Source organism: Apus apus, chromosome 25 (assembly GCF_020740795.1).
Source record: "Apus apus isolate bApuApu2 chromosome 25, bApuApu2.pri.cur, whole genome shotgun sequence".
Classification (NCBI taxonomy): Eukaryota; Metazoa; Chordata; class Aves; order Apodiformes; family Apodidae; genus Apus; species Apus apus.
The window spans coordinates 2,146,741-2,216,493 of NC_067306.1; the positions used below are offsets into that span (position 1 = coordinate 2,146,741).

The 69,753-nt window shown below is 48.1% G+C and overlaps 3 protein-coding genes across 4 annotated transcripts; all 3 read right to left on the reverse strand.

The window, feature by feature from the left end:
- Window positions 1-26,429: 26,429 nt before the first annotated feature.
- On the reverse strand, window positions 26,430-28,116 carry HOXB1 (homeobox B1). The gene is made up of 2 exons (XM_051640437.1): window positions 27,504-28,116; window positions 26,430-26,755 (listed from the first exon to the last, which is right to left on the reverse strand). Exons 1-2 carry the CDS (start codon window positions 28,114-28,116, stop codon window positions 26,430-26,432), a joined length of 939 nt encoding a protein of 312 aa, XP_051496397.1.
- Window positions 28,117-36,846: 8,730 nt separating this feature from the next.
- HOXB2 (homeobox B2) lies at window positions 36,847-39,705 on the reverse strand. Its single transcript, XM_051640427.1, has 2 exons — window positions 39,278-39,705; window positions 36,847-38,033 (listed from the first exon to the last, which is right to left on the reverse strand). Exons 1-2 carry the CDS (start codon window positions 39,669-39,671, stop codon window positions 37,390-37,392), a joined length of 1,038 nt encoding a protein of 345 aa, XP_051496387.1. The 5' UTR covers window positions 39,672-39,705; the 3' UTR covers window positions 36,847-37,389.
- Window positions 39,706-43,516: 3,811 nt separating this feature from the next.
- HOXB3 (homeobox B3) lies at window positions 43,517-52,284 on the reverse strand. 2 transcript variants are annotated; one of them, XM_051640405.1, is made up of 3 exons: window positions 52,214-52,284; window positions 46,859-47,412; window positions 43,517-45,840 (listed from the first exon to the last, which is right to left on the reverse strand). In XM_051640405.1, exons 2-3 carry the CDS (start codon window positions 47,292-47,294, stop codon window positions 45,077-45,079), a joined length of 1,200 nt encoding a protein of 399 aa, XP_051496365.1. In that variant the 5' UTR covers window positions 47,295-47,412; window positions 52,214-52,284; the 3' UTR covers window positions 43,517-45,076. The 2 variants fall into 2 exon arrangements, with proteins under 2 accessions (XP_051496365.1, XP_051496364.1); XM_051640404.1 differs by having other exon boundaries at window positions 43,517-45,843.
- Window positions 52,285-69,753: the final 17,469 nt, after the last annotated feature.

Genomic DNA, 69,753 nt, shown 5'->3' on the forward strand with positions numbered 1-69,753 from the left:
TTGTAAGCACTTTTTGGTCAGCACTCTGTGTGTTTGTTGGTGATAATGAATAAATATGAACATTAGCAACTCATAACAATCCCCAGACTGGGATTTGAAATACATCAACAGTAAGAATAATGACACAGAATTAATGTAACAGTCATTGTTCCAAACTTTTGAGTACTTTCAAGTTGACCACATGGCAAGTACAAAAACCAGACTCCTTCAGTGGGGGGTGCTTACTCCTAGAAAGTGAAAAACTCTGAGTGGTTTGTAGAAAGCCTTGGATAAGCAGCCATGAGGGTGCCTTGGAGATCTTCACTTCTAGCTTTGCTTTGCTTCACAGCCACCACTGACATAAGGATCTCAGTGCTGGGAGCACCCTTCCCATCCTTTCCTGCACTCTCTGTTGTTGACCCCCCCTCTGGGACACAGGATCTGGACTAAACCTTGACCCATTCAAATTAGTGGTAGATTTGCCAAGTTGAATGCAAGCAGAGTTCCTTTGTCTCTCTGCTTTCTCTTATCTCTTTATTCTCTTCACCCAAGACCTGTGGTTGTGCCTATTAACAATCTGAACCAAACTGCACCAAAATCAATGGGAAGATGTTCATTACCACTGATGGGTTTGGATCAGCCCCTAAAATAAAGTCTTTCAATTGCCTTCATGCTGTGCTAACATTAACTACTTCGTTTCCACAAAGCTTGCAGGCAGATGAGCAGAGAGGCAGGGGAGACCCTCAGCCCTTGGCCAGGAGAATGTGGTGATGAAGAGAAGGGGAGCTTCTGTTTTCAGATCCATCACTCCTCCCTCCTGCCCCTTTTCCTCCTGCCCCAGACACAGCTTTGGCTGCCTTGCAGTTGTTCATAAACACCATCTACATCTGTCCTGAGCCACGAGATGTATTAATCAATTTGATGAGGATGTTAAAGCTTTCTCTTTGCACCTAATTATGGGCTGATTTATAGTACTGGCCTTGTGTTTGATGGAGCTCTCCCCTTGGCAGTGATTTACATGGCATTGGCACCAACCTCTCCATCTCTCCAATACTCCGTCATTTTCTCTGCCCCTCTTTCTCTTTCTTTCTCTCTCCCCTCACCATCTCCCCCCTCCTTCTCCCACCCTTCTGCTCTATGTTCCCTCATGAGAGCCTAATGACATGTTGACAGACTAGTGAAACATTGCTCCCTCTTCACTGCATCTGTCTCTGGCTCGGTGGCTCCCCAGTGCTCCCTGACACATCCAGATGGAAGGCCTGGCAGGCGAGGAGGAGGCTCTGGCCATTGCCCCAGTGCAAGCCCTGCAGCTCCACAGATTCCCTTCTGGAAGTAGTTGGTGCAGAGCTCTAGATTCCCCTAGGGGACATCTCCACGCTGGCAGGGATCTGGGGACCCCCCATCCTGGTTCTCCAGACTCCACTGAAATTCTCTAATGAAGTAATGAAGTCATTAGATAGCAGTGATTGAGCCTCCCACAGTGTGACACACCTGAGGATCTCCAACACTTCTGGGGCTGGGAAGGCAAGGGGGGAACATTTTATTCCCTTCTAGTACCAGAGAGGAAACTGAATCACAGAGGCATGAGGGGCTTGTGTTTCTGAAAGCTGCAACTGATCCAGTCATCCCACTCTAGTTATTACCTAAAGGTCCCTCTTCTGAAGTTAATGGGGAAAGTAGGAGGAGAATGAAGCAATTACACCAGTTTCATTCATCTTTGTGAGATTAACTCTACCCCAGAGCAGAACCTGTTCCATATGTTCCAGTTCTACCTTCTTTTTTCTTATTATTTTTCTTCTTTTTTTCTTCTTCTTTTTCTTCTTATTTTTCCTTTTTTGTTTTCCTTTTCCTTTCCCTTTCCTTTTTCCTTCTTTCTTTTCCCTTTTCCCCTTCCCCTTTTCTTTCCCCTTTCCCTTTTCCCTTTCCTTTTCCCTTTCTCCTTTCCCTTTCCTCTTATTTTATATCTTCAAAGCTGAGATTCTTCAAGTAAAATCAAAGGAGCCTCAGGATACTTGGAGACATACCAAAAGAAAGATGTGCTTTGTGTAAGTCACATATGATACTGGATCAAGCATTCATGGCTGCAGGTACTAATGCAACTCAAACCTCACCCCCCACCTTCTTTTATGCCTGGAAATTGCAAAATTCACTTTTCTAGGGGAAATGCTGCTACCTTCCCTGTGAGGAAAGATAACAGGCTGAAGGTGGAGGGGATTTAGAAAAGTTTTGTGTTTGCTAAGTCTGAATTTCCTAACTTTGGCTGCTTTCAATTAGGAGGTCTAAAATGTGAGGAAATGACGACAGCGACTTGTATTTGAGCGAAGGAAATGTGCTTAAAATCTCCAGAAAATGATGAGATATTAGCTGCCTCATACTGACCCTGAGTCCATTCTGTGCTCTACATGCACTCCTCTTGGAGTTGTACGTCCCCTTTCCCTTCATGCTGCTGCCACTTTGCACAGCAGGTGGTTGGTTCTCCAGCTACCAGATGTGCCTGTGACACCAGATGTTTTATGTGTTCAAAATCAGCTGCACAACCACAATATAGAGCTTTATTCATTGGGGTGTGCTGAAATGAGCACAAGAGTATAGACTGTGAAGTCTTCTTCTATTGTTGGATAGAACTTCTAGTCTGTCCTTGTTAGAAAAGTTTCTGCCAGACAATTACAGGTGAAGCACTTTTTGCTTCGCCATGATAAGACCAAACCCTGTTCCCATTATTTTGGAATCAACTCATCAAAATTCAACTCAGAACCAGACTAATGACTTTAAAAATTTGAACTTTGGACTTGCACCAAAGAGGAACTTGGCCAAGTTTACTACCCTAAAAGAAGTCAAGTCCAAATGAAGATTTTAGGACATATTCATTTGTCACTGCAGCTCATGAATCCATGTCCGTCTTCTGAAGACCAAGAGCTTGGCTCAACAAGATGCCCTTTGCATGCAGGTGTACATAGCTGCAGAACTAGGAGGCAGCTTCAGCCTGCAGATTGCACATGTGTTCCACTGCACTCCATAAAATGCATATTAATGGTGCTGAAGCTGGAGTCCTGTCCAGAGAAGCAGATGCTTGTCGATGGTGAAGCTGGCTGAGCTGAACAGATGAAAAGACATCTCTGCTGCTGAGTGAATTCCGTCAGACCAGGAGCAGCTGCTCTAAAGCTTCTGAAAGCAAAAATCCTCATGAATAAATATTAGGAGGGAAAAAATGAGGCTTCTAGAGAACAAAAGGAAGCAGAGGAAGTTACTGAGAGATGCTGAGACCTTTCATCTCAGTAAAATATGCAATTAACACAACACACGCATCTCCCCCAGAAAGGCCTTGCATTTGTTCAGGGTGACTATAGGATCAGAGATAAGGTTTCTTTTGGTGAACAAGGAAGACCATAAACTGCTGTTCCTCTGCCTGTCAACACAGGAGCACTCAGCATTAGCACTTTCACAAAGTTACTGAGTCAGCCTCCTGGAAATGCTCAGCAATCATTTGATCTAAAGGAAAGCTGCTGAGGTTTCAGGTTCAGAAATGCTTGGCATTCCCTTGAAAAAAGTAGCCATATTCGAGGATGGCCATCCCATGGAGCAGGGTTACATTCCTCTGGTATCATTGCTTCCAGGATCCAAAGTAAAGCTGCAAGACCTCATTTCTAGCAGCCTAGCTTACACCTGGGTGATGCACATATAAAATGCTGCCAGATCAGCACGCTGCACAAAGGACTGGGGCAATGGGAGGTGTAATGCAAAGGAGGACTTGCAGCCTCAGCATTCTCCATCTTTACAAGGTATCTGGCGACCAGGTGAGGCAGAAGTGGCTTGGTCTCTTCTGGGAAATGAGAGATGGCCTTGAGAGCAGATGTGAGTCGCATGCATTCTATCCACACAGCCATCTGTTAGGCCAGCTTCACCAGCCACAGCTCTGCAGTTTATGTAGAAAGAGCTGACCTTAGACTGTCTGCTGATGGATTGGGCTGTGGGACTGTTGGATTCATCTGGTGTATCCTATCCCTCTGTGCTGTGTGAACGAGAACCTGGGTGCATGCTAAGCTGGGGCCTTCGCCTTCCCGTGAGCTTTAGAGCCAGGTTCAGACACCATCCCACAGGACCCTGAGGACTCACACTACAGCCAGCAGGCACCACCAGCCTTGGGAAGGACCCTGAGCTTTGCTGGACTGGCCCAGTGGAACATGGAACCTACTCTGAGGTATCATCTCACTCAGTTACTTTCAAATCCACCACTCAGTTATGAATTCTTGTGTTCACACTGATGTAAATTCTTCATTTCTACCAGCTCTGCTGGTTAACATCAGCAGCCCAGAAACAGGCCACCAGGGCAGCATGAGAACAGCAGCATACTGAGATGGTTGAATTCAGTCCTGTTTGTTTCAGGAGCCAGAATTAGATGCCTAGAGAAGTTTTAAAACCTTCCAGCAGGCAGGTGTTTCTCCTGCACCCTTGTCTTCACACCCTGCATGTACACACATTCACTGGAGTCTGTTTGCTCCAGACTTGCAGAAACTGCTTTCAAATGTGTCTCTTTTCCTGTCCCCCCCTCCCCAAAGTTCATATTTCTACCAGAAGATGACATGTCACTGCTCCATGGCCTTGTAGCTTGTTACCATGGCTGTCAGGAGTAGCCAGCTTCCTCCTTTCTCATTTGATCCATTTGAACCACTTCTTGATGGCAACATGGAAATCAGTTTCTCTGCCTTGCAGTGTGCTCACCCCTTGGAGCTATCAACTTATTACAGATTAAAAAAAAAAAAAAAAAAAAAAAAAAGTTAGGGATAACTACAGATGGCTCACAGCTGGAGGAAAAAACAGACACAAATTTCTGCTGGCTGCAGTTTCAATTGAGCCCAGGATAATTCCCTCCTTCTGTTTCTTCTGGGTGAAGAGATGCAGTTCATTCTCTTCCTGTAAGCAGTAATAAGTAGGCTGGATTGGTGCAAAACCAGTGACAGCCTGAAGCAATCACAACAGTCCAGAATGACTTTGCAGAATAGAGTAACACTTTTGCCTTTCTTTGTCTTCTCTTTCATTCCCTTTCCCTTTCCTTTTCCCTTTCCCTTTCCCTTTCCCTCTCCATTTCCCATTCCTTTTCCCTTTCCCTTTTCCTCTTTTTTTGTGTTCTTGCACCCACAATGAGCAGGTGCAATTCAGTACTTTAAAAGCTCCATGTATTCTGAAGCAAGTCATGCAATAAATCCCACTCAGAAGAGTGACAACTTCAATTTATCCTTTCTCCATAAAATACTTCCCATTCCTCCTTCTCGTGCCTGTTTCTCTTCTCCCCTTCCCTTTATTTTTCCATCAGGTATGCAATTGTGGCTTCTGGTTGAAAATAATCTGATACAGGATTCTGTGTTTAAAAAAGCAACAATTAACAAGTCCCAAAACACTGGTATCTTGCACTAGACAAGGATCCAGATTTCATGCATGTGGAATCTCTGACATTATCTCCTATGCTTTCTTGGTGAGTCTGGTGCATCTGGACTCACTCACTTATCTGTTAGATAGGAGGAGTTATCTGATTTACAAATTCTGGAGAAGTTACAAAGAAGAGCTATAAATTGATCAAAGGTATGGAGGGTCTGAATGATGCTGATAGAGCAAAGTGTTTAATCTCCTGCAGTTTGGAGAAACTGAGATTACAGGGTGGGATGCTGGGTGCAGAGAAAATTATCAGGAAGAAAATGCTGCTCTTGCTCTCCCTGCAAGCACATCTGAGAGGCATGGATAAGAATGTGTTCAAACTGAGCAGGAGCAGAGAAATATGCAGCTGCTCAGAGAGGTTAAAGCGATTCTGTCAAATATTTTTACTCAGAATGTAGGTTTGCTAATACATTGTTTTCTGCCCTTGAGGAAGACAGAAGGTAACTCCAGTTATCCTGTGTGTCAGAGACAATCCCAGGCCTCTGTATCATGCAGACATAGCAGCACTATAACCATGACAGCCTAGTAATTTTGGATTCTTTTAGCTGTTATGCAGTGCTATGAAAGTGGCACTGCAGCTGATCACTCCACAAGTGAGATCAACCTTTCTGCCTCAAAAAAAGTTCTAATTTAATAGTGCATTTAGTTCTTCTGAAAGAAGAAGTGACAGTCTAGGCTCCCTCCTGGTAGTCCCACAAGAACTGCTGGTCGACAGTGACCCTAACGCAAGAGACGAGAGGAAACCTTTCCTCCAGCACTTGCTGCTGGGATCTGGACCTCCCTGTAAGCATCTTTGTGCTTGTGGCTTTCCCCTGAAATGGTTTCTTCTTATCCAGGAAAAAATTATAATATCAACGAGCTCTTCTATTCTTGGTCTTTCTGCTGTGAATATCTCAATGTTGGCTCATCCAGCAGGCTTTGGGGACCATTCCTGGTAGGGGAGGATTAGTGATACTGGCACAGAGGTGATTCAGACAGTTGGGAATTAGATCCAGCCTGGCTTAGAGTGCTCTCGATGAGAAGACTTCATAAGCAGCTTTATTATGAACTCCATTGCTGCACTTCTGTGCACTTGTTCTGATGATCCAAATGTTTCTGCTCACCCACAGTTTCTGGCCGCACTCTTCATACTGGATCTCTTGGCACAGTCAGCTGCATTCAACTGGTGTTCAAGTTCTCTGTCACCTTGGAAATCCAAATGTAAAGGGTTTTCTGAAGCTATTGGGGGAACTGTGCTTTCTTACAAAACGAGCTCAGTTTGTATTTTCCAGTGCTTTTACTGTTTGTTGTGCTCGTGCTTTAGCAGCGAGCTGTGTTGGCAGAGCAGTGGATAAAGCCCTGGGCTGTGAATCAGCAAATCTGCATTTTGTTCCCAGGTTAGCTTGCTTGATAGCTCTAAGCAACTCACTTTGCCTGGCCCTACATTCCCAATTATAAAATCACAAAACTGCTGCTATAATTTCTGAAATCCACCAGAGAAAACCAGGACTGGTCTTTCACTTATCTCCTGATTGCATTTTATCTTTGTATAATGTGGTATTTGCTGATGAAGGTAGTTCAGTAAACATTATTTATGACCAGTGTCATGTGAGACACGGCTTTCAAATGCTAAAAGTGTGGCAGGGAATATAAGCAAAATGACAGAAGAGAAGATAGAGGGATGAAGAACATGGACACAGTCAAGTTTTTTTATCACACTATTTTTATAACGGCATATTTCTATCCTGGCATGTCTTCAGCTGGTCCAAGCTGGGCCAATTTTCTTTCCTTCAGTGGAATTCTGCTTATTTGCAAAAGCTGAGAAGAGAGCTCAGTTCCTACAATGACCTCTTGCTACAACGAGAGCAAGAAGGAAATCTGGTCCCGAAAGGAATTTCAAAAGAGTGGTGTCTGCTCTGTGTGTCTATAGATGGACGCTGAGGCCCGTCCAGCTGGAGTTTTTCTGCCATTGAGTCATCAGCTGCCATAAGGCTTTAAATGTCCCATTTACTCCCAGAAAGTAGGTAGAGCTCCTTGTAATGTGGATTTTTACTCCATCTGTAGAGACCTGAAGTATATGATGGAAAACAAAACCCAAACCCTATAGGATGACCAGCAATTGCAGAAGACTGCACATCCTTTCTTAGCTGAAACAAGCAGATAAGATCCCTTAGACCGGTAAATGCAGCAGAACCCAGGAGAAATGCAGCAGCAGTCGACATGCAAAACAAACTCATGGGGAGCACTTCTGCAGTTGGTGTAGGATCTAATGCTAGTCACTGGACAAGCTTGCTTTGCCAGCCTGCTGTGGATCTGCAGTTCCTCAGCGGGACTGAGATGGCTCTGTTGCTTTTGATTTGCTTTCCCTGTTGCTTTTGATCTGATTTCCATTTCGGGAGGTGAGGGAGAGAAGGGACAGGTTAGCTGGATCCAGGAAGGGCTGGAAGCCTTGATCCACTAGAGTGCATCTGTGGGCTGGATGTCTGAAGGATGCTGGGTTCAGATGCCAGCTATTAGGCTTTGGGGTTGTTTCTACTGTAACTATAATTAGGAAGGGGGGCTCTTTGTTTATTTAGGCTGAGAGGTTTAAGATAAATGACAGCTCCGAAGATGCTTTTCAGCACTTCATAAATCAACTGCCAGCTGGCCAGTTTCACCTCTGAAATGTCTCCTGCTTTTTTTCTCTGCTGGTTTGTTGTGTTGGTTTTTTTCCTCCCAACTTTGGAAAGATGGTATCTACAACAGGAAAAAATATTCCAGCGGAATAACTGTCATGAGGAGTATGTACATTTGGGGAAGGGGTAGGGGAAACAACTTCATCTGTGATAGACTCAGGGTGTTCAGAATCCTAGCCCAGTGCCTCGAGGCATCCTCACTGAGAATTTGCAAGGGCAGAGACACCCTGACTGACTGACACCTCCTCAGCTGCCAGGACAGACATTTTTCTGATTTCATTTAACGTCTCATCTCGCTGTCTCACTCAACACATCCAGAGACTTACTGGTGTTCTTTTTCATTAGCTGAGTTGCTTGATTCCTGCACAGCTCGTGGGATTGTTTGTGCCAAGGAGCCAGCATCTCCTTTCCCCAGAGTGAGGCAAGATTCCTGCCGAGAGGTTGTTGACAGCCATGTGGTCTCAGCGGGCAGAAGTGAACAGCATTTGAACTCCAGCACCATGAACACTTAGAAAGACTCTGGACTGTTCTGCAACCTCTTGCTAATCCTGGAATCACATTTTGTCTGGGTATGAGGTTGGGGTATGATGCAAAACGTGACTGAGGCCTTTGAATTCTCAGAAAAGTGCAGACAAAATCCAGGGTGGGTGAGTTTTAGGATCCCGGATTATAGATCCATGCAATCTAGAGAGACTTGTTCTTTCATTTTGGAATGACAGACTAAACTCTATTCTTACAGCAGAGGAAGGCCATGTCAGTCTAATCCTGCTTTGCACTGGGCATCTGAGCACTGCAACATGGATTCTACCCCAGAGGGTGATACAGAGACCAAGACAAAGGGACACACAGGAGGGACACTGACTCTGGCTGCTGGATCAGGGAACCAGCCAAATCTGCCTCCAATAGCCACAAAACCCCAACCTGAATGGGGTCCTGCCTTTGGTACCTGCTTCCAAGAGTCCCTTCCCATGGTCACCATGGCTGCACACAGTGGAGGTACATGGGCAGGTGGAAGTGAATACCAACAATGATGCAGCAGTTTAGATCTGCCAGCTGTCCAGTTAAACCAGGGCCTCCAGGATGGCCTGGGGAGCTGGGGTGTGAGAGCACACATGGACGTATGCTCCATGACCAGGGAATGACACCCTGCTGGCAGCAGCAGTAGCAGTATAACCCTGACCTCTGCTCTCCAGACTCTCACCAGGGCAGAACAGCAAAGAGCTGAGGACAGGGGCCTTGATTAGTCCAACAGACACTTGGAGAAGAAGATAGTGAATGAGCAATCTGCTTGTGAAAGATCCTGCTAAAATAGGCCCTAGATTTCTTTCTAGATGGGTGGTAAACCTGCTATGACTGTGGGGCATGTTCCTCCTCTTTCACATGTGTTTTTCTGGGCATCTATACTTAGCCATGAATGAAGGAGCCAGAAGTTCTGGCTACAAACCAACATAAATTTAGCAGAGACGAAAGGAAGAAACAGGATGAGTAGGAGACCATGTAAAGGGGAGACAAAGGACTAACAAATGGACATACAGCTTTTAGATGGATCTTCAAAGACTACAAAACTGTGTGAATCTCAGGTGTGTGTCACAACACTACTGAGAAAACTGCACTTTAATTAATTAGATTCTGAGCTCGTGTAAATTGGCCCAGCTCTGCTGACCTCCTGTAAACCACAGAGAATAATGGGGAAAAGTTTCCTTTCAAAGAAGAAGTGGGAAGACTGAGATGTTTAACAAAGGGGCCTAGAAAAGCTCCGAGCACCGGACAGTCTCCACCTGGTTGCATTAAACCAGTCTCTACATTTTTCAAAATCCACCCGTGCTTTAATCTCTGCTCCATTTCACATTTCCTTATGATGTTGTCCAAAGAAATGCACTCATTGGCAATAAGCTTAACAGTCACCACAAAGCTTCACAGGTCCTTGATGTGGCTTTTAAAAAACCCCAAACTCTTAACTGCTGAGGCTCATGAATTTTTTCTCCTCAGCAGATGTTATAGGGGGCCTGAAGCTTGGCAAACATCTGCAGACATGGATAGTGTTCATACTGATGGCCTGATTCTCATTTACATGAAACTGCCTTTACAAGTCTCTGGCTTGGAAAAAAGTGTCTCTAAAGTGTGTGCAAAAGCAATTTATGTAAAAAAGGGACCTTAGCAGGAATGAAAATCAGACTGTCAGTCTCCCCAGGCAGATGAGGTTTATAAATATACTTAGCTTAACTTTCTTGATTGCAGTCCAAAACCACTGGTATTAACGTATCTGTAAAAGTCTGGTATAAATGTTAAATTCTTTCACCAATAGCCCTTGTGACAGCCACAGACTCCAACTCCAGACCCTGATTATCCTGATTGTTAATGTGTGCTGTGATAGCATCTACAAGCTGTTTTCCTGAGTCAGGACCTTATGTTCAAGCACAGAAGAGTAAAACGATGTTTAGTCCCAAATGTTTCCTATTTTGCAGCACAACCTTGTCCTAAAGACCAGGTTTGGGGTTTTCTTCTTCCCCTTTGATCTAGGGTGAAACAGCAGCTGTGACGGTAGCAGCTTGAGGCTCCCAGACTCATGAAGGAGGTGGTGCAGGACGCTCAGTGTTTTCAACCCCATCTTGTCTCCTCCTGTGCAGAGGCAGAGACTCAAGCACATTTTTACATCTACTGCTCTCAGACTTCTGTGGATTGATTTAGAAATGTCCAACTCACTTGAGGCAAAACCGTTCTCTTTGCAGATGCTTGTAAGAGTAAACTCCCACCCCAGCACCCTTAGGTGTACGCTCTGGTGTCGAGGAGTCCCACAGAATGACAAGCCAGGAACTGGAAACTGCTTTGCTGACCCTACACTTCCAGAAACTGACAGCCCACACTTCCAGAATCTGCAATAATTTAGAACCTTGTGTATCCTATTCGTACATGGGTAGGCAAGGTGGAAGCAAGCTCTTCATCTCTACTTTGTTCGAAAAACATCATAGAGAACAACTTTTATGAGTTCTAACTTTGAGAAGAGGAGGGTGGGAGAGGAATTTGTTTTTACAAGCTTTGAAACATTTCCTCCTCTGGTGATACTGAAGCTGGGCACGACATAAGTGGTGACAGTTTATCTGGAGATGCTGCTGTGTTCATTAAGAGGGGCTGTTGCTGTTTATCTGTGTCTTGTCTGCAAAATCAGGTGTTCAGCAAACAAATTCTTAGTGTTGTCAGCATGCTGTAGTGTTAGTGTGGAAAGGGGTAGCTTACCCAAACTCTGAATCTGGCCATTGCTGGGAGATGCTGCTCCTCCTTACAAAAGCTTTGGTGGTGTAAAGGCAACCAGCCCAACTCTAAAAGAAAATCTCCTTTTTCACCCAAAACTCCATCCAGGAAAAATCAGAAAGTATTTAAAGCCTTATAGCAACTTTTGAAGTATTGCCTTGGCAGACTGGTATGTCCATACAGGGAGGAATATGAGCAATGCTGCAGGTGAGTCAGCCTGGATGTGGTAGGTGTCTGTCTCTGAACTGGCAGTTTGGACTTGCTTTATAATTTATAGTAACTTGAGGACAGTGGCCACATTTAAGGTGCAGCTCATCTCCTCCCAAGCCAGAAGGTAGCTCAGCTGTGCAGACAAAGTGCCTGCTGCTGCCCCCAGCTCTAAAAGGAGTCTGGATGACAGGATTGGATGAAAACATACACATTTCAAGCATCTAAAGTTAGCAGAAATTAGTCCCTCTGGTGAAATCTGCTGGTCAATTTGCTGTTGCTGCTTGTTCTTACGTAAAAGGCTCTTACTATGATAGGCAGCAATCTAAAACCCTGAACCAATACACAATCCCCCTGTTGCTTTTCCCTCTCTAGGAATGCCACAGGAGAAGTAAGCAGGCTCCAGAGAGTGAGCAGCAGGTGGACCAAACTGCCCCATGGCTAAATTGTTGTGTCTTTTAAAAAATCTTTTCAATTACAGATTTTGACTTGGATATATTAACTGATACTTAAAATAAGAATGAGAAGATTTAGCCTCCACAAGGTTCCACCTTTAGCTGTCAGAATACGTTGTCCTTTGCCTGCAGCCATGTGAGAGCTCTGAGCAGCCCTTCAGGTGTGACTGTTGCTCTGGTGGCTCCCAGGTTTTCTCTGCAGCTGCCAGGGTGGCTGAACATGCAGCAATCCTGGCCAGCCCAGCCATGTCACAGCCCCAGATCTGACAATGGCAATGACCTCTTTCTGAAGAACTCTCTGCTGTCCCCATCTGTGTCTACATCCAAGTCTGCCAGCTCACAGCAGTCCTTCCTCACACCAGTAACTCTTCTCTGATCCCTTCTTCTTCCCAGATCTCTTAACCCTGGTAAATCCTGCTCTGCCCCATACAACTGAAGCCTGAAGGATTGTGCCCAGCTGTTCAGTGCTTTTGAAGTGACCCAAGAGCAGGTCAGAGCCATAACATTCATCTTTATGAATAAGATGAGCTTGCATTTTTAGGATAGAAAGCTGGCCATGTTTGTCATCCTACTGAAACAGCTTCTTTTTTTCAATCTGAGCAAACAGTCTGGGCTTGCTTTCCTGGTTTGCCTTTTTTCTCTCTCTGAATTGGTGCAAACTGACACAATATATTAGTTACTCAGAGATTTCAAAACCTCAGCCAGCTTCTCAGCAGCCAAGAGCACTTGTTGAGAAAAGGAAAATCAATATGATGAGAGAAGCAGGCATGTGTGATTTAAAATAGGCCATTTTTAAGTAATGGAGCCTAGTTCTTTGTTACCTTGTCCTTTCTATGTGACCTGCAGGTTCTGTTTTCACACTGGTGAACGAGGTTGGACAGGTAAAAATGCTGCCAGAGAGGAAGATAACAGAGAGCTGAGGCCTAAGGTGTCTGGGAGTGGTTTTCTTGTTAAAAAGGTATCACACCCTCTCCACCCCATTCCAACCCATGTACTGGCTGTGGATAATTGTCCCTTGTACACAGTGCATGACAAACAGTGAACTCCCAGGAATTTAAAATAGATGCTTCTGAGGCCAGCACCCCATCGTGTGCCTGCAGGTTCATGCAGTACCCTGGACAACATCCCACAGAACAGACCTTTGGTTTAAGCTGAGCTTTTCCACGACCATCCATGCATTGGTTTCTTATGACAGAGCACAGAAAAGAACAAACCTCTTGTGCAGGACTTAGTGTCATAAAACTGGAACTGGATCAGAGCATTGTTTCTTCTGGCCCGAGACTCTCTCCAGGAGACAGCACAAGCTGCTGCACTGGAGGATACAAGAAACCTCTGCAAATGCAATTATCAAATCACCTCCCCACAAGGAAACTTTCTCCCTGACACGCATTAGTCAGAGGTTAGTTTATACCTTTCAGTGTGAAGGTTTATAAACTTCACACAACTCTGTGTCTGAACATTTCTTTTCCTTTTCCCTCCTTTTCTGTATTACCAGGCATGGATGGTGTTTCTAACAGCAACCAGTTAAATGGCCATATTAAAAAACTGACCCATATGAGTCCCCTTTTACTTTTGAAACCCTAAGCCCTGAGAAAGCAAAGGACACCGAGTGGGGCTACCCCAGGGTTTAAATCAGCCTCAAGACATGAACAATTTCCCATCCTTCTCTCCAGCCTTTTTCCTACAATGGGTGGGAAGAAAAAAAATTTTAAAAATAAAAAAATAAAAATAAAATAAAAAAATAAAAAGCAATCTTTCCTATTTAGTATTTATTGGTCCCTTGAACACAAGAACCACTTGACCCTTTTGCATAAACTCCTGTTAGCCCCTGCCAGCTGGATCCCATGTCCTGCAGCACTCTGGACGCTGGGGGGTATCAAGCAAAGCACCGATCATCTGCTGAGTGCAGGGCTCACCCACCGGGGAGCAGAGCGTGCTTATCAGGATGCTGCACCTCCAGACACCAACAGCACACTGACAGCAGGACCTGCCTGTGAAATGAGGCCAAGATAAATGATGTATCGCCCTCATCCCTAACAGTGTGGCCCAGACAGAAACCAGGTGGAGGGGAGGGAGCCAGCACCTTCTGTAAACAATCCCCTGTCTCAGCTGAAACAGCTTTAGGCTGAGATGCTGGATTAAGAAAGTGATTCTTGCCCTGGACAGAAAGTTAAAGGGCAGGGGTGATAATGCACTGATGGCCAAAGGTGGCTAGGGGAACTTAGCCATTACTCAACAGTGGTTCATTTGACCTGGCAGGAGAACATCTGATATCTAAACAGTCCCACTCATCCTGAAGCACTCAGAAACCTCTACACTAAATATTTGATGCCCTTGTTTGATAATGTTTATTTTGCTTTCTCCCCACCTGTGTGAGGCTAATATACTGTGAGCAGAGAAAACATGGGGTAGCACATACCAGAGATAAAGCACTAACGTGTGATCTTTTTGAAACAGAGATTTATGAGACATACCATGAAGCTGACTGGGCAAAAAAAGTAGGGAATTTACTATAGAGACAAGTTCTGCATTGGTCTAAATGCCATCAGCAGGATGTAATCCCCAGATCTTCCCTGTTGTGTCTTAGCAAGAAACTTGTGCAAATCATGACACATTCGGTTGACTCATGATGCAGCACCAGGGTTTTGATCAGCCCCATCTGGGTATCAGTTTCTTCACTTCTGTGTGGGTGGAAGGGGAGGAGGAGAAGGTGTGTTTAAGTCAGTCTCATTTCCCTGTATCTGAGCCAGATCTATGCCCTCTCACCACCACAAGTTATAACAGTTTTGATGCCATCATGGTTTCTGGGTTGTACAGTGAAGACTCTGCTTTCTCCTTGTGTGAGTTTGTAGTTGATGGGGTGATGCCACGTTACACCAAGAACTGGGGTGCCCCCGTTTCCAAGGGGAGAACACTGCCTAGGCTTTAAGCTGGTTGTCCAGAAGCTCTTCCCAGGCAGTAGGGATCTAGTCAATACAATCAGTGCAATCTAGAGGGTGATGCATCTGAGCAGACGTGACCTGCTCTAGAGAGAGATGGATGGTGCTCTGGGCTCTGCTCTCTACACACTATGGTTCGAGTGATGAGAAAGGGAAGCCAGCCCAGACAGAGGTAATGTTGTTACAAACACCCACGTTTAATGAAGTGTGTTCTGGCTGTCCTGTCCAAGGCTGCTAGAGACAAGAGTGCTAAGGACAGGTCTGCCACTGGGTTTGTAAGCTGATTAGTTCTTAGGCCCTTATGGACCAGTTTCTGGAGACTTTCACCCTGCCAGCACTAAGACCACTTTGAACAGGAAGGCTTCCAGTCTCCCAAATCCTAACAGACTCACCAGCATTTAAATCAGAACTGCTCCCACAAACCAAGCCCTTCCCCTGCAGTGTTTCATACCAGAGCATTTGGTTTCTTTCTCTACCTCATTTGAAAATATCCTTTGGCCTTTTTCATTTACCTGTTTGGACAGGAAGTCTTGGCCTCTGAGCTGATGTGTTTCCTTTCCAGGTAATAAGAACTATGGTCTTCTAAGAATTGACATTGTCTAGTGGTTGCTTCTGAGAACCAGAAATCCTGGGTTTTCTTGCTGGTTTTGCTCCTGTGCAGGGAAGACAAAGCCACACTCACATTTTTTGCCTCAATTTCTATGTTTGCCAGAGGTGCAGCAAAACCCCTGTTACACAGGTCACCCTATTGCCATTGACCAGTAGTTTCACATTCTCAGATTAATGTTTATAAGCTATTAAAAGCAGAGCTTGCTGTCACTTTCTAACAAAAAGTAAATATCAGAGGTGGTCACAGTGCTGGTTCTATTGCTCTTGATCTGAGATAAACCCTTTTTTATCTGCTAGGTTATTAGAAGCACACCTTTACTTGTGAAAGTTCAGGTGAAATTGGGATAAAAACTGGAAAGGATGTGGGCTCTAAGTATGTTTAAAATGTTATCTGTTCTTTCTCAAACATGTCTTTCCAGCTCAGGTATTTACATGCTGATAACCTTTTGGTCCCAGTGGTGCTAGAGACTTCGTGCCTTGTATTTCAAAACTGATAAGAAATTGAAAGATGTGGAGCCTCCAAGAAACATTATGAAAAACAATCCTCCTCCTTTTCCCCAAGTTCCTTGTGTTATTGTGCTACTTGAAACACCGAATTTCTGGAAATTATTTACTGTAGGAAATCTTTTGCCCCAAAGAACATAGGAAGGAGATATAACTTCGAGGACTGATGGAGGAGACATAACTACTTTTGCTATTCAGAGGTTTGGCTTTTGTTCTCCCTTTGATCTGCCACTCTCATAGATTCCTTCCTATCAGCAGATCAAGGAGAATTTTTATCTTGCTGGGAGCCTTTGCATGTGTGCTGTTATTTTTTATTAAAATCCTTTTCAGTAATATCAGAAGTTTTACAGCTATCTCTGTATTGTCTTGTAGAAACTGAACAGGCAAAAAAACTCCAGGTTTTTGATGTTTTAAATAAGCTAGTGAGTAAATATCCTTGGAATGCTTATGGCAACCCCCTTTTATGAAGTAATGTGGCCACACTGTAGAAGAAGATTTAGGCAAGAAGTAGAAATTTAGCAATGTTGGATGTATCTGAGAACAGGGAAGCAGGGGAAGCTCATGACACTGCTTGACTTTCACTGAGCTGGTAGATACTGGACATAAACTTTCTCTGATGTTCTATAAAATGAGTTCAGCAGATCTAAAGCCAAGAAGAAGTGTGGCTTTGCTGTAAACAAACAAACAAACAAACAAACAAAACCCACTGGAAGTGATACTGCCCAGCCCAGACTGGAGATCAAGTGATTTACTGGCACTGGATTCCCATTCCTTGAGATCAGGAAGGGAAGGAACCTTGGCAGGGCAAAACTTCCCCCGCCATTCCCCACCTTCTGTATAAACACAACAGCTCTTTCTCCCTTGCCCTCTTGCTGGCACCTTTCACAAACTCTTCATTTAGTGAGCAAGAATGAGGGAACTCCAGGGGGACAAGCAGCTCTGGATTTACTGCCAGGAACACCAGCAGCTTCAGCTTGATGCTGTTGACCTCTGATCACTGTGTTAAGTTTTTATGTTCAAGTAGCTGGTACAAGCCCAATTTTATGAATTGTGTTTTAAACTCATACAAAGGTCTTGAGAAGGAACAAAATTTTGACTGTTATGGTGTTGAAATGACACTGATACTGGCCTGAGATCCTCTGATCTGGCAGAGACAGGGTCCAAAAAGAATTGAGATGCTGAGCAGATACTTTGCATGCATCAAATGCATTTGTTTAGTGACATATATTCTCTTCTTTTGCTTCCACGAATGTTTCCCCTCTCAGAGAGATGATGACCACCAAAGACAGTTACTATAATGTGCTTCAGCTGGAATACAGTCCAGCACAGCAGGGTGCTGAGGCCTTGGCACAGAGACAGTTAAGCAAGCCAGATGAGGTTCCAGTCATACCTTTCAGAGCCAAGACTGTGCAATTGATTTATACCCAGTGCTGATGATGACAGAAAAGTGCAGGCTAGTTAAAACAGGGTTCTTGGTGTATTTCATGTGTGACTGGACAAGGCTTAACACAGCAGGTCAAAGACATTGCAAGAATTCAGGTCCTTAATAAATCCCCTCTTCTGCATCTCCCTGGAAGGCTGCAGAGGGTACCAGCCTCCCCAGCCTGGCATGTCTGCAAGCTGCAGATTCCTGCCCCCGGGCTCTGTGCAGTTCAGCCAGCTGACCTCAGCCCACCTTCACCCCCTGCTCCAAGGGCCTGGCTCCAGCTGGCCCTGAGGAATGCTCAGGGCACCCTTCCTGCAGCAGCTCCGAGTTACACAATCCTATTTCTGGGCTCACAGGCAGCTGGGAATCAGACAACTCAACTGTTGTGTCCTCAGGAACAGGCAAACTGGCTTAGTCCAACATTCCTGAGGAATGTCACTTCTCTCTCAGGTGCTGGATTGACAGCAAAGGGCAGAAGCCACCTGAGGCAGCCCAGCCAGCCCTGGTCCCTCTTGATGTCTTTGGCTGTAAGGTGCATGAAGCAGAACCTGTCTCCTCTTCACAGCACCCAGCAGAGCCTCACCCTTCTGGGAAGCAGCATGCACAGCACACAGCTCCATCTCAGTCTCTGCCTGCCTTCTTCCCCATATTGCCTTGAGAGAAAACCAAGATTTTTTTCTGTCTGGATTTTATTATTTGTGTTGTTTGGGGTTTGTTGGCTTGGTCAGTTTGGGTTTTTTTTTGTTTTGGTTTTGTGATGGAGCAGCAGAGACAACACTAAATGCACAAAGAATGTCTGCTAATTTTCATGGCACTATCAATTTATTCTCCAGTGTGGAGGAGAGGCAGGGTATGGGTCAAGGGAAAAAAGATTTACTTTTCCTTGATATACATAGCCTTGACAACGCAGCTGTGAATGTACTGAATTTGTAATAAACCATTCAAAAAAAGCTCCCCTAGAAGACTTCCTCACTTTGTAGGCAACCAGCCTTCATAATCAAGTCTTACAACATAGCTCGCTACTTCATAAATTTGAAATAAATCATAAAAGGGGCATATTAAAATAATTTGTATCAGTAGGGACTGATTTAAAGCCCAGCTCCTCATCCATCAATGAGATGCTTTCATTTGCTAGCATATTCCTCCAAACTGCAGGAAAAGCTTGGCCAAATCCATTAATAATAAGGAGAAGAGAACCTTCCCAGAGCCAATGGGCTAAGGGAAAGCAGAGCATGATCCTCACAAACTTCTGTTTCTTTGCAAGTTCCCCTCCAAACATAATTATGGGAGACAAATACTGCCCTGACTTTTGATCTTCTATTGAGGACATTTTTTAATGCACAAAAATAACATTTTCTTGCCATTCAGCTCAGAGGGGATAATACATTAAAGGGGAGAACGGCTGGGAAAAAAAGTGTGGAAGGCAGTAAACCCGTCGGCTACACGGGGGGAAGTCTGGGGAGGAAATGATTTATCCCTTGGAAACTGCTAAAGAAATGGATACCGGGGATGCAAAGGGAACAACTTCCACTATTTTTCCACTTTTCCCATCGTTTCGGTGGAGCCGCCGTAGATATTTGCGGCTGCCCGGAGAGTTGCCCGGTACCTGCGGGGCCGGTGAGGGGGGGACGGGTGCGGGGGGACTGGTGCGGGGCCGGTGCGGGGCCGGAGCGCCCCGGGCCCTCCGCAGCTCCGTGTCCCAGCGTCGAGGGCAACTCCGGCTTCCCCGGGGCTCCTGCGTTGGGTTTCCTGCTACCTGCAGCGAAGCTCCAACCTGTCCTTCGGCCGGGCTCCGGGTTTAGAAGCATTGCTCCAAAAACCATTTCGTTTGCAACACCCTGGAGGGTTTTATCCCGAATCCTCGGCACTGCCTTTGAAATCTGAGAGCCCCACCAAATCCCCGGCTGCTAGAAGGAGCTATATTTTCTTCACTCTGTCAATCGGCATTTAAATGTGAACTACTTCGAATCTTTCCGTAGGAAACACAATTAAAGTGTCATTAAGAAAGCGTTTGTCTCGTACCCTTTTCTGTAGTGAAGGAGCTGGGCTCGGTGTTTCCGCGCCGGGTGGTGAAACACACGGTAAATCCGTGGCCATTTGACATACTAGTGGTAGCAAAAAGACTTCAAATCGGACACTGGATTTCAAGTCCTGCTCCTTTTCATGCCAGCAATTCCAATATTTCCCTGTGTGTCACGTTCAGACAGATAAATAATTTGTAGAAGTAACTAAGAAAAAGATACCTTCCATTCTCCGAGACATATTAATAATATAAACGAGGTTAAAAGCCACTTGTTTGTTTGTTTGTTTGTTTGTTTGTTTGTTTGTTTGTTTGTGGGAAAATGTTCTTACCTAAATTACGGAAATTCTTAGAGAAAGGCTTTTTGTTGGTGGTTTTGATCTTTTAGCCTGGCAAGAACAGACACTCTTTGAACTCTGAGCAAAAGTTAGACTTCGATTTTAGACGAGACACAGTTTGTTTTACCGTCTTTTTGCGGTGCCAGCTTCTGTACTTGACACAAGCGACGCGTTGTTTTCTTTCTGGTAACTCTGTTTTCTTGCTCTCTTCCCACGTGTAGCTCCATGTCTCGCTGCCTCGAGCGAAGGGATTGTGAAGACGTGGACCAAAAAACACGAGGGACTCGTGTTAATGAAGGAGGGAAGAAATTCAATCAAGATAAACTGAGGTAGGATTTCCAAGAGAAAATATTTCCACTGAACTAATTGCCGGGTGGGAATAGTGTGAAATTCCCCACCCTCCCCTCTCTTTTTTCCTGTGACCAAAACGTTGGGGTTTTGCCATCTCGCCGGGTTGTTTAATCAACGGGGTCTGTGATAAACTCCAGAATTTTAGAGGCATTAACAAATCCGTTAAATCTCATCGGATTCGTTTTATGGCCACTGAAAGGGAGCTCACCTTCCTTGTGTTAGATGTTAAGAGCTGCCTCAGGCGCGGTTGCTGGCAATCCTGTGTGAAAGGGCTGTAGACTGGCAATATGGACCTCACACTCCCCTTGCTCTGAGATGCTCTGCCAATGTTTTACAAGGGTGCAAATATTCCCCTAGGCTGTAGATTCTCAAACGGAAGTTCTTGCCACGGACTTTGGGTACAAACCGAGTCTGGGGTCCTTCAGCTTTCAGGCAGGAGCTCCTACCCCGGGGTCTGACCCCAAACCTTCTAGAAACTCGCACGGGCTTTTTACCAAGCATCCAAACATGATGCGGGTGCCCTGAAAAAAGTCTCCCCGCCTGTACCAGAGACCCAGCGCCCTGGGCAGGGGCAGATTCGGATCCCACTGTATCCCCCTGGGATATCTCAGGTGTCCGGGTCTGTTCCTAGCCAAACTTTGTTCACTCAACCATCTCACAGGATCGGTCACAGAGCTGCCCCTTGTATCGACCCAGATGCTATTTCCTTTGGAGTCACCCTGGATTTGCCTTATGGTCCTGTCTGCTTTCTTTTGAACGGGAACGTGGACAGGTTTTGCATTAAGCCCCTTTGCAATATATCTGGTTTGCATCAAATTTTTATTTGCTTTTCTGACAAAAGGCTTTCAGAAAATCTTATATTATTGCTGTCAGGGCAGATTTCAGCTTGCTGTTACCTGAACAAATCTGCCTTAGTTTTGCTCATTTTAGGTTTTCATCTCTTGCCATCAGTTATACTTTTATGTATAGAAATATATATTTCTGTAATATATAATATGTGTGCATTTTCTACATTATATACATACATTTATATAGATATATATCCCTTTTTCCCCCCTGCTGCAGTTTTAATGGTTGTACTGAGTTTGCAGGATTGTACCTTGTCACACAAGCCCCCCGGGCAGAGTAAACGTCTATGAACTCTCCACCCTCCCGGAAGGGCTGACCTGTGCTCTCTGCACTGAAAAGCAGCTCCTGCCTTTCTTGCTGTGTCCTCTCTGGCCCAGAGCTTTTTCTTTTTTAACCCCAAATAATTTTTCAAAGCAGTCTCCTGGCCGGGAGTGCTGAGTGCTGGCCTTAGTGAGGGCTGGCTGGGATGCAGAGACCCAGGCTTGACCCCATCTCTGGTCCTCAGGCCAAGCTGGGCCCATCTTTGGGTGAATTCATTTCAAGCTGAACTTTGTGTGAACCTGGGCCCGAGGGGAAGGGAACCCGACAGAGCAAGGCTGACAGAGGCAAGTTCTGAGCAAACCCATCAGCCTGAGTAAATATTGAACAAGTCCATGTGAAGGCTGGGGTTGAAATGGAGCTGTCAGACCAGTGTAAACTGAAAGGATAGGTGAGGCCTCTGAAGAGCATGGAAACATTTTGTACACTCACTTCTGCAATTGTTCCTTCCACCCGAGCCCTTTGCCCCAAACCTCATTTCACCTGCCTGAGAGGCTAAAGCAACCCTGAAACTGATTGGTGCTGAAATATCTGTGTTGGTGGGAGTGAATGGCTGAGGGGCACAGGGGTGAGGAGGGGGACAGCACCGTAGGGTGGCCCTTTCAGTGCAATAAGCCCAGAGCCTTGCAGCCAGGGTCAGGCATGAGACAACAGATTGGAGGTCCCCGACTCGAATCCAGGTGACCTATGCAGCATCAATCCTGAAAAATAAATATACTATATATTTGATACAAGTACAAGTAAAGTACATTGTCTATAAATATATATAAACCAAATAAATACAAAACTGCCCAGCTCCCAGGATCTAGCCTGACTGTGCCACCAGGGAAAGGGCCCTTGGGTCTCCAAGGTCTCCTACCCAGTGGAGACCTGAGGGCAGCTGTGCTCAACTAGTGCTTCCCACATCTGCTTTGCCTGGTTCTCCAGGGATTTTAGTGACACCTAAAAATGTATTTGTGTCCAAATGTTGAGAAAACTTATCAGGCATGGAAACCTCTTCTGGTTTTCCTGAGTTAGGGTGTACCACCTCCCTTGGTGATGTTGGTGTGCAAACAGGTGCATGGGCACTTTGCTGTCTTGGGGCCACTCACAACAAAGATGGACTCAACTCTGTTTCAGTTCTGACCCACTCGCTGTGTGATGTGAACATCTTGTCCTACTCTGTTTTTTCTGGGAGCTGGGGAAGAGGTGGCTCCTGACTTCTGTGTGAAACAAGTCTGGAGAAACCCAGAAAGCTTCCTCCCCTCTTCTCCTCCACTTCATGGCATCAAAGACTTTTAGGGGCCAGTGACAGCCCAACCACAGTACTGTCACAGAGGAGGAGGCTTTGTCCCCAGATAGGGACCCCCAAGAACATTTCACACCTTCAGTGCAAAGAGGCTCTGGGAGCAGAGTTAATAGCAGCCAGCAAAGTGGAGCTGAAAGTAAGGAAGTCTTCAGGCTATTATTACTATTATTATTATTTTTATTTTAATAGCATGTCCTCTTCCAAGATCAAAAGAGCCTCACATTGTGAGAACAAATGCTTTAGGGAGAAGAGAAACATTTCACACCAAGGGGTAAGGAACAGATGGCCCTGGAGTTGAGGCCACACCAGGCCAGAGCCCCGGGTGTGCTCCTCGGGTGTCTGCTCTGGGAGCAGAGCCAGAGGAGAGGGACTCTGGGCATCCCTTCCCTGTCCCCTCCTCCTGCAGAGGGATAACAGCTCCAACACGGTGACCGCCATTAATAATTGACATGGTTATGTTTCTTTAACTGGGAATTTCCCCTTCCTTTGGGATATTAAAAGAATAAATCTCCATTAAGATGTGGCTTTGTGTGAGAGTGTACAGGGGGACCTGGCTAATTTTCTTGCTCATGAAAAATGCAATACCAGGGACCCATGGACAGACACACACACGGAGGTGTGGGAATACACCGGATTATAAATAGCCCTGACGTTGTGTATCATTGATGTAAAACAAAGGAGTGTGTGTAGACCTCACAGTTGTGATAAAACCCAACTACTGTGAGAAAGCTAAGACTCGACAGGGACTTCTGTACCCAGGACTGCAGAGATTCACGTGTGCCTCTTTCTGCCCATGTGGCATGGGAAGGAGCCCGCGCTTGTGTCCTGTATGGACACAGGGTACCTTTGTGGTACTGAGGAACCAGTGCCCGCTCTTTATCTGCTTCCCTGGGTGTGGGGCAGACACGGGTGTCCCTCACAGCTCCATCTGTTACCGGCCAGGGACCCCCAGCCGCGGGTGTCCTGGCGTGGCCTTTCCAGCCGGCTCCTGCTTCACAGCAGTGGGTTTGGGGCTGTTGAGACAAAAGGGAGCGTGAGAAACTTGGAGGGAGAGCGGAGGGGGGAAAGAGATTAGCTGTGTGCGGTGATCGTTGTTAGAGAAACACGGCTTGGCAGCGAGGGGGGCAGAGAGAGTGGGGTGGGGGGCAGCCCGGAGGGGGTTACATATGTAAGGGCGCATCGGCACCGTCTCTGAGGACTCTTCCGGAGATTCCCTTTGAGTTTCAAATGGGAGCTGGGAGCTTTTGTTGTGCCCGACACACTGGCACAGCAGTACCCTCCTTTTTGTCCGGGCCTTTCCGCTCTCCCCGGCTCCGACGGGGCGGGCCCGGAGCTGCCGCCTCACCTGGGACCGAGCGGGACTCCGGGCGGTGGGGGAGCAGAGCAGGACCCAGAGCCAGAACCGGGGCCGAAAATCGCCTCAATGGAAATCCACGAGCTTTCTGAAGCTCGACGCCCTGTTTCGATGACATAGTTTAAATCGCGTTGATTCAACAAAACCTCCAATCGCATGGGTTCAACCAATAGGTTAGACCAAGCTGACTCATACCTAGCAGGTTATAAAGTCAATCCCGCTGCCTGGGCTTTTTTTTTTCTCCTCCTGATGTTTTGCAACCTGCCAGGGTAACAAAATCCTCTTGTCACCTTTTCCCCCCTCTTTTTTTTTTTTTTTTTTCTTTTTCTCCTCCTTATCTCTGAGCTAATTGAACACTCAAAAATCTTTTCTCTCGAGCCAAAGAGGTGTATTAGATGGAGGAAGATATTATCGCCGGGGAAGAGCGATGTTCTGTCGCCCTGGGACCCCCGGCCGAGCCGCACTGCGGGGCAGGGTGCCCGGGCTGGGCTGCAGCTGCAGCAGGTACTTTGCTCATTCCTAGCCCCACTCACGCCCCCACCCAAAGGGTTTGCAAATTTGACGAAGCCAGAACAATAGTTTCTTCTGGCAGCCCCTCTGTTTACTTGTTTAGAAATCCCAGAGGCGTTTCGAGGTAAAAAGGTCAGAGCTCTACCGGGGCTGGCCGCTCCTCCCTCCCCGCCAGGCAGCGCTCCCCTACTCGCGCCGGGCCGCGGGCTCCGTCCCCCGCGAACTGGTCTAATGTCTCAATTATACTGCGGAAAACACCCTTTCGGGGAGCGCTTTCGGAAGCTGAAGGGAGGAAACTAAGTCACGCTTCGTTTTGATTTTGATTTGGATCGCCCTCATGGCACCGTTCCTTATCAATGAGAAACTCGCTTTGCCCCCAGCCCGGACCCCAAGTTCGTTCGGGTTCATGTTGCTGTCTGGGTGATGCAGATCTGCTCCCGTGCCGGGAAGCTTACACGGGCCTCGCTGAACCGGGAAAGAGCTGCACGTGGGGAGCTCCGCGTTTCTGTCCGGCCCCCTCTGGGCTTTGAACGCCCGCGAAGCGGAGGCGAGCGCCGGGCCCGATCCTGCCCGTGCCAAGGGGGTGTAGCAGGGTACCCGCAGGAAGCAGGATCGGGAGTTTTGTTTGGGATTTTTGGCAGCAGCTGGAGACCTTTTCCTTCCTCCTCCCTTCGAGCTCCCCCCGCCCCGTGTTCCACATTTCTCTGGACGAGAGAGATTTTCATTTCGCTTAGAGTCGAGAGGACTTGCATGTGGAAAAAGTAAACTTTATTAGACTGAGGTAGTTTCATTTCGAGATACAGAGCACGGGGAAGGGAGTGGAGGGGAAATGGGAGATTCCGATTAAGAAACCTATAGTTTTCCTCGATGACGCTTTTCCCTTTAAAACAATCTTAAAAAAAGTTGCCGTGGTTTTCAGTCCGTCCTACCCTACAGCTTCTCATGGGGAAGGGAAACATTTCAGCCATGGTTAAATAATGTTTTTGTCGGACTCCGATAAGCCTAAGACGGTAGGGGTGTAGGGACCCGTGCTACTCCGCTCCAAGACTTCAGGCTATCGAGACGTACAATAAATAGCAGCCAGTGCATCAGTGCCCTGGGTGGGGGCCAATCCCCGCGGCCCCCTCGCAGCCTTCTTCCCGTCCACCGTCACACCTCCTACGACAGTGACCGTTGCCCAGAGCACCCCGAGTTCAGCCTTCGCCTCATCTCGTTTGCTCTGAGAGCACAACCCTCCCTTGCCCCGGGTCCGTAGCAGTCACCGTCGCAGAGTGTGTAGAAAACCCTGTAAAGCGGTAATAGTGCAAACTGGTAGCGGAGGAGTTGGTTGGTTTGAGGGGGTTTTTTTGCTTGATGTTTTGGGTCTTTGCAGATGCCTCTCCCATCTTGGGCTCCTCAGATCTCATTCCAAGAGACATACACAGTAAATAAAAGGGGAAAAGGAAAAAAAAAAAAAAGCCCCAAACTCTTTTGACAATCTCGCGGGGAGGAAAAATACATCAAACGTAGGATTCTTGCTGGCAAAAGTCTTTGTGCACATTTTTTGAAACGGGAGAAAGCTAAATTCGTTTTAAAGTTTCTGTAGTTGAAAGTGCAGTTCCTATAGGGGAGGGAGAAGGGAGAGGGAGAAACGTCCCTGAGACAAACGCCTATTGCTAAGGATGTACGAGGACACGGCGGCTCCTTCGGAGTCCAGTGTTTTACAGAGGGTCTATAAATTAATTCAGAGAGAGAACTACAAGCGGGAGAATTGATATCACACGTTGTGGAGACGGCGGGAACCCGAAGGACCGCTCGGAGGGAAGCGTGGCCTTGCTGCCACGCGTGGGTGCAGATGGGGCTGTGCGCAGGAGGTGCGTGTTCGTGCGTGTGTGTGTTGGGGTCTGCAGGGATCAGCTACCCCCCAGGGCAGCCCCGGGCTGATCTCTGTGCCCCTGAGGGGACACGGTTCAGGAAGACACTGAGCTGGGGGAGGCCTCAGGTGAGGTGCAGTTGGACTGATCCGAGGCTTCACTCGCTTCCTTCGCAGACCTAGAGGCAGCAGCTGGGGCTAGACCCTCCTTTTCTCTCTTCTTCTGTTTCATCCGCCTGTTCTGGAACCAGATCTTGACCTGGGTTTCGTTGAGCTCCAGGGTTGCGGCGATCTCCACTCTCCGGGCCCTGGTGAGGTACTTGTTGAAGTGGAACTCCTTCTCCAGCTCCGTCAGCTGCTTGGTGGTGAAGTTGGTGCGGATGGTGTTGGGCTGGCCCAGCAGTCCGTACTCCGACACTTTAGCTGTTAAGGAGCAAACACCAACAGGGCAGGAGCAGCCAGAATAACTCCCTCCCCGGGCCGGGGGGGCTGTGGATGCGGGCTTTCCCCCTCTCCCCTCTTCTCCTGAGCATTTGGTCCCTCTACCGCCCGCAGCTTCCTGCTCCCTCACGGATCCCTAGCTATCCCTGGCTTCCCGATCCAGGGATACAACCTGGAGGGATAGACCACCCCAGGCTCTGCAGAGCTGCCTCATTTCCTTTCCATCCAGTCTTCCCAGTTCCCTGCGAACTGCCATGAAAGTTGAACGTGCGTGCGACGGAGTGGAAGGGGAGGGCCATGATGAGGGGAGGAGGACGGAAGATGATGATTTAAGGAAGATTGTGGAGAAGGAAGTTGAACAATAGAGGGGATGGAAACCACTACTGTGGAAGAAGGAAGAAGCCCGTAGTATTTCCTCTTTTAAGCTGGGCTTAAATTGCATTGGGCCTGCGGGAAACTGAGCTCAGGGACCCTCCATCAGATGTGTCTGAAAAATCTCTAGCTGGCTTTGCCGCTGCGTTTATTTCTAGAAAAAAACTTTCACACACCAAAACTCCAAAACAAGCCAAATCCGTGTTGCCTTGGAAGATGAGCCCGGTTATCTTGGGTACAAGCCCTGGGGAAGGCAACCTTTCCTTGCAGGGCTGGGGAGCTGCCCCCCCCGTCTCCCTCTGCCCCCTCCCCCCCGATGGGGACCATCCTCGCCCAGCTCTGCGCTCCCCAAACTCACCTGTCTTGGGCGGGTTCCTCTTCACTTTCATCCAGTCGAAGGTTTGCGTGGCGCCGGCGTTGGGGCACGGCTCGGAGGGGCACGCAGGGTCTTTGTCCTCGTTTAGAGAAGGCGAGAGGTTGCTGTAAACGCCGGGCAAGTAGCTGGGCTGCTCCTGCCCGTAAAGGTGTTGTGGCTGGTACTGCCCAGCGGCCGCCACCGCCCCGCAGTAGCTCTCTGCTAAGGAGCTGAGGTTGGATCCCGCGTTGGCGGAGTATCCACCCGCTTGGAAGTACACACCGTCCGCGTCCTGCTGGCCGAGGTAGAGCTGGTGGTGCCCGTAGCTGGGGCTGCAGGTTTGGGCTGGGTACCCGGCGGCCGGGGCAGAGCCCGCGAAGGGGATGGGGCGCCCGGAGGAGGGAGGGTGGTAGCCGGGGCTCTGCTGGGGGAGATGTGCGGCCGCGGCCGCGCTCCCTCCCACGCCAAAGCGCCCGTCTCCGTTGAAAGTGTCAGTGGCGGGGCTACCTGAGCACGAGGGGAAGGAAGGGGAGCTTTGCTCTAAGTGATGGTAGGCGCCCGTCCCACGGTTACAAATTGCATACTCTAAGAAGGAGTTCATCCTAGTATTGTCCATCTGCCACTGATGGAGGAGGGTCAGCCTGTTTTGGGGGGGATTCCGCCTGCCCTACAACCTTTAGATAGTATGTCAAAGCTGTAAAACTTCCTTCCATGCATCGCTGGCCCTCGAACCCCGCAGCCTTCGGCGGGGCCGGGGTGGGGGCAGGGGGAGGCGGCCACGTGGTCCTCCCCAAGCCCAATGAGCGAGGGGCTCCTGAAGTTTGTCACATCTCTGAGCTCATCCATCAAGGCCTTGACATTTGCATGACAAAGGGGTTTCAATCAAACCCTGCCCATCAATCTGATAACAACACGAATACGTCAAAATCTTTCCTCAAAGACTTTAAAAGAGAAGAGGGAGGTGGGGTGCGGGGAGGTGGAGGGGAAGAGGGGCTGAGGGAAGAATTAGAATTATCCACGACTGTTTTAAGTGCTAAAAAGACCCCCAAAATATGCGATTAGCCAATTTCAGCAGAACTTCCCCTTGCCTCAACTTTAAAAAGTTTTCACTAACCCTATCTCCATGTGAGAAAGACAGTGGGAAAAGAGGTAGAGAAGTCTGAGTGCTCTTCCCCCAGGCACAAAAAGATGCTCTTTGCTTCATTTCGTAACCTTTCCCTACAAAATGGCTTGAACATGTTTCGCGTTTTCTGGGCTGAAGAGTCTAATAAAAGCTCCTAACAAAAATAGGCTCCATGTGCTTTAATTTTGCCACACCGGCTTTGTGTCTAGGGCCAGTGAGGGTAAGAGCAGTGTAATTAAATCAATATTCTAATGAGGCGATGAAATAAAGTTAGGAAGACAGAATGTCTTTTGTTGGAGAAACACCGTGGCCAGCTTAGCAGTTGGGGGAACAGAACTAAAAATTATCCATGTGTTTATCCATGTTTCTTCCCATCCATCTACTCACCTACCCATTTACTACTGAAACCAGGAGATACTGGAACATGAACCTCTCCTTTCCCATGGCAAACCTGGTTTGATCTTTCCCCGAATCTGTTGTTAGACTGGAGCTTTCCCCTGGCAGAGTCCAGCCGATGAGTAGGTGGAAAGACACTGGCTTCAGGCCGGCCACTCCACTGCCCAGAGAATGGGAACATAGGTAGGCAACATTTATTTACTTGTTAGCAGAAGGGAGACAAGAGCACCCAACAACACGACGCCCACAGTCATTTGTTACTTGTCAGGATATTTAGTGGTTATTCAGCCTCTAAGAAGAACCAGGAGGACTCTCTTTTTTTCTTTTTTCTTTTTTCTTTTTCCCCCCAGGCCAAAAGTTCACTTGGAAAGGCACAAACACGTCCTGTAGTTGGTAGGTTTGGCTGATGCAACACGTTGGGGTAACATTTGTTAAGAAACTGCAACACAGGCACCAACCTTCCTCCCTTCTGTAAAACCCGCCGGGAGAAGACGTGTGCTTTAGCCAATTAAAACTCTCGTTTTTCAATAAAAAGAAAGAGAAAACTATTTCCAGAGCCGAGTACCTATTTATTTCTTTATTCTGCTGACTTTGATGATGCTGAGATATCCGAAAAGAAAATCTTGTAGGTTACAAATATTCTCTGAAACTCACTACCTCGTTTTTTGCATAAAACAACGGAAGGTTATTACAAACCTTCAAAGCAACTCCCATATCATTCCCCTTGCAAGAGAAATCGGTTTCTAATTTGATTCCAGGAGTGCTTTTTATATTATGTTGCACTCGCGTTTAAACTGAATGTATTCTATTTAAACGATGCTTACAATAGATGATTTATGGGTGTAAAATTAAAAAAGAAAAGGATAGATGTTTGTTTCATCCTTCAATCAATTGTTTCGTATTGTCTGATAATTTTCCACCATGATCTCACTCCACTGTTACATTAGGGGGGTTCTTTATGGCATTAAAATGCAGCTGTCTTCTGGAGTTTCAGAACTGGCTCCGAGAGAACTCTCTGCTGCGGAGTTACGGGGGGAAAAGTTGTGCTGAACCTCTCGTCTCTGCGAAGGTTGCACTAAAGTTGAGACCTGAGGCAGCTCTGGGGTGAAAGCACCGAGTTTGGTTGGTTGACGGGAAAATCGGGTAGGACGGGATGGAAATTGTAGCCATGCAATGCAGAAGACACCCCAAGCAAGGGATAAAACGGGGTGCCCGGGCTTCTAGGAGCCCCTCCAGCCCCGGCTTTTGGGGAAAGAGGACATACTGGTGAGATGGGTGTGTGGAAGTGAAGATGGAGCCCAGGAGGGGATGTGCGGAGCTGAAGTGACTGGCTTTTTTAGTCCTTCTGTGGAGTTAACTGTCAGATGGCAAAGATGGGGTGTTGGAGCCGATTTCCTGCCAGAACGGGGCCCTCCCTGCCCCCGGGCCCTGCGGGGCCGCTCGCCATCTGCTCCATCCGCAGCCTGCTCAGGCCCCTCACTTCTTACCTGCTGCAGGATCCCAGGCAGCAGCAGAATGGGTCGCCCCCCGCCCAGGACCGGCGCCCCCGGGGCTCCTCTGGCTGCCCCTTCCCCGAGCTGCGGGGCTGACCGCCCTGGGCAAGGCGAGCGGGGTAGCTGCTCTGCAGCCCTCGCTGTCCTTCGACTCCGGCTTGCTTTCCCAAAGTGACCTGCTCTTCCCCAAAATGCAGGGCTTGTGGCGACTGCGCGGTGTTTTCGAAAGCCTCATCATCAACGTGCATGTAGGCACATCGCTTAGCAATCGCTTTCCCAAATTTCCTCCATAGCCCCTTGTCCTTATTACTGTTGTTAATATACTTAATACTAATTATTGTTTGTCGATATTAATTAGTATCGCTTAATATTAATTGCTATTGTGTCGTTAATAGATTATTTTCATTAATATTAATTATTTCCATTCCCCTTGTGGAGAAGATGTAAGACCCAGTTTCGGTACAGACCTTCATAACCTGCAAGAAGAAGAAATATCAGGTTATTGTTAACAACCAATCGGCAGATGAGCTTAATTGTATCACTTGCACTTTTATTTCTTTAAAACCTCCTTGGTGGGGAGTTGAGACAGGAAAGGCAGTGAAGGATGTAGAGGGAGATTCTCAGATTATCGGAGCTGTGTCTTACACTCCCTCCAAATCGTTCCTTCGCCTTTCAATTTGTTTATTACTTGATTTTCACTTACATTTTGAGGGGTACAAGAATTATTTCTACCCCCCCGAACCACAGACGGCACTGCTTTGGGGTTGCTGCTGTCTTTCACTCAACAGGACTACAATAAAATCACAGATATCCAGATGGATGAGGATTGAGCCTGAGCGGGGAATTTTTAGTTCTTTGATTCCTGGAAAACGAAACTGCTGTCCAGGAGCTGGGTCGGCTGGTCCATGGGAGGCAGAGAAAGCCACCTCCTTGCTAGTCCAGATGTCTTGCAGGGAGCTGAGTGTGCAGCTCCGCACTGAGCTGCTTCGCACTCCCCCAGAGCTGCTGCGGGCCTGAAGTTCTTCACGAGCTCCCGCCTCAAACCCAGCCTGTGTGAACCCCAGCAGATACGAGAGGTCAGCACCAGCAGAACGTCGTTTCTCCGCCGAGCTCTTGGTGGCGGGAGGACCTCTCATGCCCACCAAATACATCCCGTGCCCTTGGTCCCTCCATCCACCCCGGGGCAGAGGGGCTTGGGGTAACAAAACCTGGAGTGGCTCACCGGCCCGCTGTCCCTGGGAGGACACCCCCCCTCATCCCTCACTACTGGCTTTTGGCCTCCTGGGGAAAACCACTCCCTTTGTCCCAACCCGCTGGAGACATGCTGCTGAAATAAACCTCTTCTTGAGAGCAGTTTTTCCCTTTTAGCTGCATAAAGCGGCCCCACGAAACTCGGGGCTGCTGCAGCCTGGGAGGAAGAGCGAGGGGAGATTTCGCCTTTCCCTGAGATGGTTTGGGTTTTTTTGTTTTGCTTCTAAACAACTCTCCTGACGAGGATAGGGCCCTTCGAAAGCCCTTTATGCCAACACCTCTGATAAGAAATCTTTCCCCGACGAGTTTTCTGTGCAGGCGACACAGAAGGAATGAGGCATTTCCAAAGGCTCCAGAGTGCTCGCAGTCTTTAGATGCTTTGTTTTGGCTTTAAATATAACTCTCCGCGGAGAAAGTTTGTGTCGTGCGTAAGAAATGTCACTCCTGGCTCCCGGCGAGGTGATTTATAAGACACGCTGCTGACGCCGGGGGTGCGTGTTTGGCTGAGGACTTGAGCTATCACCAAGAAGGACTTGTCCCTAGAAATTGTCAGAGAAATTTATAGTCCCGGCGTGTGTCTTGGTTAGATCAGAGCCTACCAAGCTATATTTGGGGCTAAAAACAGAGGAGGGAAAATTAAATAATATATGGAAAAATACTTCAAATTTTGGGAGTCAACAAAAAAAATGCACAAGGAATCTTTTCATGAGTTACAAGCGCCGGGCTATCTCCGAGCTGCAGAATAAATACAAGGCAATTAAGATAAGATAAAATAATTCTTATCTGCTGCTCTCGGCAGCAGGGCGGGAGCAGCGGCCGGGGCCGGTCCGGGGTGGGGACCGGCACCGTGATCGGCTCCAGCACGGTGCCCTGAGGGTCCCTGGATGGGACGGCCCACAGGTGGTCAGCATCGCCCGGAGGGGAGGGCAGTCTGCTTAGCCAGGGAGAGGGACACGTTTTGTGTTCTCGGCCTCTTGAACAACACTTAGAGTGGAAGATTTGGGTGATAAATTCTTCTTTTGATACTTTCTTCCTTGTTAGGGTGGCAGAACCCCCTCAAATCCGGCCTCGCCCTGCACCAAAAGATCAAATCCCTCCTCCAATGGCTCTGAGGAACCTGTCCTGTTCCCTTGGGAATCGCATCAGCTATTTCTAGGTGGTCCCCGGGGCAGAGGTATGGCTGTAAACCGAGTCTTCTCACTAATAAGGTTCGTTTCAGCCTTTCTATTCGGTGAGAGTGGAGAGGAGAGGCCTTTATCTGTTGCTTCTCTGTACAGCCCTGCACCTTCTCATGAAGGACAGACCCTACGGGCTCCTCAGCCCGACGAGGCCCTCCCAGCGCTTCCTTGTCTTCCCTTAGGACCGATCGGCGACCCTGAGGGATCCTTGCCCGTGCTCGGTTGGACCTGGGCTCAGGGCAGCTCCGGGGAGGGCGGAGTAGGGGTTGAACCCTTTGAGTTTCATTCCAATCCAGCACCTGGCAGGCCTGACATGGGCTGGCTCCACTTAGCCCTCTCCCTCCTCCGCCTTAAATAAATGTATTAATTAACATGAATGTATTAACAACTTAATCAATGTTGCTAATATTTGGTCAGCATTATTAATATCAGCCAGCGTTAGCTTCAGCAGAATCCCGCTGGGGCTGATATTCACCTGGTCGTTAGTTTCCCGGCCCCGGCACTGTGTTTTCCCCTTACATGTGTAATAAAGAGGGTAAAAGGTAACCGGTAGAGCTGGGATGATTATGGGAGCTGCCGGGGTGGTGAGCAGAAGACGGTCCCCTCTTTAGCTCCTTCCTGTGATGATGGTGGAGCATTAGTAGCATCCCTCAGGCTCCCACCGGTGAGGACTGGGATGCGGTTAAGTGCTGGAAAAGGACGGTACAACTCAGCTGGGAAAACCGTCACGGGAGGGATGTTCCCGGAAAGTCGGAGTCTGGCACCGGCAGCTCTGGAGGAAGGTGGGGGTGATTCCGCAGAAGAAGTTAACTCTTCCCATCTCACACTTCAAAGGCTCAGCTCCTGCCTCGCTGTCTCGCCCGCGTTTCCTTCACAGGTTTTCAGCCTTAAGCCGTCCCGTGGCTCTGACGGGCTGGTTCAACATCTTCAGGGCTTCAAGTAGCTCTTTAGCAAACACATCCCCAGACTAGATCAGCACAAGATAAATATTACTTTAGCATCCCTACAACACGTGTGAGCCTATCTCATTTGCATATTTCGAGGTTAATAATCGCGAGGCAATTGCAGTGTTTTGACAACGATCAAGAACTGAATACGCTTAATATGCTTAATATATGCCCTCCAGTTGCACAGAACAGAAGGGCAGGGTTGCAAATATGCCTTCCCCATTTGTTTGACATTTTGAAGAAGGTAAAGAATGGCTGAACTAATGGCAAAATCTTACAGTCATTCAATAATTTAGATTTTATTGAATATTCCCCTTCTTTCCTCCGACATTTCAGTCTCGCTAATTAGGACAAATAAGAAGGGGCCTGCTGTTAGCAAGGATAATAACTGGCGAGGTTCCATTTATTAAGTCACTTTCCGTGGGTGTAGAATTGATCTGTGGCTGTGACTGGCATGCTTTCTAGACCTGCAGCAACTTCGAGAAGTCATTATGATCTGCAGAAGGGCCCTGGTTAGAGATTTGTATTGATAAGGTGTCAGGGTTTACGTTGGGGGGTAAGTGGAAGCCCCTTCCCCGCCCCCGTCCCACCCCGGCGTTGTGTGCCAAGGGGGGGGCCACCCCCTCCCAGCCCTTTGCAAGGGGAGAACCCTGCAGAAGACGATGTCCCTTCTTGTCCCCTCCCCTCCGCCTCTCCCTTCCCCTCCTCCCTTCCCCACGGAAAGGGCGTGTGTGTTTGTGGAAATCCGCTGCAAGATCTATTTGCGCAGAGACTGTACGCACGTATTTTTAAGTCGAATCAGAATCTCCCTTCTCTGGAGAGGCAAAGGGGGTGCACAGATCCCTGATCCGAACCAGACCGGCGCGGAGCGGCCCCGGGGACCGGCAGCGCTCGGGGCTCTTGGCGTGGGCCAGCCCCGACCATCTGATTCCCTGCTCCCGCCGGCCCCCAACAAGCCTGTATTCAGGATTGCGAGGGGGAGGAGGCGAGAGGGGAAATATGTAAAGCACTGGAACAAATGGCGCTTTGATAGACAACGTCTGGCAGCGCCAACGCTGCCGCTGAGTATGTTCCAGAAGCTGGAGATATTAAATAAACTTAAAGATAATGAATAGCCTTCTGTGGTACTTGGGCTGTGCCTGCGCTTTCTTTCCCTCCTCATGGCTCTGGGACTTTGAGAGGAATCGGTGAGAGAGGGCAGCGCGATGGGGCTGGGGGGGTGAGGACTCCTAGGCAAGGATGCGAAGGCAGCTCGTTTGCAGCAAGCAAGGCGCTTCCTCTTATTTATGGGAAGGTGTTAAATACTGTTCACTTGAATCTTTTCATTGCAATCTACTTCGATTTTCAATATAAACCTAATCCTTCCCTCAGTGAGATGCTAGCAGGTTTGAAACGTCTGCTCGTTTGGTAGGTAGAAAGGCTGGCTCTATTATTAGGAATAAAAAGGTAGCCGTAAAATCGACCCCCCTTTGTTACAGCGGGAAGAGACAATCCAGATCTTCGAACAGCAATTTCGAAAACATCTGTCGAGGGCTTTCTTTATTTAATTTTATTTCTTTTTACAGCCCGCAATCGAAAGCAAGCCTAGCTCTGACGCTTTTAATCCGAAATCAAATATCGGGCCACCAGACGCAAGTTTCCCGGACACCAACGCTTTTCTCGGGGTCTCCGGGGGGGTGGAACGACACCACCCAGGCAGGCTCCAGGCACCGACCAACCCAGACAACAGCCCCCAACGGCTCCCCGCGCCATTTTAAGGCCACCTCCGCGGGTGTCCCGCCCCCCCTCTCTGGTCATTAGCCCCCTGCCCCACGCCAGCCCCCCAAAAGCCACCCCGGACTCGCCTTTCCGCGTTACTTTCGCACAAACCCCGCTCGAACGCCTGCTAAATTTCTGCCGTGTCTGAGGAAACACCAATGACTTAGCAAAGACGTAATATGATTTATTTTGGGTGTCACCGCGATTGATTCCTGAGCTGACCCCTTTTCATTCATAAGCCTTCCCACCCCCTCTACCTCACCCTCCCTCCTTGATATATGAGTTTTGTATTTAAAATTACGTGTTGGGAGAAAGCTTTCTTGAAGGGATCCGAGAGCCGGGACAGAGCAGCAGGAATTGCCGTGGAAGGAGCTCACGGATTTATAAGGCCGGGGGGGGGGGGGGAAGGTTTAGTTTGTACTGCTGAAAAAGAGGAGAGGAAAAAAGAAAGGCCTCTTTCCGCCTAGTCTCTTGCCCCTCTTTCCTCTCTAGCATTTATTTACTGAGTAAAAGGCCGCCACGCACTCCCCTCCAGGGTGGATTTTTTACACTTTACTCCAAATTCTCCCTTTCTGCTTTTTTTATTTTGTAATCCGGGACGTTTAAAAAACCGAGAATTGCGACGTGGCACGGCTGTATTTTCTGCTGCAAGAGATGAGGGAAGGAGGAGTGGGCTGAAGGAGCAGCCCTCGTCTTGTCAGACCGGGCTGGACCGGGGGTTCGCCGCGGGGACCCCCAGCACGGGCCGCGGAATGTGCGGGGGCTGCGCGGAGCGGCCGCGGCCCCCGGGGCGGCCCCAGCGCCTCTCCGAGCGTTGCCTTTGTGTTGCTTTCCATCTCTTTATCTGGCCCTTTCCTTCCAAGAGGGTTTTTCAGTGTCAAAAATATAACCGCTAATGTTAAAATTAGAAACGAAGGGCCTGCTTTGGTTTAGTAACAAATGAAATAAAAAACAAGCTCAAGGAAAAATGCAAACAGAACTGAACACAGAGACTATTTCTGACCCCGAAACATCTTGAAATGTTAGTTGGGAGCAATTGCTTTTGTCTCTTCTCTCAGTGCACACGAGGAGGTTATTAGGACATAATTACTGCAAAGCAGGAAAAGGGAAGGCAAATTATTTAGGAAAAAAAGAGCACATTTTTTCAAACGAAATACGTAGCAACACACGCTTCTTGGTTTTATAAAGACATTTATTTACTCTATGAAAATAATGTACAATAAATAATTTGCCATTTACTAATAAAGGATTTGAATAAATAGTCTACATCTAAAACTTAAAAAGAGGAAGGAAAATTCCTCTGCTTTTTAAATTTATTATATTATATTAAGAAATCTAAAAGTCTGGTTCTGATTCCTGAGAAAGTCGCTTGAAGGATTTACAAATGTTTTCTCTTGGGCGATGACATCTTTGATGTGCATGAGAACTATCGGGTGCTTTCTTTAAAATAAATAAGAAAAAAAAATAAATCTATAATTAAATACCTGCATTTAGCAAAACTGTGGCTCTTCTTTCATGTGAGCCTTCTAGAATAAATATTGGGAAGGTGATTCGGGTGAGGAGCTTTAATAGAAAGTGTTTGAGGGGCGAGATGAGGTGATTGAATGAGAAATGGCTGGGGTTTATTTTTGGGGTGTCCTCCCTCCCTCTTACAGGAGACTGGGGGGAGCTGGCAGTGACTCGGGATGGGGTTGCTGCTCCTGGAAGGGGCAGGAATGGCGAGGCGGGCGGGAGCGGGGCCCGCTATTGGAAATTTAGATGTTGTAAATCTATAGTACAAAGTGCGCTTGTAAAAAAGTCCAGATCTTCCTCGGAGAAATGGACGGGGCTCTCCAGGGAGCCCTGGAGAATAGGGGAAAGCCCCTCCGAGAGCTGCAGGCAGGACTCTGCAGAGAAGATGCTCAGCTCTGGCAACAAAGGCGAGTTCTGGCCCTCGGGGTAGGCAGGGTCCGAGGGGCCGGCGGCGGTGCCGGGCTCCCCCGCAGCCTCCCGCTCCGCCCCGGCCACCGCGAACCGGGGGCTCTCGGGCTCTTCGTTCCCCGGTTTGTCGCTTTGGTAGAGCCCTCTGGGCTCCGGAGCCGGCCCGAAAGACGGGCTCTCCTCAGCCTCCTCCGCGGGATCGCTGCCCTCATCCAGGCTGGGGTAGGCGAGGTCCCCGTCGGGGGATTCTTTGTACTGGGTTTGCCTCTTGTGCTTCATCCGGCGGTTCTGGAACCAGACCTTGACTTGCCGCTCGGTGAGGTCGAGCAGAGCCGCGATTTCCACCCGCCGGGGCCTGCAGAGGTATTTGTTGAAGTGAAATTCCTTCTCCAGCTCCAGCAGCTGCGTGTTGGTGTACGCGGTCCGGAGCCTCCTGGAGCCGCTGGTGTCTGCCAGCCCCTGGATATCTTAAACACATAAAAAACCGCACGTTGCAAAGAGATGGAGAGGGGGCAAGTGGAGGGTCCGGATCCGCTCCCTCCCTGTTGCGGGCAGGGCAGAGCTGTGCCCCGCACCAACAAGCATGAGTCGGGGGCGGGGGGGAGTCACTACGGGAGAAAATAAATATTTCATTAAACTCTTTCCACTGTGGAAGAGGGTTGGAAATCACTCCCTGGTCCCGTTGCCCCAAGGAAAAGAAAGGATTGCGCTCCCTGGCCTCTCTCTTTAGAGACCTTCCCTCTCTGACACCTTTGAGAACAAGGGGAATTAAGCCCCATTCCTTCCTTTCTTTTTTTCCAGGAGTTCGGGGACGGACGCTGCGGGGCTTTGATTTCATTATTCTGGTGTTATCTGGCCAATGAGCTCCGGTGTCCGCCCTACTCCTGCAGGAGCATTTACCTGAACGGTGCCATTAAAATACTCAAACAGTGGATCGTGCCTTAAACATTTTGTCCCTGGGGAAGGAAAGTCCCTGGCCAGGGCTGCTGAGCTGCCGGGCCAAAAGGCGCCTCGGCGAGAGGCTATTGCTTCACTGGGGAGGTTGGGGAGGGTATTTATTTTCTTTTGCAATGGGGAGCTGTCTCTCCGCACTGTAATGTCCCTCTTTCCATCCTGCTGGCAGCAGCCCCTGCGTTACCCACCCGCCTATTTATACCTCTCGGCTCTTTGGGGGTTTTGGTTTTGTCGGTTTGTTGATTTTTTGTTTGGTTGGTTTGGGGTTTTTTTTCGGTTTGATATGGTTTGGTTTGTTGTTTTTGTTGGTGTTTTGGTTTTTTTTTTTTTTCCCTGTAGGCTGTGAAAAAAAAAATAATTAAAAATACAGGAGTGGGAGAGAAAAAAGTCAGGCAAACGGAGCTGTGGTTCAGCTGCCAGGTCCCCCCGCTGGAGCCAGCACAGCCCGGCTCCCCCGAGTCCCTCTCCTTCTTGGCTTTCGCAAAAGTTACAGCAATTTGTTCTTTTATTTGCGGGGGGAGGAGGCAGGAGAAATCCCTCCCGTCCCCCCCTTCCCCGGCTGTGTATATTGCTGCGGTGTATTTTGTTGCGTGACAGTTTTGGGGGGAGGTGTGGGGCAAAGTCTGTTGGGGGGGGGGGGGGGGGGGGGGGGGGGTGTAGCAGGGCTTCTGTGGGGCAGGGAGGGATGGAGATTGTTTATTGTTCGGATCCTCTCCGATTTCAGCAAACACCCCCTTCACCCCCTCATTATACGAACCTGCAGGAGATCCTGCGGCAGGCACCGGCATCGAGGAAGATGATGGGGGGGAAGAGGAGGAAGAAGAGGATGGAGCCTGGGTAGCTTTCTTGGACGATTTCTTCTCCTTCATCCAGGGGAATTCCGCTGCCAAGGGGCCGGGCTGTGCCGGAGGCTGGGGCTGGAGCTGGAGCAGGCCATGAGATGCTCTTTTTTGGCTCCTCGGTCTTCCCTGGCTGCTGGAACAAGGATTCAGGCTGAGGACGGTTTGCTCAAAAGGAGGAGGAATTAATGTCGAGTCCTTGATTGATGAAGTTTGAAATGTCTCCAGGACAGCGGGAAGAGACGTCAGGCACTCTGCGAGCGAAGGCTGGCTATTTATAAACCCGATCTCCCTCTCAAATTCAAAATTCATGGCTTTTCCAGGGCCCAGGGTTTAAAAAGCGGGAGGGGGGGAGAGGGAGGAGGCGGGGGAGAAGGAAAGAAATCTGAGTGCCTCAGTTTTTATGGCAATGATGGTGATGGTTCTCGGGCTTTTTATAATTGTTATATTGCTGATAATACAGGCGTATGGGGACCTTGCTCTATTAAACTCGAGACTGGGGCGAAACTGCAGCCAATTCCTGGTCACGTGGGCAGCCCTGGCCAATGGCAGGCGGGGCCTGGTGGCAAACAGAAAGCATTATTTTCTTTAATTGATTAAAAAAAAAAAGGCGAGAGAGGATCCCCAGAAAAGCCTTCCCCCCCACACACCCCCGACCTCCAGCTGCCATCCCTCCTCGGCCGGCCGGGGGCTGAGGGGGCCAGTGGGAAGGGACCTGCTCCCTGCCCTGCCTGCCCTGCCTGCCCTGCCTGGTGCTTGCTGCCTGCACTGCCTGCCTGTCCTGTCTGCCCTGCCTGCACTGCCTGCACTGCCTGGTGCTGCCTGCACTGCCTTCCCTGCCTGCAGTGCCTGCCCTGCCTGCACTGCCTGCCCTGCCTGCACTGCCTGCCCTGCCTGTCCTGTCTGCCCTGCCTGCCCTGCCTGCCCTGCCTGCACTGCCTGCACTGCCTGGTGCTGCCTGCACTGCCTGCACTGCCTGCCCTGCCTGGTGCTGCCTGCCCTGCCTGGTGCTGCCTGCCCTGCCTGCACTGCCTGCCCTGCCTGTGCCCAGAGGCCCCAGCCAGCCAGAGAGCGTGCACCCCCGGGGGAGAGAGGGACCAGGCGTGGGAAAAGGAGCTTTGGCCCCCCGAGGTGTCCCCTAGCTGTCGGGGAAATGCAGCCTAAAGTGCAGGCGAGCTGGGGCTGGGGATTGGCAACCGAGGCAGGGAGTGTCTGGGTGTATTTGCGTCTATCTATGTATATGTTTATATATCAGAGCTTGGGAAGTTCAAGCCAGCAGGAAGGTTTCGTCCGGAGGTTTGTGTCTGAATCTGGGCATGAATACTTAAGAAATCAAGTGAGCTTTTAAATCAAGTATAGTTAAACCTGCCTGATTTACCCCGTTAAATTACTTTTAAAGAAACAGCTTAATCCTTCTGCTTCTAAAGTCAGACTTAATGGGCCCTTTACACTTCCCTTAAAGGCCAAACATATTTTAAGGTCACAGATATCTTTGAAATCACATTTCTTCCTTCCCATCTATTTTTTTTCCCCCCAATAAACAGCTGCACTTCCAGAGTTTACAAAATAAATAAATTAAATGAAAAGACATTTCCCAGGAAGATTTTTTTTTTCCTTTTAAAGTGCCCTGGTCCACACAAACCAAAAAGAAGAGAGAAACGATCAATCTTTATCTCGAAAGACTTTTGACAGCTCAGCCTAACTCAGCAAAGAAATCTGGCTTTTGCAAACGAGTTATTTAAACCAGAAAATATTTTAAAAGTTAATCCAAGGACCTGAATTCCGGAAGCCTGAAAAGTAAAAATTTCGGGGGCAAAAAAAAAAAGAAAATAAGATGCCTGCTACAGACGAGAGATGTGGCCGGTTTGTTTGTTCAAGCTCCAGTTCTCCCATTTTGCAGCAAAGAGAGGGACTGGCAGGCTGCATTCACAGGGGAAGAAGCCTAGAAACTTTTGTCAGTTCAAGCATCTGTGTGGGTGGGAATGGTTTCTGAGAAACACATAATAAATCTAAAGCTGAAGCAGAAGCTCAGTTTAGCAAAAGGGGTGAGGAAAACAACTTAAAAAAAAATTAATAAACCCAAACATTTGCAAAAGGCAGCTCTATTGAAGGGAGAATTTCCCTAAATATTTTGTGTATTTGAATGCTCTGGTCGCAATCAGCATCAATCTACTCAGTCTCGGCACATCAGGACTGATGTAAAAATTAATCATTGAATTTCTGATTATTTCTTGCTCGTTTGGATTAAAATGGCATTTTGGGGGTCTCGGGCTGTGTCCTGAGGCCGCCGGTTGCCTCCCTGCCCTTTGAGGGACACTGTGGGTCCCTGAGGAGCTGGGATTCAGCAAGAGAGTTTAGGATGCCAAAGGAAACTCCTTCTAGCCGCTCCCAACTGTTCTCGCTGCCTTTGCTACCACTAAAGTTGCAAGGGACAGAAAAAAAAAAAAAAAGAGAGAGAGAGAGAAGAAAAAAGAACCTCTTGGGGAAAGAGGGATTTTTCCCACGCACCGGGCGGAGACACAAGGAAAAAAAAAATCCGCCGGCTCGGGGGGAAAAGCATAATCTTTTAAAAATAAATTCACATGGCTAGTGAAGGACAGAGAAATGCAAGAACTGGAAGACAAACCCAGGCCTGCTTCCCTAGTGTGTCAGAGCAATAATTTTTGGCTGTGAGGAGCTGTAGGAGAGGGAAACCACCGAGAAACCGAGGGGCGTGTCACCCTCTGAGCCTCCGAATTGCCTTCTTTTTATTTATTTTTAATTTTTTTTCCCATTTTGACTAGTTCCTGGGAATCCCTGCCACAAATCCCACCAATATGGCGACAGGGATACCAGAGGGGAAAATATATTCGGTGAGAGAGGGGGGGGGAAAAGCCAACGACAAACCCAAGCCGAGCCCTTGTTCTCTGAGCCGACCCCAATCAGAGCCTGCACGCTTTTATGCTTCTAAATTACAGTATCCCCGAATGGTAAATTGCTCTCTGCATGGACGGGCACAACCCAGCCCCGTTCCTGGGGAGAAAAACAAGCCCTGTCTCTCTCTTATACCGTTATTTATTATTGCGGGGAGGTTATAATTATTAACCTGGAACTTCATTTATTAAGAGAGATCAGAGATGGAGAGAAGCGCCATTCCTCATGTAAAGCTTTCTCCACTCGACCTGTTTACGCGAGTGGGTTTATGGCACCTCTGGATGTCCCTGGCTGGGCACACCTGTCTGTATAAAATACACACTCCTTCTTTCTACGGCCCAGCCCTTTTTTCGGTACCTTTTACAGCCTTTTCACCTCTTTTCTCCGGCCAGCAATGAACCCCCCCCCTCCTTTCCTCCAGAGGGGACCTTCCCCCCTCCATCAGCCACAAAAATGGAGCATTTCCAACCTGACAAGCAGATCACCCCTTTTTCAGAACCATAAAACTTTTATTGGCCTTCGCTGCTTTAATGTAAGTTTTCTTAGGGCTTTAGAGCATAAAAAGCAAATTATTCACGGTATTATCCCGTCTGCTTTGGCTGCTGGCACAGGATTGTTCCCCCTTTGCTTGCACTGATATTGTAACCTCTGGCGGCGGCTTTTTCCCCCTTTTAATAACAATTTTAGATGCCTGTGTTAAGTCGGGGAGGGGGGGAGTTGGTGTGTGTGTGTGCTTGTGTGCGTGTGTGTCCAAATGAGCTTGTCTTTGAATAATTATTAATTTTAAGTGATTTAATTTCTCTTCACTTTGGAGGTCCCCGCGTGGGATCTCTGGGCCTTTTTTTTTTTTTTTTTTTTGCCTTTTTTAGCCATTTTTGTTATTATTCATCCTTTTTCCTTTGTTTTAGTTGGCGGCCCAATGGCAGCCCGGCCCCGCTCCACGTGACCCCTCTTTGTGGCCGCGGGCCGGGCCGCGCAGAGCCGCGGAGGAGCCGCGGAAGGGGCGGCGAGGCCGGCCCGGTTGTTCCGTGTCCGAATCCCCGGGGTTTCACCCCAAAAGAGGACACAGACACCAATCCCGGTGCCTGGACCCCGGAACATGTCGAGCCGCCCCTTCCCTGAGTTCTCTATTTTTACATCCACATTCTCTATGATTTCTGCCTTGAAATCCGACTGATAGGACCAGATAAAATTGATAACAGAAAGTTTATTCAAGAATTGCTCAACAGACAACCCTTCAGCAAGGAAATAAAAGAACTACTGTAAGAACAAAGAAAGATCTCCAAAGAGGAGGGGTGAGGTGGGAGGGAGGGATTCGCTATAGTTCTTCTAATTCAGGACTATACAATTACAGTCGGTTCTGCTCTCATGCCTCCAGTAGAACTAATTACATTATTCATAAGTACGAAGGTAACATAAAACTACTGGTCTTCCTAAATTACAATAACTAAAATAAGCTTGTTGTACAATGACAAGGAAACACAATGTCCTTTGTAACAAGTAAATACTAAAAAAGTACAATTTGATTCTTTTTGTTTGTTTGTTTGTTTGTTTTTCTCATATAAATACATAATATTGGGGATAAATAATACAAAAAAAAGGAAAATATTTTAAACTGGCTATAACCAATAAATATATATGAATGTTCACCAGAACACACACCTATTGAAGGGCATCCCGACTGAGTTGGACGAAAGCCCTTCAAAGTTGTTTTTATACCCATTATATGTAAACTCTAAGTGCAACAAAGATGTCCAGACAAGAAAGCATTAGCAAATACCAGAGATCCATTCACTTCTGCTTCGATTGGAGGACATTCCGTTTGTTCAAATATACCCTGTTTTCACGTAAGGTCAAGAGAAGAGGAGGAAAGAAGCGTAGGACTTCTAAGTCTTAAGATTGCTTTTCTGTTAATGAACCCTAAGAAAAATACCCCCAAAACAAAAAACCCTGGTGTCATCAAGTGGAGATTTCATGTCATCAGAGGCGAAGGCGGGAAAATATTCAGACCTGTCAACTCTTTCTTCCTCTCTTTGGACTGTTGTTACTGTTGGGGGGGGCAGGGTTGGGCACTGCAAACATTTTTTCCCAAACCTTTTTCAGCTCTTAGATCACTCTTATTCTCGTTTTGTTGTTGTTGTTATTATTATTTTTGAGAGGGGAGGCAGGGACTGGAGGGGAAGAGCATGAATCCCACGCGTTGGCAGGTGTGTATATTTGCAGTTTAGGTGGGGACTGGTGGGAAGTTACTCAGCAAAAGAGGACACCCTACCTCTGGAGGCTGGAAAGGAAAGCGTGATGTTCCTCTTGAGATGAAGTTGGAGAGGATAATTTTCTGGCAAATCTCTTTTGATAGGATGTGTGTGTACACGTGTGCATGTTTACGTAGATGCAAAGACACCAAGTCTTGGCTGGCTGACTAATCTCCTTATCAATGTCCAAGAATTATCAGTGATGTTCTATACTTGGCGTGGAAATTAAGGATGTTGCTGCTGAAAATCTGCTTGATTCCCACAAAACTACCCCAACCCCATTTCAGAAGCATTTGTGTTGAAACACTGGAGGTATGTCTCTTCAGAGAGAGCTACTTTTGGCAGTAAATATTGAAATGCTTGGAAATTGTGCCTAATAAAACCCAGAAATTATAATAGCAAGCACACCAATCTGGTAGAAATGGCCCTGTTAAAGAAAGAAATCAAATAGCTCAACACAAATGTTCCTGAAGCCAATCCTGCCCTCTTCGCCTCTCCCATGCCCTGCAGAGAGGTCCCATCTCCTTCGCCTGAGCCTGTCCCTGCTCCCTATCACAGGTGGGTCAGCTTGGGCGCCTCTTGGATTCTGCCCTGAGAAGAAGCGTGGTGCGTGGAAAGGTCTGTGTAGGTGGGGTGGGTCTCACATGGTCCGTGGTGCTGGCTTGGGGGCATCTGTGGAGGCCCGTTGTAGTCCATGTTGGCAGCCTGGTGATGGGGCAGGTGATTGAGACCGTAAAGGGATGGGCCAGAGGTGGGCATAGAATCCACATAGTTACCTCCAACATAGACGGGGCTTCCCTGCATACTGGGAGTCCCGTAGGCCACCCCGTTCCCTTGTAAGACGTGGGGGTCATACTCGGGGGCCGTGTTGGCATATTTTTGTTGGGAGGGGCAGCCTTTGATGGGGTTTTGGTAGTTAGTTGACATGGCATAGGCATTTTGGTGGGGTTTATTGAAGGAAGGCGGCGAGGGAGCATCATAGTTACTGCTCATGGTGTGCAAGGCGTTCATAAATCCAGCGGAGGACTGCATGGGCTGAGGGGGGCTGCCCGTGGGGGAAGGCCCTCCAGAGGAAGACCCCATGCCTTTTGACTTCTGATCTTTCTTATACTTCATCCTCCTGTTCTGGAACCAGATCTTGATCTGCCTCTCGCTGAGGTTCAGCAGGTTGGCCATCTCCACACGGCGGGGCCTGCACAGGTAGCGGTTGAAATGGAATTCCTTCTCCAGCTCCACCAGCTGAGCACTGGTGTAGGCTGTGCGGGCTCTCTTGGAGGCCGAGGAGCCTGGGGGGCTTTTCTCGCCGCTGCAGGTTTCTGCTGGCCATGAAATGAAATAAAAGATAATTACTTACATGCAGAAATTGAATGCCCCGTTTCTTAATAAATCCTGGAACAGGCACAAGAGTTCAACCCCCCCTTCCTTCACCCCTTTGCATTAGCCTGCACTCCATAATCATGTCATTTATTAAGAGTTCTGTTCTCCAAAGCTGCCCCTGGTTTATGAAAATTTGATCATGTCATGTAGAAAAGGATTCCAAGGCCATTTATTTAGGAGTCGATTATTTCCAACAGATCATTTTGAGAAAATAATATTTGGCAGAGGGGCAGTCACTGCAAAGCCAATTAATACTAACACGGCTCAGTGTTGGGAGGTGTTTTGTTTGCTGAGGTATGAACACACACACATCCTCTGTGTGTTTTGTATTTATGTAACACAAATGTACATTTTTAAACACCAAATTGCATTTGTGCCAGCATTTTTGTGAGATTGACCTGTATATAACAGATTAATTAGAGCAGAGGGTGTGCCACAAAGTTTATATTCATGTACTTGTCAGAACAGTGATATTTCCATACTGCCCTTTTTCCTCCATGGCGTGAGAGATGTGTGTGCATGCAAGAATCTCCACATGTTTATGCATATGCTCCATGGATGCAGATGTACAGCACGTTTACTGCTGGGTCTGGAGGCAGGGAGGTGGGAAGAAAACAAGCACTCCCCTGCAGCATGGCTGGGCTGAGCAGTGGGTGTACGTTCTCGTGTAGCTGTACCTACAACTGCCTGGTTGTGTTTCCCTGTGGTGCTCTGGAGGTGTTTGGAATAAACCAAGTGTGCCCAGTCAGTGGTGCAGGATGGGCCAAGGCTCGCTCATCCTGGCCAGGGCAGGTGGCTGGAAAGCTTGGATCATGCCCAGCACCAGGATCCTTTGTTGATTCTCACTGGATCCTCACTGCATTCTCACCTCTCCCTCCAAACAAGATCACTCTGGGTGGTGGCTTTGCTCCCCGGCTGTTTAGGAAAGGGGAGGGTCACAAAAGCAGAACTGGGTACCTGTGCTGGGGGAGCTGTTTTTCTGTTTGGAGTTTTGCCTCGATTCTTTCATCCAGGGGAAAATCTGCTTGGTGAGACTGGCGTTTGCACTGAGGTTGGCTTTGCTGGGGGCAGTTTTACTGCTCCCCGACTGGTTATTGCTGTTGCTACTGGTGCTGTTGGTGGTGGGGTTTGGGGGCGGCGAGACAGGGGGAGGCGGGTGGTGCTCCTGGGGCAAACTTGGCCTCATGCAGCTCCCGTTCAGGTCTTTACTTTTTGCGTGCGGGGTTGTGTTGCCAAGAGACTGGAGGGAGCAGGCAGACCTCTGGTAGTCGTTCTCCACGTGAGAGGCTGCTTGGAAGGGCTGCTGGGGACCCTCGTAGCCGAACCCATTGGCACTCCCATAGGAGTAACCCCCAAAGAGTGTGGAGCTGTCGTAGTACGTGGTCTTCTGCATCTCTGGGACACCCCAAAATGAATTTTCCGGCTACCAGGGTCTTGACACCCCTATGGCAGAACATTGGCACCCCAAGGCCACGTGACAGGCCGCTTCCAGCTGTCTGTTGGAGGCTGACCTGAAAGGTTAGGAGAAAACACACAATAATAGTACCCAGCCTATGAATCCATCTTGGGGCCTGAAAGGCCCATGACATGAATAGGGTCCTGCAGAACAGGAGGAACAGATGCTTTGAGCAGATTTCATCCTGTGTGCAGCCTAAGGAGGCTCAACAAATGTTACAGTACAAAAGTGCTGAGCTGATTCTGGGGAGTAGTTTTCCTGGTTGTTTGGTTATTTCCACCTTTTTTACCCTTAGAAGATAGCACACAGGATAACTACACCCATGCTCTAAAAGCACATGTGGTTTCATCCCTATACATCTATTTACTTCTCTGTTTATTTGTACATACATACACACGCCTGTGCAACACATACACTCCCATATAAATGTGCACGTGCATGTAGATGTGTGTGCCATGTGCACATTAGTGCCTGGATAACACACACACACGTAAATATAAGAACACAGAATGGATAATTGCTGGATAGGAGCATGAAAGGAGTGAAAGTCTTGCTTTCTTACCCCTGACCTATTCAAATCAGCCATTCGCATGCCTAAAACCCAGCAAGATATTATCCCATCCAAAATTAAAAGTCTTCTAAGTTTATTGTAGGGCCTCTGTCTAGTATATTTGGTTTTAACCTGAAAACAGCAAGTAATAAGTTTTTGCCAGGTACCACATCCTGACACAGTTGGCTCGATCTGCTGTTTACACAGGGACTCACAATGTCTTTGGAATTCAGTGCAAATATTTTAAGCAGACTTAGGCAGGGGCATGAATTCAAGAATGTGCTTCCTTTGGCCTGTTGTTGGGCTCTCCCTCTTGCTCTGGTAGCACAGGTTGGATTTAGAAAACATCCCCCCTCCCTGCCTGCACTGCTTTGTACTCATCGGTCTTGAATCTGGAACTACCATTGGCAAGATGGGATTCCAAAAGCAGTTTAATTGCTGTTGTTTTTTTTTTTCCTCGGAAAACAAATGAGTCACAGGGCCATTTGTTCTTAACTTTCTACCCCTTTGATTTTTCATCCTTCCTCCCTTCCTCAATCCAAGCTCAAAAAGTCTTAAAACTCAACCCAGCCCCTCACATTACAAAATGAAATCTTCTGCTTTTATTTTTTAATCTGGCCTTTTTCTTTTCCTTCTCCTCTTCCTTTCTCTTTTTCTTTTTCTCAAAACACAAACTTTTTCTCCCACCAAGGCAGAGTAGAAAAACCCTTAGAAATATAAAAACTGTCTTGTCCTGAAAATAATCTGATGTGTGAGGATCAATCAAGCAGCAAACATATTTTAAAAAGGCAGTGACTTCTCACTGCAGCTTAGAGTTTACGAGGAGCCACTGTGCATTTGGTTTTGAAATTGATATTCTCTGTATATTTAATTGTATCTATTGTATATTTAATTTTATAGAGGCTCTTTCATTCTCTAAAATAAAATAAACTCTGTGGAGATAAAGTCTAATGTGATATTTCTAAGTACCAGGGTTTAACAGAAGCTGTAGCTCGACAATAAATAACATATTTTTTTTTTCCTCTCCCTGACTGCTGTGTTCTTATGTCATATGAAACCTCCCTATACTTCTAACCCAGCCTCAGACAACGTGCCCACGAAGGGACAGCTTCCCTTTTTTACCCTGATTAAATCCTTTATGCATTCCCAAATCTGTATTGTATCTTCCACGGAGATGTATTATTGTCTACAGAGGGGATGATATCCTTGCTGGGAGTTATTCTCGTTTGGTTTCCTAGCCATGATAAATATGTCTTATTAAAAAGTAGACTCCACTACCCGAGCCGAGGAGCTGTGAATTAATTAACAAACAGCAGCGCCTTTATTATGAATAGGTTTGCTGAAAATATCTGAGAGGGCAGAGGTGGGAATTTCTCCAAGGCCTTCCTGTCTGGCATAGCTCTCTTAAAAAGAAAAAAAGCCAAAACCCACAACAAAACAAACCCAAACGGACCAGAGAGGCTCAGCCAAAGCAGCTAAAAATAACAGCGACTTGTTGTTGTTGTTGTTTTAAATGTCCATAAAATAAATTTACAATCCCCTTCGCCCAAAAGCTCCCTCGCTTGTGGCTTCCTCAGAAGATTTGCTTTGTACCTCATCTCTCAGCGCTTCACAAATGCCGCTCATTTATCTTCGCCCAGGACGGCCGCAATCCTAATTATTTACTCCAAGGAATTGTTGTGTTTAAAAAAAAAAAAAAAAAAATCTCAGGCAGAATAATAAATATTCGATTATCTCCTGTTCCAATTAAAGCCGGGAAGGATCCGCGCTGGCTGTTTCATCACGCTCCAAGTTTCACTTTGCGAGCAGTAACATTTAACCACAAACTCTTTGCCTGTAACTTTGGAGTGCGAGGATTTAGGGACATTTTTTAAATATATAAAAATCAGGAGAAGGTGCGAAGGGGAAAGGGCTGCGGGGAGCAGGGTGCTCGGGGAAAAAATCAGGCGTTCGGGAGAAAAAGAGAAAAGAACTCGAAGGCAGAGATATTCTGCTCTAAATCCATCCCCTCCATGTTGGAAATCCTAAATTCACAACCTGCCTGTGTTTATGAAGAAGAGCAGCGCCTTTCCCCTCCCCCCGCCCCCTCCTAAGGTACATTTCCCAGAGCCAGCGAAACTAGGCAGAGCCCCGCTTTTAATTTAAATTATTATTAATAATAAATATTCTAAACATGCCCTTAACAATAGGTCGGCCGCTCAGAAAGAGCTCAGATCCCAGCGACTGCCTTGCGGTGGATACGCCTGGAAAATAGAGACACATTCCTAAAATTTCCCTCTTCCCTCCTTCCCCCCCCCCCCCCAACCGAGCTTCACCCCAACCAGAACTCCCCAGTTGCAAAGCAGGAGTCGGGGGGGGGGGGGAGAGAGGAAAGGGCCCTGGATGAGGGCTGCAAAAGAGTCTCTGCGTGGAAGGAAGCTTAAAGCTTGTGAACTCTTCTTGAACCGAGATTGGAGTCATATGGTCATAAATCATTGGGACATATACTCCGCCATTCACAAAGTGATAGCCTATTTGAGTCCGGCTTACCTTAGTCTCTGACGAGCAAAGCACAGGCAGACATAATATATTTTCACATCCAGCATTCACGCAATCAATAAGCAAGGAATGACCCCCTTCCTTGAAAAACGTTAAAGGAATATACGAGCGAGAGGGAAAAAATCCGGCATATGCATGGATAGAGGTATATTAAGAAAAAAAAAAAAAAAGAAAAGAAGCCAAAACAGAGGGGGAGGGGGCTCAGCCAGTGGAGCTTTCGGTTACGGCAGCTCAAATTGTCTCTGTCTCCGTTTGGGAGAAGGAAAGGAGGAAAAAAAAAAAGAAAAAAAAAAAAATCAAGATGCTATCCAGCTTCCGAGATGTGCAGAAAAGCTGAGAGCTTTGAATGGCCAAACCCTGAGATTCTAGTTGCCCTCCAGACTGGTACGCGCTGCTCACTGATAACAATGGCCTCTGCTTTAGCACAGCAAAGGGGAAGAAGGGAAAGGAGAAGGGAAAAAAAAAAAAAAAAAAAGAAAGAAAGAAAAGCTGAACACAACACCCCCCCCCCCCCCCCCTTTTTAACTATGCAATGCTTGGCTGGGATTAAAATAATAACGAAAAGAATCCAGGCTACGGGAGGGAGTGGGCGAGGGGGGGGGACAAAGCGGAGGGGGTATTTAAAAATAAAGATTTGGTTTGGATTGCCGGGCAAAGCCAACGAGCCTCCCGAACAGCGTCACTAGTGAAAAATTATGCTAATTGCAGACGTGGTGGACAGAGGCCTAGGCAGAAAGATAGCAAAGCTTGCCTTTGATTCACGTGTTTAACAATTAGGTGTCAATTTATGCTAATAAACCGTTTCAACATAGTCATAGTCTCCCCCCTCCCCTTCCGCGGCGGCATCGCGGCTCTTTCAATAGCTGATGCTTCTGCCTCCCCCGACCCTTCGGCTGCGTTTGGCTCCTCGCAGATCTCCCCCCCCCCCCCCGCCCATACGAAACCCACTTTTCTGTAGTCCGAGGGGTCGGAAGGCGGGGACGGGGACCGGAGCCGCCGGCCTTGGGGTTTGCAAGGGGATACGGGCAGAGGGGGGCCGGGGAGGGGGGAGGAATCTCTTGTCCTGCTACAACTCCGCAGCCCCGAGGAACTTCGGCCTGAAGTTTGTGCGTCCCGGTGTCTGGGGGATCCTCTCACCCCTCGGCCTCCACCAGGGAGGATGTGAGACGGTTCGGAGGGGAGGGGGGAGTGGATCAGGGTGCAAATCATCGGTGGGGGAGGCCAAGGCAGCGAGGTGTTGAACAATAAAGATGATTATTATTGCTATTATTAATAACACCGGTATTGCCGTGCAAGGCGCTGCTGCTGTCGCCACGGGAGATTTACGTCTTTCCCCGCTCCCACACGGCTGCCGAGAGCAGAAACTCGCCCAGATGCGTTTTGGGGAAATTTCGTGACGAGGAGGAGCTGGTGAGTGGGAGGAAGACAGGACAAGGAATTGAGGTGTCTGCACTTTCTCCCCCCGCCCCCCCCCCCCCCCCGCCCCCCTTTATTTTTTGAAGTGCTACTTTTGTTTCACATCTTCCCTCCTTTAATTCTGGCACTCACTCCTTGGGCTTAAGTGCTGACTGGGGGAAATTCACGTTTAGCAAAGCAAGAAAAAGAGCAGCCACAAAGGGTCTTTGGACATCGCTGGGAAGGTATGACCCGTCGGGGGGGGTTGTTGCAGCGCCCTTCTATTTGTGTGTGTGTGCACCTTTAGGCTGGTAACTCTGGAAAGAAAACATAAGAGTGTCCAAGAAAATATCTAAGTTTTTAGAGGACTTACTCCGGGTTGGACAGCCAAGGTTTTCGAGATGATGGATAAAGTCTTATCCCAAGGACTACGGTGTTTCCAGCTATTGTTCTGCCTGCAGCGTCCAGATCCCAGACCTGAAGGTTTCGAACAGGGGACACTATTATTGCCTTTTTTTCCCCCCTCCCCTCCTCTGACTTTTAATGAACTGCTCCAACATAAAACTTCTACTACAAGATAGTTCTTATTTTTGAGCCCAGGCGTTGAAGTTCCAGGGAAGGAGAGAGGGAAAAGAAGAACAAACAACAACAAACAGTGGTGGACTATCCTTCTGAAGACTTCTCTGTAGGTGAAGTACTCTATAGGTTTCAAACTATGGATCTCCACTGGCTTATTTGGATTACCTAGTCAATCAGAAGTGCCTCGGATTCTGCAAGTAACTCCTCTGAAGTGCAAAATTTTGTTTAAACTTTAACAGGGAGACGAAAAAAACCCCACCCTGTAAAGGAGATCGTTGCCGTTTATATGTTGAGCTCCTGTAAGTAGGTTGGGTTTTCTCCAGGCTCCCTGTGTATTGCCATCTTTGCTGGGGTTGCAGCTTATTTTTCTTTAAAATGTGACTCCCTCGCACCCGTCACGAAACCAGCAGCAAATGTTGCAATCTGACTGGGTTTCCCTTCAAAGGGAGTACAGGAAATATCTTCCATTTAAAACACTCCCTCGAAGTTACAGCCATAAATCACGGAGTTTAAAGACAAGCCAGTAGCAGAATGAAAATACTCAGCTGAAATCCAGGGCAGCCGTGCTTATTCTGGGGTGGGTGGAGGGGAAGGAGGGGGGAAAAAAAAGTCACGTTGGGTGAGTTTAGAGAAGGAATGGCTCCTGATGCGGAGGGAGATACGGAGACACACAGAGAGGGACCAGGTAGGATATTGAGCAAAACTCACCAGTTCTCCGATGGCTGGTCCAGCAAATACGAGGCAGCGGTGGACTTTGAGAAAGGAGAACTGGGGGGGGGGGAAGGGGGGACAAAGTATGAAACTTCGATCAGAAAAGCGTGGGCAAGGGGATTCATCCTAGGGAGAAACCTTTGGGTGGAAATGGGGAGAAGAAAGGCTCCAGTGAACAAAAGCCTCAGCATCTCCTCTGAGATTATCTCCCACCCAAGTAACCACAGCATTTCCAGGGATGGTACCGGTGTCCCTCCCGTGATAACCCAACGTTCTCGTCAGGGGCAGTGGACACCAGGTTGATTTCTATAAATCTGATGAGCTCACCCATCTCCCCGGCGTTTCCTTCTACCCCACCCCGCGCAAACCCCCTGGAGAAGGAAACACTTTGTCCGTCCCGGGTTTTGCGTTAAAGATGGAAACGGTTCGGAGCGACCTGTGGGCTTTTTGTCCATGGCTGGTGGTGAGCTCTGAATGTGATTTAATATATACATATATAAACATAGAAGTGTTTTGGTTAAATTCTGGTAGTCGTTTCGGTGTTAAAGGCCTCTAAGAGATTAAATGCACCCAGTTAATTAGCTCTGGGTTTAACAACAGGAGAAGAGTAGGGAAAATAGGAGGCCGTTTTCCTGATAGGCAGGAAAAGCCGCAAGGATTCAAAATGTGCATTTTCGGGGTTCTCCAATGTGGCCGAGGATCGCCCCAAAGCGGGGTGGGGGACACAGAGGTGCTTTATAGTGCACGAGGAGACCGTCCACACGGCAGTGATTTGGTATCAGAATTAAAGGTATCGAGCCGTAAACATTTTTAAAGCCACGCCGAGATTTATCACCGCCAGTTTGGCACGAAGGGCTCAGAAAAGAAGAAAGAAGGAGAGAAAGAAAAAGCAATCTCATTTAAAAATATTTTCGTTTGGGGAAACATTCAGTCGCTTTAATAATCCTGTTTCCGTTCTGTATGTTGATGTTATTAATCTCAAATAAAAATGTTCCCCTCACACCCCTACTCTGCTTGTGACAACATCCTCGAGTCCATAAATCACCCGCGGATGCTTCGTGACCTTCTGTAGACGGCGGCCGATAGCTGTATTTTTTATTAGTATTATTATTACATGCGTGCGCACTTTAATACACAGCTTTGGCAATTTTCCACTTACATCACAGCCTTCCCCGGTTAACTGGGGTTTTTCAGTTCCCTCTGTAGAGCACACACAGAGATTTGTAAAGAGGGTAAAAAAAAAAAGAGAGAGAGAGAGAGAGAAGAAAAAACAACACCCTTTCTGCTCTGTGAGCTCAGCAAACCCAGGCTGAGCCTCGGCAAGTTCCTCCCCCGCCAGAGCTGGGGAGGAAAGGGAGAAATGAGCAGCCCGAGAGGAGGTGGAGAAAAGAAGGAAAAGCGTATTTATTTGGAGTGGATGCAGGAGGGAGGAGGGGAAAAGAGAAACAAACAAACAACCCAAAAGAAGCTGGCATAAATAACGGTTCCAGCAAGGAGAGCCTGGGGAGGGGGGGGGGGGGCCGAGGGGGGTGTTTGTTTTTCTTTGTTTTTCATTTATCCCCTCGCATTACAGACAGAGGAGGGATGGGGAGAGGGCTTTATTTCCACCTCCCGGTGTTCTTTGTTTTGATTTGGGGATATATATATATATTTATTTATTTATTTATTTATTTTCCTCTATTCGGGTTGCATTATTTTTTCTCTTCCAGACAGTGCGGGTCCAGCCCTGCCCCTGCTCCCCCCGCACCCACCGCTGGGCTCGCAGCACCCACCGCCTCCTCCCGGGGGGCTGCTCACCCTCCCACGGCCCCTTTTTTTTTTTTTTTTTTTTGGTCTAAAGAGAAGAAGTTTGGGTTTCCCACTCCACAGAGAGCTCTAGGGACGGGAGAGCTCCGAGGAGGAGGGGAGAGTTATGGAGGGTCCAGGACCTCCTGAAGCCCTAAACAGAAGCCAGCCCGGATAAGAAATCAAAATGAAACGGAGGGAGAAGTGGGTTTGCCTTGACAGATTAGACCTTTTTCTCTCCCTGACCTTTGCTTAGAAGAGCAATAACTCACCAGGTTAATGATCAATCAGCGGAAGTGCTTTGGAATTGTCTCCGAAAAAAAAAAAAAACAGAAACAAAACAAAAACAACAACCGGGCGGACACAAAACTCGCGGGCTCCTGCCCGGGCTGGGTCCCTCGGACCCCCGCAGCACCCTTCTCCCCTGGGTCCGCCCGTCTCCAAAAGCCTCCCTTCACCCCAGGGGGGCTTTGAGATGCGGCTGGGGGAGGGGGGGTGGGCATAGGGGGGGCATGAGCAGTGCGTGGGGGTGAGGGGGGGTGGCAGTTTGCGATATCAGCGTGCTACAAATACCTATTTTGGGAGCAGCTCAGCAGAGGCGGGCTGGGAATCACCAGCCCCACTTTTCCTCTCTCTCCCCCCTCCTACCCATCCAAATGCCAAAATAATAGCTTGAATTATGCGCTCACGTGACTGGGACACGTCAACCTTTTGCCCATTTTATACAGAATTGGTAAATGACCGGCTCCCCCCTCCAGTCCCACTAAATCCCCCATCAGCAAATTCCCCAAACTTCCCGGACAGCCGGAGAGACGATGCCCCTCGCTCCCTCCTGCCGCAGCTGGCCCTGCCCTGGCCTTTGGGGCCTTCTGAGCTGCTTTTTCCTTTTATATTGTTTCATTTTCTTCTAGTTTTCCTTTTTGTCTTTTAACCTGAAGGCGAAGGAAGCAAATAAACACTAAGGAGGAAAGCGACGGAACCACCCACCGCTCCCAAAGCCTCAGAGCCCAGCCAAACGGCAAAGACGAAGAAAAAGGAGGGGGAAATAACGGGTTTGAGGGGACGGGGAAAAAGGAGAGGGGCTTCTCTGCTTTCCCGGCGGCGGGGCAGCGCCCAGAGGCCTTGGGGATGGGCTCCTGGCTCCCCGACTGCCGCCTCTGGCCCCGGCACCGAGGACGCTCACGTCCAGGCTCTCCTTTGCTTTCAATTTTAACCCCCACCCTCCTCCTCTTCCTCCTCCTCAAAGGGAAAAAAAACCCAAACCAACACAACAACAGAGAGGGAGAAAATGCGGATTCCAAGCTTTTCTCCCACTGCCCTTCCTTCGCCTGCCGGGAGGACCTGGCACCCACGCTACCTCCGTGGCCGTTTCTGTCAGAAAGGAAGGAATTCGGTTATTTTTTTGCAGAGATACTCGCCTGAATCCGGGATCTGGCTGGTGTTGGAGAACAAGCTGGGCGTGGGGGAGAAGGGACCTGGGAGAAGAAATGAGTTCCATTTTACCTGCTTCCATCTGATAATTCATAAAGACTAACAATTTCTGAGGACGAGGCCTCAGGAGAGGGAGAAAGAAGTGATGTCAAGGAATTCTGTTTTTCTGGTTGGGGATGTTTACACTTCATATTTATCTGCTGTTGGGAAACGTGCGGATCCCACTGACTCCTGCAACCTCCCTGCACAGTGCATCCCTGCAGACCCCCCAACACACCCGAGCCACTGCCCTGTGCTAAACCCCGCTATTACTGTAGGGCTATTTGGTCTGTCATCTTCATCACCATATCAAAGGGCTCTCGGCAATCCCGAGCTCTTAGTTAATTTTTAATTAGGCGGGAAAGCTTTGGGAACGGCAATGTTGAACGCAGCAGAAAACACCTAGATGGAAGCCGGGGGGTTAAATTCGATTTATAGTTTTCACACGCTGGCCGAGCCGGGACTCACCTCCCTGCAACACGCGTGTTTGTGACAGAAATATCCTGTCCCTACTCTCACCAACAGCCTGGGCAGTGGGGATAACCCACCCAGGGGTACAGCCCGAAGAAACCCAACCCTTCTGTGCTCATTGCCCCAAAAAACCTCATCTCGGTGCTCCTGGATTTATCCACTGCTGCTGTGCCTGAGAGAAGAGCCGAGCTCTTTGATCCCTCCCTCCACACACTGGATCACATTCCCCAAGCTGGAAAAATCAGTCGTTTTTTTTAGGGAGGTTGGGAGAATAGAAAAGTAGAAGGGTAAAAAAAATGCCTCCTCCCCAAAATGTCCTGTCCCAAAAGAGCTGAAGTGGGAGCACCACCACCAAATAGATCTATAAGGTTAAATTTCAGAAAGTGTCCATTAATATCAATTTACTTCAATGAAAACTTTGGTTCTTCAAGAAGTTGATGATTTATGATAAAATCAATTCAATTACGACCACTTAGGGCCTGCGGTTTCTTCTCAGATTTCATTCGCCAACAGATCAAGCGCTCGGTAAAAAATTTCAAGTTTCGCTGGAGGCGACTAAAGATAATTCTGAAGCTGAGGAAATTTAATGCAAAGCAATTTTCACGGGGAAAAAAAAAAAAATAAGTCCCCAACAAACCCACACCAACAAACCAGACGCTTTTGTATCCGAGCTCCTGCTCTCTGCTAATATACCAGTTCGCCTCGGGAAATATTAGACACGGAGTCAAAACTTTTCCAGTTACACAATGTATAAGAGCGTTTTTAGAAGGGGCAGCTTGTCTCGGGGACTGAGTTATTATCTCGCTCTTAGAGGGAAAGGAACCAAAGGAGAACAGAGAGCACAAATATAGAGATATATTTAGAAAAACTTTCCAGGTTTAATTCGATTTATCGCAGGGTGTTTTTCCCTCTCCACACAAACGATTTTTCCTGTCTCACTCTAAAAATACACACTGGGCGTTCACGAGAGAGGATGGAGAGGGGATTTGTGGCGTTTGGGGCTGTTTTTTCTAGTCAGAAACGAATCGCAGGGATCTATAGATAACAGCGCACCCGATATTCCCACGCAAAAATCTCGCCCTCCCGGCCCCTTCCTTTTCAATCCCAGAAACTACCTTTGAGAGAAATGACCCATTTTTCAGGACATCCCCCATCCCTCGAACCCAAACAAACCTTGAACCTTTCTAAAAGCCCGATATTTCCAGGCTCGGGCACCCTCAACAGCCACCGCTTTTCTGCCGAATGTTGAAGAGTCTCATTCTTACCCATTTCGCTCAAATGCACCGGTCAGCTACAAGGAAAAGTAACTGCACTAACCAGATGTTTGTTAGTCACATCTGGCCACTAAAACCAGAACCCGCTATGGACATACACAGAGCTTGGGAAAATCTTTTTTTTGTTGTTCTTTCTTCCTTTCTTTTTTTTTTTTTTTTTAGAAGCCCTTGTAATTAGGGTCTGCTTCAAGTAAACAAAAAACTTCGTAGGGCCATAAATCACCATCACATACATTCTTCAGTTTAACACCCCGCTTTTCCAATAGGGCTTTTGTAGTTTCTTTTTCAAACAAGAGAGAGGTGCTAAACCTTGAACAAATGTGTCCCAGACAAACTTCGCACTCGGGACGCAGTGGTTTGCTGCTGGTGTCGGTTATGGACCCTGCGAGACAATTTTTTGCTCATCTTTAGCTTCCCCGACCCTGCTCCCGAAAGCATCATTCTTAATTTGTTACCAGGAGAAAGTCAGCTAGAGCTCACGGGGACCGGTGGCGAAGCCTGTCAGAGCTTTTGGGAGCAATTAGTTATATCTCACAGCTTCGGAGCCGAGAAGGTAGGAAAGGCAGAGCTGCAGCATTCTTTTTGTTTATTTTGTTTTTAACTTCTTACCTGTGATACTGTCCGACCCGGGACTTCAAGAAGAAGGAGCGAAGCCGGATCGGGGTGGTGAGAATTCTCAACTGGAGCAGGCAAATTAAGGAGAAGAAACGACTTTATTGCACCCCGGTGGATCTTGCTGACAGCTTTCCCGGACGATTTGGGTTTGGTTTTTTTCCCCTTCAAGATGCTTTGATTTATTTTTTTTTTAATTTTTTTTTTTTTTTTGGACTCGCTCGATTCAAACGGAACTGACTTGACGTGGAGAAAAAATAGAAACTCTTCCAAAACAGCTTAAAGTATTGCAAGGATGAGGCCCCCCTTTGCAGAGAGAAGACGAGCAGAGGGGGTATCGAAGGGGGGGGGGAGTTGAGCGCACGTTCCCCTTAAAAAAAAAAAAAAAGCCCCTAAAAAACCTCCCCCACTGCCGAGTCCGTGGTATCTATCTCGAAAGCTGTTTCTCTTTATAAAGACTTAAAATGTTGCAAGACGGTTATAATACTGAGTGACAAGGGGTGCTGGAGAGAAGGGAACCAAATGGATTCTGGTTTTTAGAGCCAGTAGGAATTGGCCAGCCTTCAATGTCAGGATTCAAAATTGATTCCATATGTCTCGACCCGGGGAAAGGGGAAAAAACCGAAGAAAGAGAGAGAGAAAGAAAGAGAGAGAAAGGAATGGGAACAAAAGTTCTGCAAAACCCACCGGGTTTCTTTATTTCTTTCACCCCCCACCCTCCCTAGTAGCCCCGGGTAAATACCCTGTCACTAAATCTTGCCCTTTTTCTGGGAATATTTTGGATTTTCGCGTTCGAAGCACAGAGAGGGAGAAGTACCAGTAGCAACAAATCAGATCCTGGAGGTTATTTTTAGCCTCGACTTTGCTGGAGCTGATCTCAGCGCGGGGAGAGGAAAAATGGATCTGGATGCTGGTGAAAAGGGTGCGTGCCATGGCGTTGCGTCTGCTCCCAAAAAACGGGAGAGAAAGGGAGGGACAACCCCCCACACACACTTAAAAAAAACCACCCACCGCCCGAGGTGGGGAGAGGAGTGAGGCTGGAGGACCTGGAGGCAGGTGATGGGCTCGCAGGCTCCGGGACTCACCCTGGCATCGAGGCGGTGGGAGATGGGCTCGGAGAGGAGGGGGGACAACCCGTCCCTCTCCCTGTGCCCCCCACTCCCCGCAGCCCCAGAGCCTGCCCATCGCCATTCCCTGTTGCTTTCACTGGGACATGCTTGGAGAGAATTTGACCCCAAGTTTTTCAGGCTTCTCTCCTGACCTCTAGATACCGCTGCCAATAAAGAGCTGATATATTTCGCATTGAGTCGGACATCAAAAGGACACGAAATAGCAACGAACGAGCGGGGATTTCTCCTTAACCCCTCCCCTCATATCTGTGCCAAAAAAAAAAAAAGAAACAAAAAAAGAAGAAGAAGGAAAAAAAAGAGTAAATTCTCCACCATGGCCTCTGATTTATAGCTTTCCTTTTCAGCTGGGATGGTTACTCGCAGGGAAGTGTTGAAATGTGGTTATTGCTTTTTATTTCTTTCGACTCCCCCCTCCTCTTTCTCCTGCCCACCAAAAAAAAAAAAAGAAAAAAAAAAAGCACGCACAAAAAAACCTTCACAACAAAAAACTTCAAAGAAAACCTTCGCCGTTTCCACGTTTTTCCCTGTTTCACTGAAAAAAGACCTAGCTCTTCCCTTTTGTCTCCTCTGCCTGTGAGTCGTGTTCGCTTCCCTTTTTAAATATGAAAATGAAGCAGCGTAATTAGCAGAGGCTCGCGGGTCCAGGAGCCTGCAGCGGGGTGGATTTGGGGGGGATGCCGGGGCGTTGCTCTGCCCTGAGCCCCCTGCCTTGAGCAGCAAGAGCTGCTCGGGAGTCATTCTGGGGGCCAGACCGGGCAAAGAGTGCCTGAATCCCCTTTCCAGGGAACAAAACAAAATAAAAAAGGGGGAAAAGAACCTGCTGCCGCGTCCTGCCTGCCCTGCCGCTCCGCGCCTCTCCGCGCCTAAGCCACAGGTTTCCGCGTTATCCTCTTGTATGACTCCGCTCCCTGCACTCCACGCCTTGCCGCGCTCGCACTCCGCAATGCTTTGATCTTAAATAACTCTCCTACTGCCTGCAATAAATTATGAATTAAGGTGTTGTTGACTCATATTTACAACGTTAATAGCTTCCTCTTCGGGAAAAGATAGAGTTTGTCTGGCCGAGAGGGGAAGGGAGGGAGATTTCTTTGGGCATGAGATGCGATAAACACGGGCTCGCAGCGCTGATAGACCGGGAACTTCAGACGAGATGACAGGCAAGGAGAAGGGCTTATTGCACAGAAATTAATGCAATGGCACTTACTCGAGCTACTTGAAATAGCTTATTATCTCGTCCCGCCTCTTGAGCGTTATTTCTGCCATTTGTAACCAGAACGCGCAATGGCTGGTTTCTCAAAAAAAACCCCACCAACCCACCTCGTTTTCAACGAGTTCATAAAGAAATGCAGCTTAAACGTGGCGAGACACTATTTGCTCGTTATTTTTAAGGGGTCTGGGAGAGCAGCGAAGCTGTTGGGTGGTTGAGCTGGGAGAGGTGATGCTGAGCGGCTGGGGATGCGCCGTGCAGGGGCTTCTGTTCCAGATTCCCCTTCCCAGCTCTGACCGAAACGAAGTCCTTTCCCTAGGGTCAAACTACTAGCACAGGGGATAAATTTGTGGTTATGAGGGGAGGATGGAGCTGACACGGGTGGGGGGAGCAGAACCCTGAGGATCTGAGGCAGGAACAAGGACCGAGGTGCTTCTCCGGGAATACGGGTCCCCTCCTAGCCCAGATCCTGCATGCAGGGAACCTGTGCATCACCCAAGTGCCTCTCCGCCCCGACACCCTCCTACAGCCCCCGGCAGGGCTGGCAGCGCCCGGCCCCGCTCCCATTCCCAACCCGGGGCTGGGGATCCCTCCTGCATCTGGGTCCTGTCCTGCCTGTGGAATCCCCTCCAAGTCTGGGGCTCTTCGGCTGAGTTTTAGGGTCCTATCTCTGTTATGGCGTGCCCTCCTGAGTCTGGGTCTCTTAATGGAGGTGAGGAGCTTTTATCCAGGATCTGACTTTCTGTTCTACCTCCAAGACTTTTAATCAGGGTCTGGGGCTCTTATGCAGGGTCATATTTGGGGTCCGAAGCCCCACTCCAGGTCCGGACTCCCCTCCGGGCCGGGCAGGCACAGCCCCGGGGTCGGGGCAGTGTCCCCAGCACGAAGGCTCGACCAGAGCGACCCGGCAGCCCTCGGCCAGCCCATCTCCTCCTGACATCTGATTATTAAAGGACGACACTCGCACAAAGGCGTCTGGACCGGCGATAAATAAAGCCCCGGTATTGATTTAAAGGGGGCTGCCGCTCAGGGAGGGGGCTGCTCGTTGGCTCCCCCACCACCCAGCCCGCAGCCTCCCCCCCGTCAAGGACCGATTTCTCATGCTCAACATCCCAAGCTGACAGAAGGAAAAAAAAAAAAAAAAGAAGCACAAAATAAAACAAAATGCCCCTGAATAAAATTAAGAGCGCGGGGGAAAAGGGAGGGGAAAGGCTGCATCCTTTTGAAACCGGCGACTTAAATTAATACGGGGCTTGACAGAGAATGATGCTGTGTATCTGGCTCAGTCACCGTCCCTGGATCTCCCTTAATATTTAATGAAAGTCGCTGAGTTGCTCTAATTTTGCTACATAAAGGTTTACACTAGCAGACAGAGTTAAATATCCCCGCTCGGGCGGTGTGAGACTTGGCTGGAGAGCAGAGAGGAGGAAAGGGAAGGGGGGAAAAGTGGTGAATTCTCATCCGAGAATCCGGTGCGAACATTTAATCTTTGCTCCTGTTGTCAGTTTTATTGACTCCTCGCATGTTGGAGCTTGTAAAATATTTAAAAACGCCATCTCCTACTTCCTCCTTCCCTTTCAACACTCCCGGTTAGGACCAATTTGGTCCAGTTTGGTGACGGGAGGGGAGGGCAGTGTCTGACTCCTGACCTCCCGTTCTCCGCGGAGGATGCGCTCCCCGCGCTGACATTAAAGCAGGTACCGGTGCGCCCCGTTTGGGACACACAACTCGTCCCCAAAGCTTCAGCCTCCCTGCACTACCTCCGTGGCTTGGAAGAGATTTCCATATAAAAACTCCGCTATTTTTTTTACATAGGAATCACAAAACATTTAACAGCTGCCGGCCAGGTTCTGCAACCATTTCAGCCTATTTCCAGAGCTATTTCTCTGCTTTTCCCGAGGTAAAAACCAGGCCCGGGCTCCTAAATAGAAAGACCTTAGAGCACCTTCTCCAACTTCCATCATAAGAACATTATCCTCTCTCTCTCCATCCATCACCATCTCAGCCTCAGTGAGCTCAGAAAACCGCGCAAAGTTATTCTCCTGCTAGAAAAGCACGAGGAATAACCCGCCATGAGTTTGTTCCCCTTTCTGTCCTTGTCAGTGGTTACAGGGACAACCCGCCTCTGCTGGGGTCCCTCGGCAGCACCCCAGTCCCCTCAGATCCCCATTGTTCTGGTTGTGATGGGCAAACCCCCCTTCTTGCCTGGGACCAGTTCCGTGCTTCCCTCAGAGGCAGCTACCTTGCTTCAATCTCCATTTCTGTTTTTTAATTATTATTATTTTGCATTCCAAGTCCTATTTCTGCGCCTGGTTGAAAACAGAACCTCTCCAGAAAAATTTGCCTTGCTCTGCTACAGCAACCTGTGCCTGTTCTCCAGCGAGGAGCCCTGCCAGGGGGTGGGAAGAGGGAAGTGGGGAGAAAATTAGTTATCGTTGCTAAAGGGATGCTGCAACGCAGGACTCCGAGCTGTAATTTTAATATTAAGGTCGTACTCTTTTACTAGGTTTATATGCCAATGAGGCGTTCCCGGTTTACCAAATTTATACAAATCTCTCCTTAATTGGTAATCACAGATGCTGTAATTTAAGACCCCCAGCTACAGAGCTTTCATATTAGCTGCTGATCTATTACTGTAAATCGTCTGAAATAATCAACTCCAGGGAGTGGGGTAGAGAGAGATCCTCGCTCTAAAATATCATCGCTTGCACATCATTTTCACTCGAGAAATGATTTATCTTGGACACCACTATAAACAACACAACTCTCTCACAAACACACACACAATGGCAGCCGCGCTGCTGCTGACATGTTTATTGTAATAAATCAAGAAAGGGGGAAGAAGGGAAAAAAAAAAAAAGGTTGCGAGGAGAGAGAGGGAGAGGGAGAGAGAGGAATATTCCTAAAAATATCAATGAAATGCCTCGATGGGTATAAACACACATACTACCATGTGAAGAGAAATGGGAGGAAATGAAGACGGCGATTTGTCACATTTTACGACAATAACATTAATAACAAACAATAAATTTACATGGACATATAGACACGCTAGGAATTGGGAAGCCCCTGCTACTTACAATAATCCAGCCCTCGGCGTGGCTTCGTGGTTCCTGAGAATTGTTTTATTGCAGACTCCTCTCCCTCTCTCCTCCTCTCCCCCTCTTTCTCTCTCTCCCTCTCGCTCTTTCTTTCTCTCTCCTTTTTTTTTTTTCCCCCTCAGCTATAGGCTTGTTTTTTAAAGGACAGTTGAATTTCACGTCAGACACAAGGAGACCATGTCTGCGATTTTCCTGACGAATACATATCTATTCTGCAACCTCTGCATTAATTATTTAATGAATCACGTGATGGGGAAGGGGGAAGGGGGTCTCTCAGTTTCATACTCAAAGGACCACTGTGACCTTCCACTGGAACAGTATTTTTTTAAAGAAGTTTCCAACTGAACGAAGCTTTTCTGGATGGTCGCAGACCCCCCCTCCCAGGACTGGCCACAGGGCCGTGCCAGAGCGGCTGGGGCTGTGCAGAGGGCACCCACCTCTCATCCACTTCTCCATCAAAAGGCACTATTTTAGGTGTATTTCCTCACTCCTTCCTGGAGCTGAGAGCATTTCAACCCTTCTCTAAACCTTTCCTGGTAGTTGGTTTTGCTGGACCTCGCTTCAGCTAAGCCACACAGTGTTTTTTTTACTCTTGTTAGTCTTTTTGTTGTTGTTGCCTCTCCATATCGAGATTTTTATTACATTCTTGCACTGAATAGCGCAACTGTTTCTATGAACTGTTTAGGAGCCTAAACCAGCTGAGAATATTTATATTCCTGCTTCTAAAGTGCTCAGCCCTCCCCTCGCCTCACTTCCAGGCCTTTTCTCCCTGCTGCTGTTATTGTTTGGGCAGCCTTGATTGCATTAAAAATAAAAAAAAAAAATCAACAAAAAAATCAACTTTTGCCTCTGAAGGGAGCTGCCAAGTACAAGGATCCTAAAAAAAAGAAAAGGCTCAGCAACAAAAGGAGAAGCTGGGAAAGGCCGCGGAGCTGCCGCCGAGCAGGCAGCCGGGAGCGCGCTGCGCTGGCACAGCCCTGCCTGCCCCCCCAAGCCTCCCCCAGCCCACGGGGGAACAACTGTCACCCCAGAAAAGGCTGCAAGTGGAGCCCCAAAACCTTAGGAGTGTGTTCCTGTCCCCCCGGAGCTCCCAGAGCTTTGGGGCTGGGGGAGGTTGGCTGGGGCAGAGCCTTTCCCCAACCCCCCCCCGAGCACCCCAGCACCCCGAATGCCCCATCGGGAACCCAAGAGTCCTCCCCACCCCGCGGGTAAAGCCTGGACGGAGCTCGTAATAAATGTAAAAATAATTGTTAAAATATTAAATGTTTTTTTTTTTTTCCCCCGCTTTAAGCCGAGGCAAAGGGGCTGGGGGGGACAGGGACACTGAGCTCCCCCTGGCCAGGAAGGAGCAAGCGGGGAAGCGCTTCGTTTTCAGAAGCCCTCGATTATTTCTGAATCGATTTTATCCAGTGAAAGTGGTTGTCGGAAGAAAGACGTTTGGTCAAGGTGTGGAAGGTAGCGAGGGAAAAATCCGATTAAAAGGGGCTCCCCATCGCCGGGGCCTCGGGGGGGTGCAGAGGGAGGAAACTTGGTGGGGGGCTTTTATGGGAACCTCAGGTCAATTCAGAAGCTGCAACTTTCGCTTCACACAACCACCTTCTTTTTTCTTTTTTATTGCTTTTTTTTTTAAGTCATAAAATGTCTCTGTGAATGGAGCAGGGTAAATAAATAATAAAAAAGGGTGAGGGGGGGGGCTTGAAGAGACAAAAAAAAGCACAGAGCCATCCCTGGCACAAACGGAGCAGATACTCCCCCCCCCTCTCCACCTCGCTGGCATTTTTGGGTTTGTTTCATGCAAAAGAAACACCCATTTCGGTTTTGGTTTGTTGTTGTTGTGGTTTGGGTTGTTGGTTTTTTTTAAAGCCCCCAGTTCAAAGGGTCGGAAACGCGGCCATAAACAGCGGCTGCGCCCGCCGAGGTGCCGTGATCAAAGCCGTTCTCTTTCTAAGAGATAAAATGAACGTTTATATAGTGAGAAAGCGAGATTGATTTACGGATTTAAACACGCCGTTCTTATTGCGGATCATAAATCTGTCACCGGGGCTGAGAAACTCCCAACTCGCTCGCCGAGCTGAGCAGCCTTTTAAAGAGACCCAGAGCTATATTGGGGCAGCTCGGGCCTCCTTAGACCCCCCAAACCGGGCTGAAGCTCCCCCCTTGCTAATAGCGAGGCATATATGAATATAGATATACTTATATATTTATTTATACTTCCTCTGTACCCGTTCTCTCCAGTAATTCCCTCTGATTGGGCTCGAGTTAGGCGGGTTTTCTCACACAATAACCTTTTTTTTGGTCCTGTTTTGGGACCAAGAGGAAACAAAGGGGTTCAGCAGCCGGGGCAGGACCGGTGTCTTAGGGTGGGGGGGGCGTGAGTTAGGGATCCCGGGGAGGGGATGCCGGGGAGAGGCCACACGAGCATCCCTAGGCCCGGTGGGATCCTCCGCACCGCTCCGCGCAGCCCCGCGCAGCTCCGCGCCGGCAGCAGGCAGCTGGGCACAGAGAGGCTTTTGAGAGCGCTGTGGGCAGGGGAGAAGTGGGAGGAGGTGCGGGGGGCGGTGTGAGGCGGGGGGGGGGGGGCAGGATGGAGAGGGACTGTCTGAAACAAAGGAATTTCTGAAAATAAGAGGCGAGATGAGACGCGGGACCAGGCGAGCGGCGGCGGGTCCGGGACTTTGCCCCTTCGGGTAGGGGCTGGGGTGGTTTCCCCAAGTTGTTTTTGGAAAGGAAGGAGCCAACAGCCTGGTCCGCCAAGCCAAACCCCCGCGGACCCCCCCCCCTCACCCCCCGCGCCTCTCTCCCCTCTCTGCTTCTCTCTTTCTTTCTTACAAAGCAGCAAACAAACAAGCAAACACCCGGGGCTTTTCAAGTGAAATCAGAGGGGAAAGCGCCTGTCGGGCTCGGGCTAGGAAACAGAACCATCAAACCGTGAGAAAGCAGAAACAAAACCCACTCCTGAATCCTTTTTCCACCCGGTTCTTCCTCCACCTTTTCCTCCCGGGGCTGGTTCCCCTCTTTCAAGGCCCAAGACCGCGGTGAGGGCCGGGGCCGGCGGGACTCGCACACGCAAAGTTTCCCTGAACTGCGGGTTGAGCTGTTGCCCAGCACAATGTCCAGCCTCGGAGAGGTCAAGGGGTTTGCGAGGTCAGTCCTGGCTGTAATACACAGTTAATCGCCTAGAAAACGTGTCCTCTGCGTGAACTCTCTCCCCCGAGCGAGGCTTGCCAAGCGCTGGGTTTTGTCTCCCCAATTTTCACCCCTTTCCTTAGCCAGGGGATTCCAGGGAAATATCCAGGGAAATGCGCTGCTCCCGGGATGGGGCAACAACCTCCCGGACACCAGCACCCCCAGAACACCGAGACTCGTGGGACACAGACACCCGCGGGACACACGAACCCTCCGGGACATCCTTATCCCGAGACACCAGCATCCCGGGACACCCGCACCCCAGAACGAGCAGGGAGATCTTGCACGGAAAAAAAATAAAAATGTTTTTTAAATAAAAATTAAGAAAAAAAAAAAAAGGCACCAAGCAGGGTAAACCCCCCAGCCCCCCACTCGAGGGGCCCCGCCGCCGCCCCGCAACCCTGCCCGGGGTCCCGCAGCAAAGCCCCAACCACGCACAGCCCCGAACCGAGGAGGTAGAAACATCCCCCTGGCCACAAGTAAACTTGCAAACTTTCTCTACCCTCTCCCCTCGCTCACATCGGTCAAAATAAAACGAGAAAACAGAAGGAAAACCCCGCACAAGAATCCACGTGCTGTTTTTCTTTCTGCCTTTTTGTTTTAAGCTTCTTATTTTTAAAAAAGCTCCATTTCCCCCCCCTTTTCTTTCCTTTTTTTCCTTTTGCTTTCCCCCGGCTTTCTCGTGAAAGGAGGCAATAAACCGATCAGAAATGCATGCCAAGAGAGCAGCTCTGTTACCTGGTTCGCTCCCACATCCTTTTTCCAGCGCCCCAGAGACGGCCCTCATGGTTTGGGTGGTTTCTTCCAAAGTGAGAGGTCTGGGGGAGGGGGTGGCTTTGGGGTAGTTTGGTTTTGGTCGGTTTGGTTTATAGTTTTGTTTCTCTCCCCCAAAAATAAAGCTTTCACCTTTACGATCCAGATTTTATTATTAATATTATTATTTCCCCTGAAGATTCTTGGAGGACTCCGGGTGCTTTTTTCCCAACAGACGGTCTGCGGAGATTTGCTGTTGAATAACAATGGGAAAAGGATAAGTATTTAAAGAAAAGAAGTGATTAATGATTTTCTGTATAATTCTCGCATTTTTCTTGGCTTCTGTCTGCTTATAATGGCTGTGAACTTTTAGGTCCTATAGAAATCTTCTTTTCTCCCGCTTCTTTTCTATTCATACTTTCTAGCTTTGATTTGCTTCTATAGACCCTGCATTCCTGGAAGCATATGCTTAAAAAAAAAAAAAAAAAAAAAAGGGCGATTTTTTGCCGTTCTTAGAAGGACTATCTTGAAAATAACACCCTCTTTACAACCCCAGCAGATCAAAGAGAGAAACAGTAAAATAAAATGCAACAACAACAACAACGAACCACCCCAACCTCAGGCATTACAATAAAATACAGCCCTTGCCACCCTCCCTGGGGGGAAAAAAAAAAGAAAAAAGAAAGGAAAAAAGAAAAGAAACTTTAAAGGTTTGCAGTTGCTGTCTCTAAAACCGCGTCAGTGAACCCAAAATACACCCATAAATCCATATTTTTTTTTTCCTACATCAGAGCGTGGAACAAGATCCGTCCCATGTGACTACATTAATATTATTTTAAAGTATGAAAATGTCAATAGGAAGGAAAATCTAACGGGCCTTTGTTTGAGCTGGGGGCAGGGGAAGCTTTGGGGGACATTTTCTTTGCAAGGTGCGTGGCTGCAACAGGAGTAACACCTAAACACAGGCTGGCTTTACCTATTTCCAGCCCTGCCTTTGTTTCTGAATAATGCGGAGGAATATTTCGGGTCTGCGGGGTGGGGGGGGGGGTCTCAAAGAATTCCGTGGACATTGAACAAATAAGCAAAAGCCTTTTTTTTTTTTTTTTCTTAGAGGCAAGTATAAGAAAATGATTATTTTCTTCAGCTTCCTCCCCCTGCGCGACCCCCCCCCCCCCCGAGTACAATAGTATCTTTTCTTTTTTAGTATATATTTGTAACTTAGAACTGGAATGTTCTTTCGTCCTGAACGGTATTTTCGATACTTTCTATGAGAAAGAAAATGAAAATTAATACAAGAGCTACGGCTCACAAAAGGAGCCATTTGTCTTCTTGATTATCTATTTGCTTGTCAGGCTATGAGCTATCGCAGGAGCCAGCTCCTTTGTAATATGAAAATACACAGAAAACCTGCAAACACCGAGAAACATCTGTGCAGAAATTAGACTCATTAATGCATTAACTACCTCGGAGAAGGAGATTTTTCTTCTTTTTTTTTTTCTTTTTTTTTTTTGGGGGGGTGTGTGTGTGCTGGTTTTTTGTAAATCGAGAAGTCTCTCCAGAGAAATCCAACCCTCCATCCATTCCTTAGAGCAAAGCACAGCCCTAATGACTACCTCGGTTTTGTCTGAGCCCAG

Bases quoted from the DNA above. Each gene is read 5' to 3' on its own strand.
- HOXB1 (XM_051640437.1), bottom strand. From the start codon at position 28,116: ATGGACAATACTAGGATGAACTCCTTCTTAGAGTATGCAATTTGTAAC. The intron at 26,756-27,503 runs GTGAGTTTGGGG...GCTCCTTAACAG, and splicing joins GAGGAACCCGCCCAAGACAG to CTAAAGTGTCGGAGTACGGA.
- HOXB2 (XM_051640427.1), bottom strand. From the start codon at position 39,671: ATGAATTTTGAATTTGAGAGGGAGATCGGGTTTATAAATAGCCAGCCT. The intron at 38,034-39,277 runs GTTCGTATAATG...TATGTGTTTAAG, and splicing joins TGCCGCAGGATCTCCTGCAG to ATATCCAGGGGCTGGCAGAC.
- HOXB3 (XM_051640404.1), bottom strand. From the start codon at position 47,294: ATGCAGAAGACCACGTACTACGACAGCTCCACACTCTTTGGGGGTTAC. The intron at 45,844-46,858 runs GTACCCAGTTCT...TTTCATGGCCAG, and splicing joins AAACAGCTCCCCCAGCACAG to CAGAAACCTGCAGCGGCGAG.